This window comes from Myripristis murdjan, chromosome 21 (assembly GCF_902150065.1).
Source record: "Myripristis murdjan chromosome 21, fMyrMur1.1, whole genome shotgun sequence".
NCBI lineage: Eukaryota > Metazoa > Chordata > Actinopteri > Holocentriformes > Holocentridae > Myripristis > Myripristis murdjan.
The window spans coordinates 32,764,491-32,836,579 of NC_044000.1; the positions used below are offsets into that span (position 1 = coordinate 32,764,491).

At 44.5% G+C, this 72,089-nt stretch overlaps 2 protein-coding genes across 3 annotated transcripts in view; one reads left to right on the forward strand and one right to left on the reverse strand.

The window, feature by feature from the left end:
- Positions 1–7,193: 7,193 nt before the first annotated feature.
- On the reverse strand, positions 7,194–40,925 carry LOC115379487 (adrenodoxin-like). Its single transcript, XM_030080197.1, has 4 exons — positions 40,589–40,925; positions 33,557–33,681; positions 12,553–12,682; positions 7,194–7,448 (listed from the first exon to the last, which is right to left on the reverse strand). The coding sequence occupies exons 1-4, from the start codon at positions 40,741–40,743 to the stop codon at positions 7,328–7,330; spliced, it is 531 nt and encodes a 176-aa protein (XP_029936057.1). The 5' UTR covers positions 40,744–40,925; the 3' UTR covers positions 7,194–7,327.
- An 8,795-nt stretch (positions 40,926–49,720) lies between these two features.
- LOC115379486 (radixin) overlaps positions 49,721–72,089 on the forward strand; it is a 73,829-nt gene continuing 51,460 nt past the window's right edge. The window contains exons 1-2 of one of the 2 annotated variants that reach the window (XM_030080195.1): positions 49,721–50,002; positions 69,160–69,260. In XM_030080195.1, the coding sequence (XP_029936055.1) occupies positions 69,249–69,260 (12 nt within the window). In that variant the 5' untranslated portion in view covers positions 49,721–50,002; positions 69,160–69,248. Of the gene's footprint in view, positions 50,003–50,109; positions 50,219–69,159; positions 69,261–72,089 lie in introns of those variants that run through there. The other variant, XM_030080196.1, reaches the window with a different exon arrangement.

Genomic DNA, 72,089 nt, shown 5'->3' on the forward strand with positions numbered 1-72,089 from the left:
CACAACTCTGTTTAAGTAATGTAGAATAAAGAGGTCGTTCTTATGAAAGGAGGTGTACGAGCCGTGAGAGGAGCTGTGAGCTGGATCTGAAGACACCGAGCCTCACTGATCGAGCCCACCTACCCGCCCACGCAATTTCAAGGCTTCAAAAGCAACCCCCCCACCCCCCACCATGTCCCGCTCTGATGGCTGACACGTATGTGATTCATGTTTGGTGGCAGGTCAGCGTCCTTCATGTCGGGGGAATAAAGCGTTCCTGTCACCGCGTGGGTCGGCGGGGTTTCGCTTTTGATCCTGTTGCACCACCGACACTCCACAAAGCGCTGACCAGAGGACAGTTTAAAGCTGCTGTACATGCAGCGTTTTGACATCGATAAAGCATTTACCATGTGACTTTTAAGACCTCTGTTTTACTACAAAACACATCTCCAGAAGCCTGCTCCTCCTCAGGGAGGGGAAGGAGGAGCATGAAGCAACGAGGCTGATGGGATATGCAGTCTTAACGTGGAGAAATACGAGGACCAAGACTACCACTGTGGTGATATAAGGCACTGAAGTCTAGCAGAGACATTTCAGTGGCTGTTCTGCTCGTATTCAAAGTTCAGAGGTTGTCGCCACCAGTGTTGTAATCAACCCAGCTGGCATTCAACCGACGTTCAACATTGAAATATAATTTAAAACATGTCAGTTGTTGTTTCTACATTGAAACAATGTTGAAATAATATATAAAGCTAACAATTGCGGAAACGTTGACAACCTATCAATAAATCAACATTGAAATTTACACAAGATCTGTATGTTGATTAAACCTATTGTCCTCTTCCATGTTCTATCCTGAAATTATCATTGCCCAGCTGGCATTTTAACATTTATTCAACACTGAATCAACATCATAACTCATGGGTGAATCAGTGTTGAATTTGGTTTTGATTTTGCAAAGCGAATCAACGTTGATATTGTGATGTTGTTTCAATGTCTTACGTTTCAACATGAGTGAACTAATGTTGAAGGCACAACTGTGAATTAATATTGAATTAAGTGTTGATTTTGCAAAGCGAATCAACGTTGATATCGTGATGTTGTTGATATTGTGATGTTTCAATGTCTTAAGACATTGAAACTTGTGATGTTAATTCTTAATTCAATATTAACAAAAAAATTCCTTCATTAATTGTCAGTGAGGTAAACTGTTCAATTCTCCATGATATTGATTTGAGCTCATATTATCCAGCCCTAGTTGGGGGTTAGCAGACGTGGAGGGGAACTGAAAGAGTCGCCCAGTGGCAGGTTCATGTCCACGGTCCACATCAAGTGAGTCAAACTATCACTAGACCTCGAGTCCGAGTCGAGTCACAGCTCCTCGGTGTTCGAGTCGTGTTCGAGTCGAGTCACAGCTCCTCAGTGTTCGAGTCGTGTTCGAGTCGAGTCACAGGTCCTCGGTGTTCGAGTCGAGTCACAGCTCCTCGGTGTTCGAGTCGAGTCACAGCTCCTCGGTGTTCGAGTCGAGTCTCAGTCACCAGTGTTGAGTCCGAGTTGAGTTCCGGTTTTCCGCATTTGAATCCGAGTCGTTTATCAGCGCTCGAGTCTGAATCACAAGTCATGAAAAAAAAAACAAGTCCAAGTCTGACTCGAGTCTGAAACCTGGACTCAAGTACGACAAGTCCATTCACTGCTGTCTAAAAAAACGTAACCTGTGAGATTTTGACGGCACTCTAACAGCCCGATGCGTCACGGCCATTAAATCCTCATCATGACAGATCAAAGATCCACCTGACCTTCTGAAACCATCTGATCCAGATTTCAGACGCTGCTCTGTCAAGCCTGCTGATGCTGAAGACACCACTGTCTGGAGTTCAAATTAAAAAATTAAAACCTGCTCAAACTAATTTATTATACTGATACTCATTTGTTTACTGTCAGTATACCAATAGATCACTATTTATTAGCAAAATGATGCATTGATGTTTAAAATGCTTCATATGGCACCCTTAAGTGTTTGCATATACAGTATACAGAGTAGATCTGTGTGTGTATGTGTGTGTGTGTGTGCTGGTTTGTATACATGCCTGGGGCTGTATCTGAGTGCCTGTGTGTGTTGATATACGGTGTGTGTGTGTGTGTTTGAACGCTGCCATCGAGGTTAAAGCCGTATTTTATTCTCACACAGGTTGTCCAGGTGGGTTCCACTGACCTGAGTTCCTAACAGCTGATGTAACTGTATTTACGGTTTAGGATTACCCCACCCCACCCCACACGCACACACACACTCACACACACTCACACACACACACAAAACACAGGAGACTTAAACCCACAGAGACAGATGATGAACTCTCACCGCCCTGCTCAACCTGTGTGTAATTTACACCACAAAGACCATGAATCTCCCTTATTACCTCTTATTAGAGACTGAAGCCCTTGATCTGACACAAAGACACACACACACACACACATGCACACACACACACACACACGCGTTATGTAACAAGACACAATTAGACTAAATAAAGACCCACACGTCTTTACAAAGAACTGACCACCTATTGAAGTCAACAGATGAAGGCGAGAAAGTGTGTGTGTGTGTGTGTGTGTGTGTGTGTGTGACTATAAACAGGGTCTTTATTCTTGGAAAAAGGCAGAGAGGTTGTGTATGTGTGTGTGTGTGTGTGTGTGTATCTAAAGGAAATGGTTCAACAGCATTCCTCAGAGGGTTTTGGCAGGAATGTGAGGTATAGGTGTGTGTGTGTGTGTGTGTGTGTGTGTGTGTGTGTGTGTGTGTGTGTGTATATGCTCCCTCATTACCTGGTCATGGGTGTTCGTTATAATTACAACCTTTGACTCTCGGCTCGACTGGAGGTCGTCGGTTGCGTAAGTTTCCCTGTTTACAGCAGCGGCTGTAAAGGAGGATTCCGGCATTTTTCCACCTGGGAAAAGTCCATTTTTGAAAGTGGCCCTGTGTTCAGCCAGGAAACTGCGAAACAAGGGACGCTGCTTCACCTCAGGGAGCTCATGTTTTATGTGTTCCCTCCATGAAAATGCACAATAATGCATTCTGAAATTAGTACAAAAAAATTCACAACACATACTTCAAATTGAGGCTTTTCATGATTGGAAAGGAGCAGAGAGAAGAAGATAATTCTTATTTTTTGTCGGCCCCTCACTGAACACAAGGAATCTTGGATGGTCCCTCATCTCCAGTCACCCTTTGCTCATCATTTACCTACATCATCGACTGCACCCTTCATGACAACAACTTAAAGCAAAAATAACCCATTAAGTTACAAACTCAAAACAAATAAAGATAAACATCCAGTTAAATTTCAGATGCATATTTCTTAATTTGTCTCTCTTTATACATTTTTTTTTAAAACTGCACAATATCTGTACAACCCTTAAAGTCATTCTGATGAGACTTCCAAAGTTTTACACCGGCAACAGAAACACACATTTGTTTTAAAGCGGTCCGAGCAACTTGATTTTCGTCTTCTGAGGTAAACACAAAAGGTTTTTGCATGTTCTCTGGCAATACTCTGTTTTTGGCTTTAAACATAACTAATAATGTCTGCAGTTCTATTATCTTGTTAAGTTTCAATAACCCTGACATAGCAAATAATCTGTTGGTATGTTCTCTAAATTCAGCTCTGTGAATAGTTCTAACTGCTCTTTTCTGTACTAAAAATAATGGCATTATATATTATATTATATTATATTATATTATATTATATTACTTATATGATCTGCTCGTGAGCTTTCACTCCGTCTCCTTCCTTCTCACCTGGAGAATCCTCCATTAGAACAGCAGCCCACCAAGGTGAGACACACCTGGCTGTTAGAGGGGACGGGAGACGGCCTCTGATTGGTTCACTGCATGTTACGCCCAAAACACAGCCAGGATTAATGAAGAGACTCAGGACAAGCCTTTAGAGCCAGGAGCCTGGAGGAATGACCCTTTTCCCCTTGTTAATACAGCAGAAGTGGACTTGGACTGGCACTGCAGACCGGCTGCAGCGTCGGACAGGAGAGTTCGGGTCCATTTGCAGGACAACCAGCCACAACTTCACCGTGTCCCTGTGCATTACAAGTCAAGATTCAAGAGTCAAGATTTTTTATTTGTCACATGCATGAATGTACAAGTACAGCAGCAGTGAAATGTGATGGCAACAACTCCAGCACTGTGCAAGTAAAATAAGATAAAAATAAGTATGTATGTGCACTCCTATATACAATCCTATATACAGTATACAATTATGGACATTAAGTGTGCATTAAGTGGACATTAAATTAGTCTGTCTTTTTGTCTTTTGTCATTCAGAAATGCACAAATGTTTTTTTAGATAGCACTAAGCTACACTTTCTGTACCTAAAGCCTAACCCTGATGACGCTCGTCTGCTCTACCTCTGCTTCTAATTCTCCCATAATTGCAAGTGGTGGAATGTGCGTGACCTTTGACCTTTTGTACAGTTACCGGGGCTGAGAGAGACCTCGGTGTGATGGCAGCATGCAGGAACATTTGCTTTATGATGATGAGCACAGTAAAACTTTATGAAGAGGAGGAGAGGAATCTGCGCAAGCGTCTTCTCTCTGTGTGTGTGTTGCACCTGTCAATCAAACAATGGGGGCGGGGCTTTGTATTTTCTGTTGATGCAGTTTGAGTTGCTCATTTTCTTTGTCTGGTGGCCATCGCTGCTCAGACTAACTCCCCAGCTCTTCCTCTTCTGCTTATTTCAGACCAACCAGAAGACAAAGTGCATCCCTCCCTGCACCGAGGGTTTAGAGAGGAAAAAGGAAAAGCTTGAATCGTTGCTAGGTAACAGCAAAAAAAAAAAAAAAAAAAAAAAAAGCATTTAGTGTCATTTTTCAGATTCACTTCCTCCCCTCTCGACTTGACCTCCCACATCTAAAAATACCCCCCCCCCCCCCCTCTCTGAACTTTGCTTCATTCCTAACCTCTGTCCACCACTCGGAGGAGTTTCTCACACTTTGCATCAGCATCAGCAAAGTGACCTGTGACTTTTTTTTTTTTTTTTTAAATGGCCATCGTCGTTGGAATTTAACTCTAATTGAACACCAACACGCTCAGGGCCAACCACCAAACAGGCACTGGAGCCGCTCAGTTTCATGACCTGCAGTCGTGTTTGGGACAAAACAGCCTCTGTGTTATGTTGTGCAATCAGTGATGTAACCTGCTGCGTCGCTGCCAAATCAGTAAAACACTCTCATTACTTTCATCCCAAACGCTGTAAAATTTGAAGTGAAACTGACCATTTCCTCCATCTTACTGGCTTTGCTTTTAAGAGGTTTTGTTTCGATCTGTGCAACAAAAAAAGTCGCTTCAAATTATCTTCAAACGCCGTTCAAAACAGCGGTCTGAGGCCGGCCAGTCAGTTTTTTCTTATAAAAAAAAAAAGTTTCGTGTGCTCTGGCTGTCCGCAGAGCTGCGAGGCACGAATCGCTTTCCGTACAGTAACAAAACAAATCCCTCAGCATCCACTCCGCGGGCTCTTTTATGGCAAAATTATAGTCTTTTACAGGCTGTTTTTATGGCATTTGTTCTGTTCCCTCTCTGCGGGGGGAGAATCGGAGCCACTTCCTCTGCAGATTATAGTTTTGGTTGTGAATATTTCTTGAAAGCAGACCTGCTTTGGAGGCAGGAATAATCTCACTGGTTGAGTAAAACCCATAGAAATAGAATCTGTACGTTACGGGTGAGGGTTGGGTTCATGTATTTCCGGCTGCTTCCTGATGCCTGACGCCTTCAAGAAACAAACTGAAAACACCACGGCTCTTGTGTTTTTATCTAAATAAAACTACAGTTGGTTTGTAGGGGTGGGCATCGACGGGTAACTGGTGATTCGATACTAACACGACATTTTACCCACAAAGTGCCAAGGCAAAATAATTTTCCCATAAGCAGGAATCAGTCGTGTTGTCAGTGTTTTAATCTGCACACGTGAACATGACCCAGCAGCTCCAGTTCAAACAAAACAAGGAGCTCAAATGTGCGTCTGTGCAAATTCAGTTAAAAACTCAAAGAGCGATATTTGGCACGTGTGAATCAATGCGGCAAAAGAGGAAGTGTCGCGATATGTCGAGATTTTTCTATGTGTTGTCCCACTCCTCTTGGTCTGTGGGGCCAGGCTGTTTGAGGCTGCTTGAGCTTTTCAACACTTGGATGGACATGAAACCATCAAACTGTGCTCAAATAATCCAGAGATACAAGACTGTGTATGTAAACATGTTAGAGGATAAGTCAATTTGAATTTGTTTATCAAAGATCCTGCAAAACTATGACTTAAACTCTTTTTTTCCTCGACTTTTTTGCACTTCAAACCTTTCATCCAGGTTCTCCAGTGTGTCGGCGTCGTCCTGCTTCATCCTCAGGCAGCCTCTCACCGAGCGCGGCGCCCGAACAGCGGCTGCCAGGCCAGAGGAGAGCCAGCATTCCCTCTCATGCTTTTCCTCATATTTTTTTCCCAGCCAGGTGGAGATTCAAACCGGTGACTTTCCAGGTCACCAGCTTGTTGTTCTGACCTCCAGGCGGGGAAATTCCTCTCAGCCTCTGCAAAATAAACTCACAATAGTTGGATTTGGGCCGCTGGGTTTGCCTGGAAAGCATAAGCCAGTGCATCAGAGGCAGTTTTAATATTTGAAAACTGCTTCTCGACATATGTTTTGGCTCGTTCTGCGTCATATTTCTGGCCTCGTCAGCCCCTTTCTTCTCCTCTGTCCTACTTTCCACCCTCCTCCATCCTCCTGATGGATGGGGGTGTTGGCAGGTTTTCCTCTGAGCTGCCGACTGTCATCGCTCACGTCGCTCCTCGCTGAGTTATGTCTCCGTTTCTGTGATTGACTCCTCGTGTGTGTGTGTGTGTGTGTGTGTGTGTCTCCAGCATGCAGCAGGGTACTTCACGGAGATGGGAACATCCCACTCGTGTAGAAGTGCGGCTCCGTGCTCTGAGAGGACGAGAGCACCGAGTTCAACCTGGATTCTTTGAAGTGGAAAGATGAGAAATGACAAAATAAACGTGATAAAACAAAAACGTGCTGGGAATGGAAACACAGTTCGTCACTCTCTGAGGTGAAATCTGCAATAAATGGACTTTCATAAGTGAAGTGCAACAGGACAGCAAAAAAATACACTGACGAGGAAGGACTTATGAATTTATTTATACTCATTTCTATGATAATACAAGCGTAGCTCTGTCTTTACATCCTTATACGTGTGAATTCAACATTCTGCAAAGTGTTTTTTCTGTCTGTGTCTGAGAGCCGGAGGACGAGGCGGCAACAGAAGGAGAAAAGGTTGGAGACGGTAAAAGACGAATGTTATGCGGAGCTGGAGGAGCCGCTGCTGTCGGCCCGTCTCATGTCAAACAGGCCCGCAGGCACCCGCACCGTCGCCCCCTCCAGAGACCTGGACAGGCAGACCTGGCAACCCAGACGAGACCTGGACACAACACACAGGAAACACACATTTTACTCCGTTTACTCATTAGATAGAAACGTTTGTATCTCCAGCCAATACAGCTACTGGATTTTAATGTTACTGAATCTCCACTATAGTCAAAACTCTTTTCTCTAAAAAAAGAAGATTGAGATGCACTGTATTTTTTTTTTTTTTTTTTAAGAAAATTAGCATTATAATACAGCTGCAATAAATGTGAATTGAACCAAACATCATTCCCTGTGTTTTCCTTGTCAATGAAAGTGGGAAATGTTAAACTAGGCCTGTTGTCGGACATGAATTTGATATCAAATGTGATTAAAATGCAGCCCCACTGCCAGCTGTGGTTACCAGGCAACCAGCTGCTGACTAAACCTGCATCTTTAATGTTTTCAGATGTAATATTAGACTAAAAAAAAACAACCTGCATTTGGCAGACTGACAGGTGTTCATTTGAGAGCCAGCCTTGGGGAGAAAAAACAATACTTTCTAACTTTTTTTAAAAAACAAACACACAAACATAAAACACCCAGTAAAAAGGAAAGAAAGACAAAGATGCATGTGGGGGGACCAGGAAAAACCCAGTCGCCTCCACACTTTGAGCAAATAGTTTTGTGAATTCGCTGAAGTTTATTCATTTTAATGCTTTTGACTGGCTGCTGTATGATGAATGCTAGCAGACACTGTGGGGGCCAGACTTTCAGATAACAAAATTTTAATTTATTTAGACCTAGTTAGCCTCCTATTGTGGAATACTTTCACTTTCTTACAAAATGTATGTTATTTTTAAGTCTTCATTAGCGTGAACAAACTCCTGAGGCAGTCCACTGAGCAGTGACGCTTCAAATCTGCAAGTCCTGATTGGTGGGAAAACCGGCGTTGACGCTGTAAGTCTTGTGTCCTGATTGGGAGAAAAGCCTTTTCAAGTGTTTGTCAGGCATGAGAACGTCACTCCACAGTCAAACAGGAGCCACAGTCTATTAACAAAAGACAGGAATTTATGGTGTGGAAGAAAAAAACACCACTTATCCTAAATAATGGAACACATTTTTTTTTTTTTTTTTTCATATTTTCTGATTCGTTCTTCTGTCAAAGTTGTATTAAGTCTAAAGGGGGAAAAAAAATAAATAAAATTGCATTCAAAAGCCCGGGGGGTAGCAGTGACATGGTAATGCTGACTGGTGTACGTCTGCAGGAGATTAAATCCAATTTATTCTCCGCTCACACCAGATGGATCATCATAATTTCCACAGCAGCACAGCATCACGTATTCAAGTCAGTTTTAATTAAAGTCGATCTGATATTCTCATGTTATTGGTGTGAAGCCGGCTCGGTAACAAGCAGAGGGCCTCTCTCTTGTTAGACATGTTAGAGGTTTAAGTTGTGATGTTACTTATTAGATGTCTCCTGTACGGCTGTCTTGGTTAATTTGAGTGGATCGGTGGTTATGTAACCGAGCAGCCAGCGGAGGTTTGGGCGGTGAAACTTCCTCAGAGAGGGTCAGGTGACGCCCATATGAGCTCTTCTTATGCAACAGCTGTTATTCCAGATGTGGAGGTGATGCAGTGTGTGTGTGTGTGTGTGTGTGTGTGGCGCTGAGGAGGCTACATGTGGGAGAAATCAGCGAGCTGAGAGTCTTTAATTGGACTGGAGCTCAGTCGTGTCCGACATGACAGGTAATGACACGTTCTGACGGGAAATGTGAGAAATGTGGACCCGAGCCAGCCAGCCAGCAAAAACAGTGTGTGTGTGTGTGTGTGTGTGTGTGTGTGTGTGTGAGCGTCTGTGTGTTTGTGTCTATGCATAAAACATTCTTAATCACAGGCTGTTAAGCGTCTCTGGGACAACACCTGATGGGGATTAGTTTGTCACGGAAAAACAAGAGAAAACATCACAAACATGGATAATTCAGCCATACTGGTGTGTGAGTGTGTGTGTGTGTGTGTGTGTGTGTGTGTGTGTGTGTGTGTGTGTGTGTGTGTACACTGCACCCTTTAACAGGAAGGCGAACCTCTGGCCTGCCTGACCCATGACACGTTGCAGGCAGAAATTTTTGATTTTCAGTGCTTGTCATTCCTATAATTAACAGACTCTCCCCCTTTTTGTTGTTGTTGTTGTTGTTGTTGTTGTTGTTGTTGTTGTTGTTGTTGTTGTTGTTGCTGTTGTTGTTGCCAACTGGCCTTGCTGGTAGATCCACCGTTTTTGCCTCCAAGTCACGCCATGAAACCCTAAAACCCTAAAACCTTGTTTTATACGATCCTTTACCTTTTTTCCAGTTTTCCCAGCTGTGGCAGGAGGACATCATTACATCATGAGAGGCCTTTTTCAGTCCCACACGTTAACAAGCAAGTTAAGGAGACTCTACACATGCAAAAATAAAATAAATAAAATTAAATAAAATTAAATTAAATTAGGATATAAATAAAAAATAAAATTAAATAAAATAAAAGATAAAATAAAATAAAAATAAATAAATAATCAATATTCTTGTAAAAAAAAAAATACTGCAATTAAAAAACTAAAATTTGCTCAAAAAAATCAACAAAATTCACGTAATATTTTTATTCAGTCCATGTCAGACTGCAGTGGCTGTGTCTGGTTTGGTGTTATATTCTCTCTCATTGAGCTGCAGCTCGTCTGAACTGGACGGTGCAGACGTTGAGCTGCAGCTCCTCATCGGCTCCGTATCTCCTCTGAGGGATTTGATTAATGAGTGAGCGCTGATCCGATTTGTTTAATCACCATAAGAGGCATTAAGAGGCTTTGCCCCAATTACAGTCATATCTGACTAAATAAACAATCAGTGAGAACAGCAGCAGCGGGGGTGGGGGGGGGATCTGCCACAATGACCCACTTCCTGCATTTCTATTGGCTCACAGCCCGCTGGCTGTCAAGGGGGACGGAGTTCGCCAGATGTCAGTCACCTGCCTGCTCGTAGCCACGATTCTCAGCGTGCTTATCTGTGTTTGTGTGACACAGATAAGCAACAACACACACAACTCCACATCAACAAAACTGTTAAAAGTGACTGGTTTGCCTCATTTCAACCTGATAACACATTTAACAATATTGTTGGAAGCTGTCCAAATACTCCAGATATTGTCTTGATCAATGAATCCACCAAGTCTGTCTCAATTATAGAGATTGGTTGTTCCTTCGATATGTACATGGACACATGCTTCAGTTACAAATGGTCGAAATATCAAACACTTGCAAATGCCATCTCTGCATGTGGATATAATTGTAAAATCATAATTTTGATCTTTGGTAGCCTGGGGCACATGCGCGCGGGAACTACTTTTTGCCAGGGGGTGCTGCGTATGGGGTGGGTGGGTGGGGAGGGGGGTGCACCTGCGCGCGCACACACACACAGGCTCCCTTTCTGAAACGTTAACGTTAGCTCCAGCTGTAGTGTCCCCCGAAATATGGTCAAAAAGAGGCGCTTCGTAACACAGAGAAGGCGACTTTATGAAGGAGAAAGTGAACGTTATGTCAAAAAAACATACTCATACGTATCTTTGCGCATTTTTAAGTGGTTATACGGAAATGCGGGACCTTTTCTAGTGGGTATACGCCGTATACCTGTGTATCACGTAGACTACACCACTGATTTGGAGGCTAAACTTTCAGTGACAGACAGACAACCAGCTGTGCGAGCGCAGCGCAAACAAGTGAGAGAGAGTTGCAGCAGCATCCCGCTGTGCTGGCAGACTCGGCAGCAGGGACGGTTTCTGCTATGGGCAGTGCAACTGCCCAGGGCGCAGTCTACTTGGGGGCGCACGAGAAAAAAAAATCACTAGTTTTCTAGACTACCGTATTGACCCGCACATGCTGCGGCACCATCAGTCGGCATCAGGCGAGCCCGCCGCGGCATCATCCGGCAACCAGCGGTCTGCCGGATCTGACAGGTGAGCTGCCTCATGCTGGCCGGTGCCGCGGCCGGCTCGCCTGATACCGACTGATGGTGCCGCCTGATGTGTCTCGGTGTGATTGCCCCTCTGCACGCGTTTTACATGTTTTTCGTTTTCCTTGCATTAGGTGCAGTAGATTAATACACGTTTTACTTTCTCCCCCTGTCCACACCTTAAGTGACTGCCACAATCAAGTCATTTTCAAAAGAAAATGACTTTGAAATGTGGTAAAATTAATTTGACATTTATTCCACCCCTCCTCAGCAGGGGGTGCTGCAGCACCCTCAGCACCACCCTTCCCGCGCCCTTGCTGGGGCATGTCCACAAGATGTGTGTGTGCGAGGACTCCAACTTGCTGGACTGGCAAGAAAAGTTGCAAAACAGTTGGCTAAATACTGTGTCTGCCATCATTGGCAGTTATTATATATGGAAAAGACAGTAGCTGGGTTTCCATCCAAATATATCGAAATTTTTGAGCGAATTTTGTCAAAATGCGCAAAAGAAAATGCGAATTTATGCCCGATTCCATTAGTTTTGTTTTGCGATTATTGGGAGAAGAGTGCGCCGTGAGATGATGTCATCAGATAGTGTCTGTGTGTCACTGAACAACAACAAACACTCAGCTGACACTCAACAGCTGATCAGGGACAGATTCCTGCTGAACTTGTCGGCTCTTGGGAGAAGTCTGCTTACTATTTAGGCAGCACTAACTTCGTACCGAACCATCCTAAATAAGGAATAAGAGACTAATAATAATAATAATAATAATAATAACTAATAATAAGACTGTAGCGTAGAAGTGTGACGTGGTATCCGGTCCAGTCATCGTTTATTCGCAAAACCTGTTTCCACAGCAAAAAGTCGCATTTTCTTTTATCGTTACGCTGAGAAATCCACCCCCTCCAAGCGTAAAAACTTTTTTGCGAATTTTCGGCCGTTTTTCGAATTTCTGGCATTTCCATCCAAGTTTGTTTTCGCAATTTCTGAAAATGCGAATAAAAATAGGTGGATGGAAACCGAGCTACTGTCACCTTTATCCACAGCCTCCATGGTCTCAATCTGCCCTGTCTACAGCCTGTAGTTCACTCTGTGGTCAAGATCTTGTATTGTTGCATATCGACTCTTGCTACTATTGGGTTTTGATGATATATGTTTTTTCTGAAAATCCAATAAATGAATTCAAATGTGTGACTGACGTTTCAGTGAGGCCATAAGCCAGGTCCAGCATGTCCTGCTCCTCGTCGATGATGTGTCCCAGCTGGTCGTACACTTCCTGTTCCAGGATCAGGTGACAGGTGGAGCACGCCAGGGTCCCCTCGCACGCACCTGACACACACACACACACACACACACACACACACAGGTCAGAAGGTGTATATAATAGGTGTATATAATAGGTGCAAAAAGGTGAATTTATAGAGGAGCAGACATGATGTAAGATGCCATAAAATAATGCAACACGAAGCAGCGTAAGATAATGTGACATGACAATAATAAACTTTATTATTTATACAGAAGAAAGGAGCCACATTTCCATGAGCTCAGATGAAGGAAATGTGGAACCATTTAGGAACCAAAAGGTTGGTTCTCCTGTGGTTCTGAGCCTCAATGCGAGTGGAAATCTACTGAAGCTGACATCATTTTACAGCCATGGATTATAATTTCAGTTTATAATCCTGTCTGCATGAGAAACATTGACAGGAACAGTCCAGTTACTGATCAATATCTGGAATCAAATGGACTGATTGGTTTATAGCATTTAGGCTCATTGACCGCCATGTATTCTACTGTGTTTGGTAAGTGCTCAGTTCTGCCCCCAGTGGACAAAAGACTGTACTGCACTCTTCTTTTTATTCTGTCTCACAGCAGCCACTGACCCTGGTTCAGCTTCCTCTCTCTGTTGGTAACATACTGCAGTGTGATGTAGCGTATCTATATGATGTAATAATAATAAAGTAACATAACACCATATGACGTAATGTAACATAATATAACTTAACATAACATAACTTAATGCAACATGATGTAATACAACATACAGTAAACACAGCGGAACTTAACGCAATGTAATGTAATGTAACATGATGTAACATAACATAACAGAAACTAATAAAACTTATCTTGACATGTCATAATATAACGTCACATAACATAATACAACTTAACATGAGGTAATACATGACATAGCACAATGGTAACATAAAGTAACATAAAGTAACATGACGCGACATAACATGATGTAACGTAAAGTGACATAACGTAACGTAACCTGATGTAATGTAACGTAGCATGGCTCAGTTTAACTCAGCATAAAGTAGCGTACCACATCATAATGCAATATGAAGTAAGTAGCATTAAAATAACACGGCGCAGCCTGAAGTGACCTGTGACCAACAGAGTCCAAGAGAGAACTGGAGGAAAAAAAAGAGAAGAAAAACTGAATCAGTTTGTTTCCTGCCAAAAGCTTCACACCCTCCACAGCCATTCCTCTCCCAGTCGCACTTTTTCCACATTTCATGTCTTCTTCTCGCTTTACGTCATTTAAGATGAAGCCACACAGCCGCAGCCAGGAGGCTCCTCTCATCCAGCTGGAGCTCCTCGGCCTGGACTGATAAGAGTCGGCTGCTGGGGCTCCTGGAGGAGCTTCTGCTGCTGAACGGTGAGGAGGAGGAGGAGGAGGAGGAGGAGGAGGAGGAGGAAGAGGAGGAGGAGGAGGAGGAGGAGGAGGAGGGCAAAAACAGCCGACATCCTGATGCTGTCACGTCTGAATCCTCTCTGCCCGCTGTCTGATGATGAGGGTTCATCTGAAAGTCTCCAAAGTCTTACACCAGAGAACATTACAAAACATCAAGTGTAGACCGTTTCGAATAAATATTGATTTTTACCAACGATATTTATGACCAAGTTGTTTCGTTTATGACAAAATGTGTGTTTCAGATTGAACGCCAGCGGCTGCAAAACGTCACCTCCCAAAGAGGGGTCACAGAGGATATTTGTTTCGTTTCTTTGTTTACACGTATGAAAAATTTCAAACTGATGCAAAATGTAATTTGCGAGGGAATGTGAAGGAGAGTTACATAAAAACCCTCCAGGAAATAATAATTCATACTGTCATATACACAGTTTGTATGTATCGATCAATAAATGTAGACAAAATTTTTAAAAAATGGCGACATTAGTTTAGCACAGCACTGGATGACAGAGCATCCTATAAACACCCATCTATTACACAAACGTAATAAGTCATAGTCATAAGACACACACACACACACACACACACACACACCATTAAAGCCACCCTGAACAGGAATGATGGAATAATTTGGGTAAAAAGTTTGAAGTGATGAAATAGTTTGCACAGCTGTGAGGTGAGAAACTCCCCAGACAGATGCTGATAATATTTTTTTTTTTGTTGCATTTCTTGGCACAGAAACTTTGCAAGCCATCCTCTGCTGTCAGGATCCTGTGTGTGTGTGTGTGTGTGTGTGTGTGTGTGTGTGTGTGTGTGTGTGAGGGCCAGGCGGTGTGTCAGCTGGGGGTCAGCAGGTACAGCTGCTGGCCTGAAAGGGAGCCGAGCCGTGGACTCAGACTCCCTCTGTGACCCGGTTCTCCGCTCGGGACCTAAACAAAGGCCGTTTTATCGGTTTGGTGATATTTTTTGTTTCTTCAGACATTTCTGCTGGATGTCTGCTCCAGTTGGCTCACCTCCCTCCCCGGGCAAAATGTGACGTCATTATTTATATCAGTCGCATTGCAGGGAGAAAAAAAAAAAAAAAAAACAGAGCCGGGGGAACGGGAGGTGATATTCAGAGAAAAAACATTCAGATTAAAGTGATGACTTTAAGAGAAAAAACCTCAGATATTCTCTGAGATCGACTTTACAAGGTTGAGGTCATCAGCTGCAGCGTCGGCAGCGTAGAAACGATAAACTGACTGGATTTCTTGTGCTTTTAGTCTTGGACACTTCGACATGCTCTCTCTGGAGGAGCCAGGGAATCGAACCGAGAACCAAGCGACTGCTCTGCCTCCTGAGCCACGGCACCGGCACTTCTCATCAATAATGACGTAATGCCCCTTTAACTCGTGTGGCCTTAGGGACCTTATTGCCTGCATTCTTGTTGATGTTGTTTACTTACACCTACGACATGCAATGGATCAAAATTACATGACTCCCATATTTTGGCCCTGCATAATCCAGTCAGTCATCCAATCCAATCCAATCCACTTTATTTATATCGCACATTTCGAAAACATAAAAAGTTTATCAAAGTGCTGCACAGTAATTTAAAATAAAAGACACAGTGGTTAAGAAAATGAGGATTAAAATGAGGATACAGATAATAGAGGAAAAAGACAGGTTTAAAAAGAAGATAAGAGTCATACAACAGATAAAAAAAAATATATAAAATACAATAAAATGTGAATAAAAAAGACAGTTACTACACAAACACCGGACAAAGTTATCTGAGCCCCATGATGTCTCAGGACAGTGTTCTCTCAGCGTTAAAAGAAGACCAATATCCACACCTCTGATATATCAACAAAAAGTGGATTATGTCTAATACTGATGCCCCTGCTGGGCCTGCTGGTGGCGCTAGAGGGAACACATGGGGTCATCAGCATTACAAATATAGAGGGAAGGTGATGGGGTCGACAAAATGGACAGATTTCTTCTTCTAGCCAACATGACCATTGTCGACAAACATCATGAGGATCCAACAAATAGATGTGGAGATAAGCCCCGCCCCCCAGGACCTGCTGGTGCCAGGGGAAAGGTCATGGGGTCACTGAAATGTCAGGTTTAGTCCTGCAGGCCAGAGGTTCTCAAGAGAGGGTCCGTGTACCCCTAGGGGTACGGGAGATTTTTCTAAAATGTTAATTTAAAAAATGGCTCATGCATAATTCCTAAAATAATTAGTCTATGCTGTGATAAGTTCAATAAAGAAGGTAAATGTAGTTTTGTAAAAAGCACATTGTATATTTTCCTGCAGGTGTCAGATGTGTGTGTTTGTGGTTTAAATCTGACGTTTGTTCACTCTGAAGCCGAGACAAACATCAAGAGGAAAAAGAAGCAGAAGCAGAAACAAGAGAATCTCCTCGGTGTCAAATACTTCAAAGGTGGTGCATCATTTAAAGGTTTGTGAACCACAGCTCTACTGCCACAGCACACGTTAGCACCAAAATCCACGGCGATCCACCAAAACAGATTTTGAGAACCGACACAGTGACCTAATCTGATCACACATGTTCAATAATCCTCAGCTAGGTCAGTGTTAATGGACAAGCTGCTTCCAGAGATACTCACACACACACTCATAAGTAAAATTAAACATCAGCAACCCTCATAATCCTATGTTCACTCAATAAAAAAGGAAGAAATGACATCTGTAATGTCCATTTCCTCTGGCATACTGGCATAAATGTACAAAAATGCATAAATTGACAGGCCACGTTCAGTGACTAATACCTGAAATGATGTTTGAATGTTGTGTTTGGAGAAAAAAAAAATACATAAAGCAGCCTGGGGACGTAGAAACCCCCCCTCACGCTGCTGTCTGCAGTTTACCAAGACCGAAAAACATGACGCTGTTCGGCTTGAACCAAAAAAGAAAATCCGTCCTGGTCCCAGACGAAGCAGCAGCAGCCAGTCTGGCCTCAGCGGAAGGGAAAACCACCAGCCATGGAGGTAAGCAAACCACACACGCTGTATTTTTGGTGACATGTATTTTGTTGACCCCTCAGAAACAGCCGAGACAGTCCAAGGCCGGGATTTTTTTTTTTTTTTTTCTCTCTAAGCCGTGTCGTAAAAGCGGAGGAAACCGGATGCCGGGAGCGCATCAGGAGAGCGGCGTGGAAACCTGGGAGTCTCCCGTGCAAACTGGGAGGATTGGCAAGTATGTCAACAGCGAGCGGAGAGTCGGCGGCGTAGGGAGGCCGTCCAGAGACCGAGCGGCGAGGACCTGCCCCGACGCCGACCGCAAAACACTCCCACAGCTTCCTTCCTGCTTCTCAGAGACCGAGACTGTTTTCCTCTGAATGTGGAGAAGATAATCGAGACAGAAAGAGGCATTTACATTCCAAGCAAAAACTCTCTGCTGCTTCTAGGAAATGTGTTGTTCTGAAAACCGGCTCGGGTTCTTCTTTCAAACGAAGCTGCCAGCATTTGACATCTTGTGCCGATATTCAAGACAAAAAACACCAAAACACTCTTTCTGTGATTACAAATGACTTTCATGTCAAGCAGCATATCTGTCAACCCTCCTGTTTTCCTGTGAGTCTCCCTCTTTTTCTCCTCTCTCTCACCTTTGTCCCGATTTTGTCATTTCTCCCGTTAATCTCCCAGAGTGTTGTGTGTGAAATCTGTGTCGCCGAATGCAACTGAGAGACGGTCTAATCAACGTCCAACACGAGGCTTCGATTTTCTCACAAATTTTTCTCGCAATTTTCTACCTGGCGACGCACATCAGGCAATGTATGCATGAGAGAATCTTCTTTTTGCACAGCGTCATGTTGACAGGGGCAGTTTCTTTGAATCTTTTCTGCATAATGTGGATGGAAAAGCCTCTGAAGGAAGCCTTTAGACACTCAAACTCTCCGCTGAAGCACGGACTTGTGAAATACTTTGAAGTTTTGCAGCTTGTGTGAGATTTTCCCCACAGGTTTTGACAGACAGGACAAGGACGGATGAGGGGATCTGGATCCTTGGGGCTCTCGTTAATTCACCAGCTAAACTTCAGAGCCCAAACCAGAGAGAGCAGTGTGGCTTGAGGGTGATTCAAACAGAAATATGCATGCACTGTCTGGTCAGAAAGTTAAAATCTGAATATACTGTGAAGGCTTTTCTTAGTTTTTAAGAAAAGCTCGTGTCTCGTGTTGTGTTGTTTCCAGCTGCAGCCTAATTTCCCCTCCCAAAGGGACACTTAAGCATCTAAAAACTGAAAAACAGAAGAGCTCTCAGTGTCCGCCCTGCTGGCCTGGAGAGGTTGGTGACTCACTGTGTTATGTTATGACGTGACCACTAATGCATCTTGTCAGCGCTTAAAAATGTCCAGCTGCTGCTCTATTTGGCGTTAAACTCTTTGCTTTTAGCTTCTTCTTCTTCTTCTTCTGCTCCTTGACTCTCCTCCTCAGTTTGTTAATGTCAGCGGGGCCGGCGGGACACGTGGAGGTCAGGTTACACCGCCGTGCAGCCCGGGGCCAAGACGTGTCCTACATACAGACGCCACCTTCCATCGCCGGGTTCATCTGACCTGATCCAGTTTGTTCAGACGAGCTGCTGCGTTCAGGGACAGGTATCCTGATGCTGCGTTCAGGGACAGGTATCCTGATACTGCGTTCAGGTCAAAAACATTCATGCAAGCTTCCGGCTCTTACCTACAAAGTCTTGGAGGGGGGCTGCCTCCCCTTTTGAGCATCAAACACTTGATTTCCTGCATTTTGGTGAATTTTAGGCACCAATTTGTGCCTTTTCTGCAGAGATGGGATCAAGTCACCCATGTGCAAGTCTCAAGTAAGTCTCAAGTCTTAACCTTCAAGTCTCAAGTAAGTCCCAAGCAATTTTTTCTTGGGCAAGTCAAGTCAAGTCACAGGTTATATCAAGTCAAATCAAGTCAAGTCCTGTAATAGATCAAGTCAAGTCCAAGTCAAGTCACATTATTACAATCTTACCTGCAGAGTCCAGTCTTAATAAAGAGAAAATATAAGATATTAGTAACTGATTGACAGGGTTGTCATCCAATCATTACAACACCATTCCCAGCGTGCGCTCGTATACCGGGTAATATTACAGGCTAGAGATATTTATTTTCTATTTTATATTCAAACTGAAAATGAAATGAACAACAGTCAAGTCACTCAAGTCGAGTCAAGTCGAGAGTTTTAAACTTCCAAGTCCAGGTCGAGTCTCAAGTTTTTTATTTTTTGTCAAGTCAAGCCACAAGTCATTAAAACAGCGACTCGAGTCGACTCGAGTCCAAGTCGCAACGACTCGAGTCCCCATCTCTGCTTTTCTGTATCAAGTTATGATGTAAACGTCTTTAATTGTGTAAGTGAAACACAAAATTACGGCACCAGGTGACAGTTTAGATAAGATATAATGGACGATAATGACGTGAGGCTCTCAGGCTGTATATTCTGTATTGCTTTCAAATATTTATCCTCCTGTAAATAAGCTTTCCTCGTTTGATGTAAAAACTCCCCTCCCCAGCTTCACACACACTTTCTTGGGTTTTCCAAAACCATGCAGCAGGTGTGTGTGTGTGTGTGTGTGTGTGTGTGTGTGTGTGTGTGAGCCGCATGAGTTCGACCTCACATGGCTGATGTGCTGAATCGAGGTCAGGCCCGTGCACTTCAGCAGCTCGTTAGTTTAGTTTCCTGAGCCTGAAGCTTCACAGGAAATTCTTCTTCACAGCTTCGACGTGCAAAGAAAAAAAAAAATCATCTTGGAGTTGCAGTCCCACCCAAAAAACAGCCAAGGAGCCACCCACAGCGGCAGAAATGACGAGGACACAGTATCAGCGAGAGAACGATAAATATGCACACACACACACACACACACACACACACACACACACACTCGGCTCCCTCCGGCTGACAGGGAGCTGGGAGGTAAACATCCTAATCAGGAGACCAGAGGACTGGAGGAATGTAAATGTGAGCAGAGAGAAGGCGGACTGTCAGTTCACGTTTTGAGCTGGCGAGCCCGGAGGGACGCCTCGCAGTGCCGCCGCCGCCACCGCCGCTCAATCGCTCATATTGACTGGAAACCGTCAGCGATATCGGCCGGCGGGTCGCGCCTGAACGCGCTGGAATGCGACTCCCTCACGTTTCGTCCGGCTCACGTGCCACCGCCGTGAACCCTGGCTGCTTCCCCCTCCGCGGGGAACGTCGGCCATGTTGGAGCCGAGAGAGCCGCATGCTGGATGTATCAGCTCCAGTTGCTTGCAGCAGAAAACTGGACAGCTTCAGAGCGAGCTGAGAAATGAGAGAAGGCCCGGGGGTTAAATGACAAATTTCATCAAATAAGGCCGGGAAGATAAATAGTGAGAATAAACAGCGGCACCTGTTTCCCCTCTGCTGCCTCGCTCTGCCGTCTGGACCATGAGGAATGTTTCCGATGCAAACGGAGAGTCATTTTGAAATAAGCAAAAGCATGAACGAGAGAAAGAGGAGGAGGAGGAGGAGGAAGGGGTGACGAAACAGAAAGGGAATGAAAAGCCAAAAAAAAAAAAAAAAAAGACTTGGAAAAGCAGATGGAAAGGAGGACGGAGAGCGAGGGAGCAGTCAAGGTCAAAAAGCACCGCTTGGCTTTGGTGAAGCATCAAAGCAGCTCAGCAGGTCAGGGGTTAAAGGTCACGCTTTGACGGAGGAAGACGAAATTCTGCGTTCACTTGAAGCCTCGGTCCTGCAGCCGGTGTGGACATCGTCACAGCAGGAAGAGGAAGCTGGTTGTGACATGTCGCTCTCGGTTAATTTATGAAGCATGAACACACGAGCAGAGCCGCTGAAGTCAGACGGCGTGTCTCTCCCCCGGAGCGAGCTGGGCTTCTCCGTCAAGCCCCCAAAAAATGCAAAACACTCCTCCAGACCAAAAGATAAAGGCGTCCTGATGCAGCTGTGGGACCTCAGAGAGACGGCACGGGACGAGCCAACGGAAACAAATCAAACTCATCAAGTTATGAACGTGGAATGTAAATTCATATCCGATTAGCCCCTTGGCTCGAAACGTTTTAAACCAACTTCTGAATTCTGTTGTCTGTTCTTGAAACGCATGAACTCTTTATTAACTTTTTATTTTGAAGGCACTCTTTTCTTTCATGAGAATATGCTGAAATGTTCAGACCTCAGTCCTCTAACACTTTCCACAGACCGGAGCGTCTTCATGTCAGAGGCTGAAGTATGAACCTCAGGGGATTTTTTGTTTTGTTTTGTTTTGTTTTTCAAAATGGATGCAGATATCTTGTCCTGGAGAGGGCCTCCTCAGCTCGAAGCAGACAGACAGACAGACAGACAGACAGACAGAGGGGCAGACAGACAGACAGACAGAGGGACAGACAGACAGAGGGGTAAACGTTTAAAGGTCCTGGGTCCTCGGCCAGCTGATCTGATCTTATCTGATTTGATCTGATCTGATCTGATCTGATCTGATCTGATCTGATCTGATCTGATCTGGTCTGATCTGATCTGATCTGATCTGATCTGATCTGATCTGATCTGAGTTGATCTGATCTGAGTTGATCTGATCTGATTTGATCTGATCTGATCTGGTCTGATCTGATCTGATCTGAGTTGATCTGATCTGATCTGATCTGATCTGAGTTGATCTGATCTGATCTGATCTGATCTGATCTCTTCTGGTCTGATCTGATCTGGTCTGATCTGGTCTGATCTGATCTGATCTGATCTGAGTTGATCTGATCTGAGTTGATCTGATCTGATTTGATCTGATCTGATCTGGTCTGATCTGATCTGATCTGATCTGATCTGATCTGATCTGGTCTGATCTGATCTGATCTGAGTTGATCTGATCTGATCTGGTCTGATCTGATCTGATCTGATCTGATCTGATCTGATCTGATCTGATCTGGTCTGATCTGATCTGATCTGATCTGCAGACACACGGCCAGAGTTTCTCCCTCCAGCTGAGAAAATGTAGCTCTTGGCTTCAGGTGAGACTCCTCGGAGGTTTCCAGGCTGAGGGGCCCGACGTACGTAAAGCCAAGAGCAGATGATGTTTTATTTACCGTTGATTAGTCACATGCAAATGCTCCATCATGCACACACACACACACACACACACACACACACACACACACCATGTACAGATGCATGCGTACGCTCACACACACCACACACACACACACACACACACACACACACACACACCATGTACAGATGCATGCGTACGCTCACACACACCACACACACACACACACACACACACACACACACCATGTACAGATGCAGGCGTACGCTCACACACATGGCAGCGAGCCTGGAGATCCAGATTTGTCTACGTTGACACACAGGAGAAAAAAATGCAAACACATCACTGCTGAAGGGTTTGCAGGGTCTGTGCCGCCGCCAAGGCAAACAGGGACTGACGGATCAAAAACAAACGCTCCTGTCAAGAGGCCGGGCGGCCAAGCAACACGGCGGGGTCGCCGGCAGAGCAGGGGGGGGCGGGGTCACCGGCACAAGAGCCGGCCTCTTCTCAGGGCGATCTGCATCCCTGCTCACTTCATCGAAGCTCCGATTTCCCTCTGAAGGAACAGCAGCCACTAAAAACCAGGTCTCAGGTGTCCCTGCGCCGTAAACTGTGATTTGTGTGGGAAAATGGTGGAACAGGAGGAGGAATGCTGTGAACACGTGAGTCTCCTCTCCTGATCACAAGCAACTTAAAGTCCAAATCCACTCAAAAATGTTTTTTCTTCTATTTCTGTCCCCTAACATGTTGGACCTCGACTCTGCTGCCTTGGATCTGTGCAGAGTTTGTCACTAGAGGCGTTTTCACACTGCTCTAATGAAGGTGGAGGTGTGTGTGTGTGTGTGTGTGTGTGTGTGAGATTCAGACCGACCCAAGGCCAGCTGCATCACAAAGTTATTATTGTTTAAAAAAAAAAAAAAAAATTATAAAAACTAGGGAGTAAAAAAATGATTTTCGTAGCTGAAACAAGAATATGCACAGGCTTTTGATGGCTAGATTATGGAATATGGCACAATATGAAGGGCTGTCGGGGGGCGGGACTTCCTGGTTGTGTGTACAGAGCTCTGGTTACGAGCCGAGCGAGGGGGCGGGGCCTATTTTAATGTTCGATCTGCACATTTTTAGGTTTGCAGCTTTATTTAAGGCACAAAGGATTGTTTTTTGTTCATGGCAAAACCTGCTAAATCTGGAATACTGATGAACAGAGATTATTTTAGGGGCTTTTAAGGGGCTTCATGGCGGGGGGCTTTAACTCTCTATGGCTCCTGAAGAGAAAAGACAGTTTATAGCTCCAGTTTGTATCGTCCAATCAGCAGATTTCACCGTCTCACTTTATGGTTTCTATTCCCCCTCCCTGTTGCTGCTGTTTCCAAAATCCCAGAACACACCCTGGCATCACGGGATTATTTTTTTTTAAGCTGCAGCCACATCGAAAAGCACAGTCCTGATGTGGGCCGGTCACAATAATCTGGCAGATTAAAGCCGTCTGCACCTGGCCTTTGATCACATGTTTGTTTAAGGTGGCCCTGCAGCTGCCGAGGCCTCCAGCTCTGCTCCATCAGCTGACAACAGTCTTTCTCTGAAGCTCAAACTTTGGCAGCTCCAAGTGGAAATTTCTGAACGGCTGAAGGACTTCACTGCCTCGAAATCCTGCAGCATGACGTCAGGACACCACATTTCTTCTTAATGGCTGCTGCGACTGGAAGTGATGCCTCTGGGTTTCTCTGGAAGCAGCGCTCGCTCACTGATGTTGTTTAGGACGGTTTGTATTTCCTAAGTGTCAGCTGGTCACTTCCTGTGTCGGTTCCTGAGATGATTTCCCACCAGTGACTGGAATAACACCCGAGTTTAATCGGAACAAATATGACAAATCTGAGAGTCTCAGTTCAGGGGAACAGGACAATGTTGTCTGTCACATCTCCACTTTATGGTTGTATTTTTACATAGAAATGCAGCGGGTGTGGCGTACAGTGGAGCTTTAGTGATGCATGATACAGGCGTTTAGCTGTGTTTACTAAAAATGTCGCAGACGATTGGATAAGTCTGTTTCCACAGATATAATATGAGAAGATAAACAAAATCTAAAAATATAATGTGGATGTTCTGTTCTTCCTGTTTTCCAATTCAACACGCAGCAGCTTCTTACAGTCATCATCACCTGAACCACACCTGGAGCTCCCCTGAGGATGCTGCTGATTGGTCCGCCCATTTGATTGATGATTTCAAAAGTCACAAGAAACAAGAAAAAATTAAAGCTGTAAGCAGCGTTGGACGGGCCCTCGCACCCGTGTCCCGCGTCCCCCTCGTGCCCGTCGGGGACGGTCCATTCACGGTGCCATTCACTCAATCACACACACACACACACACACACACACACACACACACACACAAAGTTCTGGCCCTGTTGCTAGCGGCGCCCCTCCAGCAGGTGGCGCCCTTAGCATGTCCTAGTGTGTGCTTGACATGACCTGTCACTCCTTTTAAGAGGCATGTGCATTGGGGGATGTGCCAGCAGCTAGTGTGTGTCAGTAGAGAAGGCAGAGTGCAGAGCAGAGCAGACCAGAGTCCCACCTGTTAAACTAGTCTTCACCGTGGCCACACACCTTTTCCAGTCCGCACCATGATATATAGTTTTGTAGGAATTGTGGTCCTCTTTCCATCGGCATAGATTTGAAAGCTGTCAGACTTTTACTGTAGTCAGCAGGGGCCTAATTAGCCCCTAGCATTCTGCGTTATTCCCACCAGGGTCCATGGGGAAAAGTGGAGGCGCTGGTTGTGGACACTGACTTTGCGGCCTTCTGAAATCCAAACGGTTCAAAATTTTACTAATTCCTTCAGAACTTTTGTTAAGGACTATGTCCTCTGTTGTATATTTGCTGTTCAAGCCGATAAAATTAACGCCCTGTGAGTTTATAGATTTTCTGCAAAGTGAAAATTTGGGCGAAAACGTGACTTTCAAACGCAAATTGCGTTCTTCCTGTTGGTTTTAGGTGGGGGGCGCGAGCACGAAAAATGTGGGGCTTGATGAGATCTACGTTTCGGCGCTGGTTTGGTCTTTCTATGACATTCCTGTGGGCCGCAGGGGCTGCCTTTGCGTCCCTAGGTGGCGCTACCGAGCCCATTTTTGCATGTTTAGGGGGTCAAATTAAGCCTCAAAGAGACGTAATAATAAGGGAGAAAAAAAACGAAGCAGATACAATAGGGCCCTCTTCCAGAGAGGCAAGGGCCCTAAAAATGAACTAAGGAGATCAGCTGGCAGTGCAGCGTCAACAAGTCTAATGTGTCTCCCTGTTCCCTGCATGTTCCTCCTCCAGCAGCTGTGCAGGGTAAAACTGGACTTATCTCACCGTTTCCTCCCTGCAGCCCGACAAGCAGAAAATGGTGGCTTTTGGTGTTTAGGACCCAGAAAAACTGTTCTCATAGGGAATGACCTCCCTGCTCCCAGAAACACAGGTGAAACTCCAGCTGCCGAAACCAGGCTGAACACACCTGAGCCTGACCGGCTCTGGAGCTCAGCAGGTGACGCAGCGTCGCTCTCAGGCTGTGGCAAATGCAGAAGGACAACTTGTGCCGCGTCACCGGTCCAACAGTCCGTTATGAAGAAACCCAACAGTCCGAAAAATGTCCGATTGGACCAAAAGCCCATTAGTCTGGAAGCCGGTTGTCCCCAAAACGAAGGCCCATTGCTCTGAAAACACACTCTGGAGCTGCTGGAGCTCAGTGACTGTCGGTGTGACGTGGAGTTTTGCATCCACCCTTTAAGATTCAACATTCAAGATTCAAGATCACTTTTATTGTCATTCAGACACCATTTCAACCATTTTTTTTTTTTTTAATTTATTTAATCTTGTACTCTGTGGATACTGCTGAAAACTGTGAATTTCCTTCGGGATGAATAAAGTATCTATCTATCATGTAAGTGTCATGCCTCAGGGTCTGGTTTTGCATCATATACAAATGTTTTCCAAATCAGAATTTTAAAAAATGTGACTCTTTTAGGCATTTTTTTTTTTTTTTGCTATTCACACTGATACCCCCATCCACTCTCCATAATGGAAAGTCTAAAAGCATCAGGACCCTTTGTTTTTCACAATAAAAGCTCTAACCTGGTTCCATCTCACCACTTCACATTAGATCAACAGTCCATGTTTTACACTGACACCTTCTTTGGAAAGAAATTCACATCCTCGCTGATGTGTGTGTGTGTGTGTGTGTGTGTGTGTGTGTGTGTGTGTCCACTCTGTCCACATACTTCTCATCACTAAACGTACGGCTATGTAAACGAGCGGCGAGGGGAATCGGACCAGACTTTGTCAATCTCACCTTCCTTTACAAATATTTACGTCTCCATATCGTCCATTATCCGCGTGCAAACAAAAACAGCCTGTTTATGTGAGCGCTCACGTTTCTGACGGGATTTACTGGAAGGCTGAGATCATTTCCGAGGGACCCTGTCCATTTACCACAGGATGCTTTTTTTTTCTCTCTTACATCCACAGAGATGCTGCGTCCAACCCTCTCAGGATCAGATATTTACATGCATCTTATTCCAGTCTGACATTTGATGATCTGATTAAAACAAAGGGAGCAAAACAAGCTAAAAGCAGCGCTGAAAACACACGTGCACGCTCTCTTTCATACACACACACACACACACACACACACAAAGCAGCGCCAGCAGAGGTGAACGCTGTGAAGCCCACTCAGGCACCGCTGACATTTAAACACACTCACAGCCTTTTGTCCCGCCGTGCGTCTCTCGGCCCTCGGCCCACACACAATCACAAATCTGACATTTGAGGCAGGAAAACACATACAGGGGCGGCCACGAGGCACGCAGAGAGCGTCTACGCTTCACATCATCGGCTCCAGAAACACCTTTCATAGCAGCAACACATCTGAAAATCACCCTCAGAACCCTTTCCACAGGTTTATGGTCTGCCATCCACTCCTGGGTTATAGATTTTAATACAATCATGAAGTCACAATGAAATGAAAAATGACTTGTTGAATGTGTTACCTAATTGTCCATGCAGGAATATTCACCCATTTAGCAATAAATACTTAGGGATGTACTAAATTCAGATTATTTTTCCAGTGGTAATGTCAAGCTGAGCTAATGGGTGTAAACAAAAATTTCAAATGATAAAAGCATCATGTTTTTGAAAAAAATATCGAATAAAAATGTCCTAGTCTCCCTAACTGAGCATGGGTTTACACTTTTGAACGATGTCTGTCCTCGTTAAGCCCCGCCCCAACAACCTCACCTGACAGGAAGTGCCTCGTATCACAGAGCAGACTCTCAAAATGCTGTTTCACTGTGATTCTAAAATAAACACTGATCCCTCAGCCGCTTTAAACATTTTCCATTTTGTTGTCATGCTGGCGCAAACTAAAGACCGCATATCCCATAATCCCCTGAGTGCTGTAGCAGGCATGACGTTCTACCAGCAGAACCTGAGTCCTTCTGGTGGGTCTGAGGAACCCTCACAGCGCTCAGGACTGCAAACATTAAAACATTCTGCAAACCACGGAAACATTTAAAGGTGCACTGCGTAAAACTGAGGACCATGTACACTCAACCATCATGTTTTGTATTTCTACCATGTTTTCTGATAGCTGAGCCTCAAGGGTCCTCACTTGAGCGCAATTTGACGTAATGCACCTTTAATGAGTCCAGATTTATCTTCACATCACACAGGCGGCTGAAAATGACAACTGACAGCGTTCTCTGTTACGTTTCGTGGATTTCCTTCGTCTCTTCGTTCTGCCTTTTTTCTAACGTTTCAGTGTCGCCTGGTTCAGCTCAGACGTGAAAACCTCGCAGCGTAAAAACAAACAAACAAACAAACCCCGCTGATGCTTTGTGCCGGACTTATTTTTATTTTGTTTTTAATTTTTATTTTCTGCTCAGTTTATTTTCCAGAGTGGGCTGTTACAGTTGAGTTTTTCTTGTCTGAAAATGTTGAGTTGGAGTGTCTGTTTATTTGGGAGTTAGTTGTTTATATTCTAATCTGGTTTTATATCTATCTATCTATCTATCTATCTATAGATAGATACACTATATTACCAAAAGTATTCGCTCACCTGCCTTTACTCATACTATGAACTGAAGTGCCATCCCATTCCTAACCCATAGAGTTCAATATGATGTTGGTCCACCTTTTGCAGCTATTACAGATTCAACTCTTCTGGGAAGACTGTCCACAAGGTTGAGGAGAGTGTTTATAGGAATTTTTGACCATTCTTCCAAAAGCGCATTGGTGAGGTCACACACTGATGTTGGTCGAGAAGGCCTGGCTCTCAGTCTCCGCTCTAATTCATCCCAAAGGTGTTCTATCGGGTTCAGGTCAGGACTCTGTGCAGGCCAGTCAAGTTCATCCACACCAGACTCTGTCATCCATGTCTTTATGGACCTTGCTTTGTGCACTGGTGCACAGTCATGTTGGAAGAGGAAGGGGCCCGCTCCAAACTGTTCCCACAAGGTTGGGAGCATGGAATTGTCCAAAATGTTTTGGTATCCTGAAGCATTCAAAGTTCCTTTCACTGGAACTAAGGGGCCAAGCCCAGCTCCTGAAAAACAACCCCACACCATAATTCCTCCTCCACCAAATTTCACAGTCGGCACAATGCAGTCTGAAATGTACCGTTCTCCTGGCAACCTCCAAACCCAGACTCGTCCATCAGATTGCCAGATGGAAAAGCGTGATTCATCACTCCAGAGAACGCGTCTCCACTGCTCTAGAGGCCAGTGGCGGCGTGCTTTACACCATTGCATCCGACGCTTTGCATTGCACTAAGTGATGTGTGGCTTGGCTGCAGCTGCTCGGCCATGGAAACCCATTCCATGAAGCTCTCTGCGTACTGTACTTGGGCTAATCTGAAGGTCACATGAAGTTTGTAGCTCTGTAGCAATTGACTGTGCAGAAAGTCGGCGACCTCTTTGCACTATGCGCTTCAGCATCCGTTGACCCCTCTCCGTCACTTTACGTGGCCTACCACTTCGTGGCTGAGTTGCTGTTGTTCCCAAACGCTTCCATTTTGTTATAATAGAGCTGACAGTTGACTGTGGAATATTTAGGAGCGAGGAAATTTCACGACTGGATTTGTTGCACAGGTGGCATCCTATGACAGTTCCACGCTGGAATTCACTGAGCTCCTGAGAGCGGCCCATTCTTTCACAAATGTCTTGTTTCACAGTCTGCATGCCTGAGTGCTTGATTTTATACACCTGTGGCCAGGCCAAGTGATTAGGACACCTGATTCTGATCATTTGAATGGGTGAGCGAATACTTTTGGTAATATAGTGTAGATAGATATAGATATATATAGGTATAGATATATATATACACATATCTTGGTTATATAAGCACATAATGTTTTCAGGTAGCTTTCTTTTATTCTAAGGTCTAGTTTTTAAGTTTTACATTAACTAAAATGTTTTTCCACATGTAGTTTTAGTTTTTGGTTTTCAGTAAATGCAGCAGCTACTTCATGGATCCACATAAATCAGAAAATAAACTTGAGTACAGGACCTGGAAATACGGTGACCGTTTGGTCTCAGTCGGGCTAAAACTGCAAAACAGCTTCCTGGGATCATCTCGTGCTTCAGGGGGGAAAAAAATGAAAATAGCGATCCAATATGGCAAACGTGACACTTAAATTTTCCACAATCAGCAGCTGCCCAGCAAACTTCACATTTCACAGACGGCGAAGGGCAGGAAACGTTCAGCGTCAACACAAACAAACAGAAACACTTGAGACAACATGACTCTGTGGCGACTTTACAGCTCATATTAAAGCAGTCTGGACTGATATCACAGTTTTATCTTCATAAAGTGGATCTGATGGAGTTCAGCCAGTTTACACCGCAGGAGTGAAGTGCACTGCTTCATACTTCTATTTTTGTCTTTCTCTGCACATGCTCACACACACACACACACACGCACACACACACACAGGACAGGGGAGGTCAAGCAGTGCTGATATTAGCTTTAGAGGAAAACAAGGTGCTCTCTCCCTCTCTCTCTCTCTCTCTCTCTCTCTCTCTCTCTGCCTCTGAAGATTCACAGGACAGCAGATTTTATCTTTCCAATACCAAAATAGGTCAGAGCTGCAGGCCGCTGACAGAGAGCAGAGAGCGAGACACGACAAGCCGAGGTCCTCGCTCGGTAACATCCAGGCTGAGGAGAGCTGTTTACCGAACGCCGAGGCTCATATTAGCTGACACTCATCTGCACGTCTGAGCGTTTTCATGCAAGAAAAACAACAAGAGTTCCTCTAAAACAGCACTTAGACCATCAGGGGACATGAAAACTCCTCTGAAAGCAGCCTGATGAAGTTTTCTCAGTGTTAGCAGCTGTCTAAGCGGCTGCATGTTGGGGAAACTCCGGGTTTGGGTTGTTAGCAGCAGGTCCATCCCAGCCTCAGCAGCTCCTGCTCGCTCGCAGCATCTCTCAGCTGTCAGGCTGCTAATCCTCTCACGTTTATTTGTGGGTCCTCGACTGAAATAACAGCTCTCATGCAACGGTTAACAAATCTATGAAGGATTTTTGTTTTCTGTCTCGAAGGAATCTGGTTTCATCGGCTGGTCTGCTGCCATTTCTACGCTCACAGTAACAATCAGGCACGAAACACAAGTATATCGGTCTAATTAGCACAAACAGATATCATATATTTCAGTCAAAACTGCCTTTTCCACTGAAACATGTACAGTATTTAGTTTATACTGTTATTAAACTGTTGCTTTAGGCTCTGAAAATGAGTGGCAGTGAATAAAGACGGCTGGGACAGTCTGTCTACTCTTTAATCTTATAGTAAATAATGTCCTGTGTATATAAGAAACATATGCATTTACATTGGGACTACAAATGGCAGAATATGGTTCCTAACTGTGTGATGTGTATAAATGTGTTTGCATGTTTTTTGTATGTTCTTGTTGTACCTGTATATCACACAGGTGTTTGTCCTGGTGTCCTCAGGTAGCACACCTGAGTGGCAAAAACGTCAGTCAAGTATTTTGGTTTTCCACTCGGCACAAGCTTGGGCCAGTATCTGGTACCTGCTGTTATTACTGGTACTGAAGGCTTTGTCTCATGGCTGTTTGAGTGAACCAGTGAAAAACCCACGTGTGTGAGTTTTTGAAGCTAATGGCAACAACCTGCCTGCCTCTGATTTGCAAAGCACATGACAGCAATGCTATTTTTTAGCTTACAAGGTTTTCACTGTTTTATCCACAGTGCTGATTGGGCGGGAGGTACAGGTGACAAGCCCCACCGGTCGCTATTTACAGCCAGAAAATGACTGTGAAAGATTTGTGGACTTGTGTCGTAGTTGATAACGTACCCATGTAAAGACTATCTTATGCCCCTTTTCCACTAGTACCTACTCAGCTCGACTCAGCTCGACTCGGCTCGACTCTACTCGGTTTAAGAGCTTTTCCATTAGGTCGTAGTACCTGCTAGCAGGTCCCATTTAGCACCTACTCAGCCGGGGTTCCAAGCGAGCTGAGTCGAGCTGAGTCGAGCCAAGTAGATACTAATGGAAAAGGGCCATTAGTTACACTAATGCTGTTCATGTAAAGCAGCCATTTGTGAGCTGGTCTTGTTGACTTAAAGAAATAAAACAAAAGTTTGGGAGGAACAGCTGGTCGACATGTGAGTTCGTATCTGCGATGGAAAACAAAATCCAGAAAAGGAACCGGCGCCAAACGCAAGTCGAAACGAATCGAGCCGCCGCCGAACGTTGCCGTCTTTCTCATGAAACCGGCTGACGGTGTTTTGAGGAACGGAGACGCTGCCAGGAGACTGCAGGGGGCGCTGCTGATATTTAATATAAACCTCAATATCAGCCTGATAGATCACAAAGCGGTTTGTCAGTGTGACTGGATGATGAAGTCTCCTCCTCTTCCTCCTCTGGTTTCTGTTCTCCCTCTCTGCTTCTCGTCTCTTTGGATTTCCATGTAATCCTTATTTTACATCTCATCTGCACCTCCTCCTCCCCTCTCTCTCTCTCTCTCTCTCTCTCTCTCTCTCTCTCTCTCTCTCTCTCTCTCTCTCCGTCTGTCTTTGAAGTGGCGGCTCCTCCATATAAAGCCATGGGAGCCGGGCTGCAGGCGACACGTGCCACATGTCACCGAGGCCGATGCTGCGGCGGTTTAAAGGGCCATTCTGGGCAAAACTGGGAAAACGTCTCTGCAGCGCCTAATATGGACAAGCCATACCATAACCATCCTCTGCTGAGCTTGGGTATTGTTTAAAGGAGCATACCGCTGTTTTTCTTTTTTTTTTTTTTTTTTTTTTTAAAGGTTTAACCTATTTACATGTATGCTTTCACTGGATACCCACCGTTTCCAAAGCATGAATGTGTTCTGCCCTCAAGACGGCCATTTGTTTCTATTATTTTGGTACAGTGTGAAAATCACTGATGTGGCTTTAGTCAGAGCAGCAGTAAAAGCTTGAATCAAATAGGAAAAGAAAGGAAATTTAAAGTTTACAACATAGCAACAGGAACAACCGTCATGTAATCTGTTTTTACTGTCAGGTGTTTTGTTTTAGTATTATGTAGCATTCTACAAAATAATTTACTGTATATTTTATATTTGATATTGATGTGGTGGTAAATAAAAATATGGGTTAGGGTTATTTTGACAAAACATCACATCCAGTCAGTGATCATTATGAGGCAAACTGCAATATTTATGAACAAAAATCCAATATATTCTCTGAAATGAGTACAATAATGTCAAAAAAGATTTAAGCAAGTTGCATGACATCAACTCTATAAATAAAAAGCTGGTATTCTGAGTACTACTTTAATTTGCTAGTTCACCTTACAAGAGCTTCATCACTAAGCTAGCTGTGTCGCTAGTGAGGCGAAATGTCAGGATTCGATTTTCTGGAAAATAAAATGACATGAATGAATGGATGAAGTGTGGAACCCAGTGCATGACCTCAGAAAATGTCCAGAGAAACAGCTGACGGTGATAACTCTGATAGAAAAGTGACACAAAGTGAAGTTTTCATGCTTTGAAAACGCACATCACATCACTCCACTCTCCTAAAAACTGCACTCCATAAAACTAAAGTGCATTCTTAAGTTCATTTAGAGGCACTGTGCTGTGGATTATGTTGGTTTCTGATGAATCCTACTTCCTGGCTTTTATATATGTTTAGGTTTAGGTTTAAAAACCACTTGGTTAAGGACAGGAAGAGTTAGGCTTAGGCCTAAAAACAAACAAACAAAAAGACACAGTGTCTTTACACTAAAAGTCGATTGTTTGACCCATCCGCCACCTCACCTGCTTCCATGTGTGGGCTTGAGAACGAAGGGATTACAAACGTTCTTGCGATACTTTACAACCATCATAATCTGCAGCAAAATATGTTAGCTTGAAACGTAATTGAGAGTGCGGTTTGTTTACATGTGAATGTAATTTTTAGGAGAGAGGGCTGCCGCTCTCTTCAGCGGCTCAGACCTGAAAGGCGGCTTCTCACCGTAGCCAGGGATGTCCAGTTTCTGATCCACGACCACGTCCAGCAGACTGTCTCCTTCAGCTCCTGACGTCGTGATCTTCTGACCGTCCCGGTTGATGAAGTGGACCGTCACTCTGCCTTCAGGCCTGCAGGCAGAACAGCAGCAGACAGGGAACATGAGAACGTCACAAACAAAGTTAGAGCCTTATTAGCTGCATGAGAGCTGGCAGACACAGTGGACCGTCATCACTTCTGAGGGTTGTGGTGCTCAGAGTCCGCAGGGCTCCTAGAAAGGTTTCTAGGACGTTTAACAGTATAACTTTAACTTTAACCTAATTAACTTGATAAGATAAATTGGAGAATGCATAAGGACGACTGCTGCAATCACACCTTCTACTCCGGTAACTACTGTCCCCCCACAGTTCCACAATCATGTGGTAAATCCACAACAATTCTTGCTGCATGAGGGAACCAAAGAAAATTTGAGGTCAGTAAAAGTGTCATAGGACCTGCATGATGTAAACCGGGAAAAGAGAAAATAATAAATTACTGGTGCAAACCTAAAGCACCTCAGAGTACCAAACTGGTCAAATCTTCAATTTTCAAATTCAAGTCTTAGTTTGCCAGCGCAGTCAAGTCCAAGTAACCAGTGTGAGTTCAAGGAATCCATGTTAGACTACTTTCAGAGCAGGGTCCTACTAATTATTACCCCACAGCACCCCAAAATACCCCAAAGTGCTCAAAGAGTTACCCTAAAGTACTGCAAAATGCACTCAATTTGGATAAAGCACCTTTGGGTACTTTGTGGTACTTTTGCGATATTGGAGGTACATGTACATAGTAGTAGTAGTATTAGAGTAGTAGAGTTTTCCTTTAACCCTGTGTGTTAGTGCCATGCTTTACCTGGGGGGGTACACAGGGTGAAACATCAACACTTTTTGCTACCTAAAAATATGCAAGTTTTCCCATTTCTCAATCTGGAAACACATTTTTTCTTTCCTTAGCTGCACAGCCCACTGAGCAAAACAGGGAATTGAACCCCTAACCCCTGTTAGTACCCTGCCTTGCTCTAACCATTGAGCTACACAAGATCAAGCAACAAGAGGATCTAAAAATATCTCTGTTTTCCTCTTTAGCCATTTCTCTGATGAAGAATATTTCATACTACGTTTCCCCCTCCTCAAACACACTGAGCAACACAGGGAATTGAACCCTTCACCCTGGCTGTGTGTTTCCTCCCTGTCTGTGGTGTTGTTACCAGGGAAAAGGCCATTACATTTATCAGTCTAATCACATCTCCAGCTCAGCTTTCTCTGCTCCGAGGCATTCAAAATGGTTAGTTAACACAACAATAACAGCGGCAATCACAATAATCATAATTGCAATAATACGAAGCAGAATGAAAATGACTATAATGGTCGTAATTAGAGCCCGAATTTTATTTATCCAGCACTTTTCCAGCCAGCAGCGCATTATTGCATCTGAATAATATTTCAATTGGCATTCTCAAGCGCCGGTGGCTGGTTTTCCTGTTTCTACAGGAAACTCCACAGAGCAAAACACGACGTCAGCTCGGTGGGAAAGCCAGAGCGTGTGTGTGTGTGCGTGTGTGTGTGTGTGTTGACTATCTGAGTCTGTGTTGGTCTGGTTGCCGGAGCTCGACACCCAAACAAAGCTCACATAACTGACTTTTACAAGACGAGCTGTTTGTGTTTGATAGAGCAGAGCAGTGGGTTTCTGCTGCTGTCCCTGAGAAACCTGCTGCAGGGAAATTAAGAAAAACATTTATTTATGACTGATAACGAAGCATTTAGCGGATTTAATATTCTTTTGATAGACTCTTGGTCAATAAACATGACCATATAAACCTGCAACAAAACATGAAAACTGCCGTTACGAGGTTGTTAGACGACAGTGGCGGGGGCCGGTTTTACGAGAGGCTTTGTGTCTGGCGAACATAAAGCAGAGCAGCGCTGTGGTTTCACTCCCACTGAATGCATTTCAAGGGAATTTTCTCACACTCCACTCCCGTGACACACGTTTAAAGTAATAACCTGTTACATTTTTTTTTTTCAAACAAATACACGTCTGTTTGGCTCATCTCTATGGCAAAACCGATACAACACAGCAGCGATTCAGACGACGTGCACCTCATAAATCGTGTCCGTTGTCTGGTGTGAGCGCTCTGCACTGGGACTGATGGGCTTTCTGGTTTGTTTGGAGGAAAAGAAGGAGAAGAACAAGAACCAGGTTGAACTGGGTTATTTGATTAGGGATAATAATGGCCATTTTTCATGACATTGGCCATTTTTTTGGGGGGTTTTTGCCTCCAAGTGAGCTGAGCAGATACTAAAATGAACATGAGTGAAAATATCGATTAGTCAGAGAGGAACTGAACAGCAAAAATGCCCACTAGTCGCTGCTTACATTTGGGAAATATTCACAAAAGACTTGAAATGTGGTTGATGTTAAAAAAAAAAAAAATAGTAAAAAGTAAGAAAAATCTAGTCATGCCCACAAGCCAGCGACCGGGCTTCAGTGTGAGAAAGAACCGTCTGTGATGGAAAATCCAGAAAAGTAAATGGTACCTAAAGCGAACAGAGGCGAGGCGATCAGAGCCGATATTATGTGATGGAAAAACACTCGCTGTGCCGCTGGCCGGCCTGGAAGGGGCTTCCCTCTCTCTGTGGGCCCTCCTTCCCGAGGTTTCTTCCAGTTTTGCCTCCTCCTGTGTTTTCGGGGAGTTTTCCTCTTGTCCTTTATGAGGGTTCAAGTCAGGAGGTTTCATTTTGGTTTCTATAAACTGTGGCCTTGTAAAACCCTGTGAGTCTCTGTCACCGTGCTGACAGGCTCGAAATAAACTTGAACTAGTTGGCTTGAGCAGTGACAGAGGTGGAGCGGACAAAGAGGAGAGAAACTCAAAGTCCATCAGCAGGAAATCCGATTTGGACAAAAACACCCTGGGGATGCCAGCTGTATGTGACTGTGTGGTGTTTCTGGATGAGCAACTCAAACAGAGTCAGTTTGTGAAAGTAGCGATTATCTAACATGTCGTAATATTGAAAGTAATGTTTTCAGATTCAGTAAAAAAAATAAATAAATAAGAATCCAAGTCCTGGCCACACTGTTTGATTGACATGTAATTACAGACTTAAAAAAATAAATAACATTTGGCAGATTTCCATTTGAAAATGCTCATTTTTTATCCCATTGATTTTGATCTGAGCACAAATGACAGAGACTAAATCTTAAAAAAAAAAAAAAAAAAAATAGAAATTAGATTTTTCAAATTAGTGCTTTAAACATAAAAAAATCTAAACATTTGACCAATAAACCCAATAACCCAGATAAAGAAGTACTTGAAGATTTCCTATCCACAGTAAAGCTCTCCAATAACACTTCAGCACACTGAATTCTCTAAACTGTAGAGATACTGAATGATTTTGTTCATGTAATGATTTTTTATTTCCAAAAAACTGACACATTTTTAGATTAGAAACCCTCATTCAAGCACAGAAAAATGAACAAAGCATCAAGACAAAACAAATCAACATGGATTAATCTTCTGTCTGAGCACTAACACTGATCAGAGGCTTATAAAACAGCACCATAAATCAGTCACAGTGCCGTAACTTTCACCTGCTGCGTCCAATCAAACAAGACCAACGAACTGTGCACTTCAAACCTCGACCAATCAGCAGGCAGACGAAGACACGAGCACGCCTGGAGTTAAATATCTGCTCCTGCTGTTTGCTTAATGTTTCAAAAGCCAGAGGGAGAGCAGTGTGTGTGACATGAAGTGGTGTTCTGCTGCCCTCATGTGGCCGCAGGGGAGAATTATAACTACATTCTCAAACCCAGCGTTTCCCTCTGAAATGTGTTTTTGGGACTAGAAAGACCTCTGAGACAGCAGCTAAAGACCCCATCAAATCCAAACAGATGTTTCAGGGGTTTCATCACCATGTGTCTAAAAATTTATAGATGTTTTCATGGTAAATTTCCAGTTTGTAATTTCCTAGAAGATGGAAAAAAAAAAAAAATTGATGATGACTCTGCACTATATGTAATCTTGCATCCAATCAAATGCAGTCTATAATATTTATGTCTCTCCTTCTTGACTGTACATTCTGACATTTATCAATGAGAGGCTCCACATGTCTGGGCTTGGGTGGATCTGAATGAGTGATGCAATCTGGTAATTACAGGTAATCTTATCAATATCCAATGACTACGTAATGGATATGTTGCTGTAACCTCATCGAGTCGCTGTAGTTACACCGTCCACCTCACACACACTGACTCGGTAGATGTGCGTTTTGTAAAAAGTCCAACTCATTGCTGAATATGAACAAAATCATCAGCTATGTTCTGTTTTCTTCCCAATGAATATCAGGTAAGGTGATGTTGGACATGTGCCGAGGAAGAAGGGGCTGACGTTCACCCCACTTGGCCAAAAGGGGGCGTAGTGTTGGGCGTGGCACGTCACAAAAGCCTTATAACGTTATAACAGATTCACGTGTCATCACAACACTTTGAGTGGGTGTTTCGAGGCCACAGCATTCAGTCAAACCATTCAGTCAAAAGTGGGCGGGTCATAATCCCAAAAAATTACAGAGCTTCCCAACAGATTAGCATAGCAAAAAAAAAATTGGTTATGGTTTGTCTTCAGCTAAGAAACCATAAATTAACTTCTCACACCGGTTGAGACACGCCCAGTTCTTGACAGACCACTCCTACTCCTTCACAGGCCCCGCCTACTTCTTCACAGGCCACTCCCACTTTCATATTTAATGAGTATTTAAATGAATTTTTAAAGCTCTAACATCTTCTAATTCAACATAAAATTTATTTCACACAGAAAAATGTGAAGTTTATGACAAATTGAACTTTTTATGATGTATTTACAGTCTGCATCTGATTTCCATGCAGCCAAATGGCAACAACAAGCAACTTATAAACCTTCCAATGGTAGTGCAAATTAAAGGTGCACTACGCAGAATTACTGAAGGTCAATTTTAATGAGGTCTGTTTATAATAAACTGATACAAACATGGAATAAGCGTGTAGTTTACCAGTGAGTGAGGCAACTATCAGGACCATGTAGGCTTAACTTGCTTATTCCATGTTCAGTGTCACTTAAATTACATATTCATATAAACTGAACCCTGAGCAAAGTTGCACGGTGCACTATTTCTGACGCATTAAAGTAATCCATAAAACTACCATAATGTGTGCCGTAGAAAGTAAAAAGACCCAATTTAATTCTATTTATCATCATATAAAATATTAATTTATGACTTTAAGGTCAAAGTTAGGCTGAAACGGAGGATAAAGTGAGTCTAGGTGGCTCCGCCCTCCTTCACCTCCACCTTATATCACTCTTGGGGCAGTTTTCTGTTATCTGTCTGCTTTTTTCATCTCCATCATGATGCTGCCCGCTCTCCTGACCAGCTCTGTGTTGAGGGAAAAACAGACGCTTAATCCCAGTGGTACTGACTTAAATAGAGACTGAATAAAATCAAATGTTTTGTGTTTGCAGAGTGCAGGCAGGAGGAGAGCGAGCGCCGGCTCCCTGCTATCTCCTCCAAGAAGATAAGGACCAATAACCGGCACATGGGCAGATTAGCCTGGAACATGGAGCCGGTTTCAAGGTCCGTGGCCTTGATCTAATAAAATGGGACAGTCTAAAAAAAAAAAAATTTCATACACACACACACACACACACACACACACACACTCACACCTCTTCAGAGCTGTGTTTTGGCAACTCCAGATGTCACCGTGTCCTCCGTCGTCTTGGAAAGGCCACGGAGGCGTCACCTCGTTTAAGGCTGTAAATAATTCAAGTGACAGAAGCACAAAGGAGGGAGAGAGCTGTCGCCAGCAGCTTCTCACTGTTGGGCTTTTAATCTGACAGGACAGGCCTTTACTTAAAAAACACTGAGGGAGAGCCCAGTTAGTGTGTGTATGGGTGTGTGTGTGTGTGTGTGCGCGCGTTCAGTCACAAAGCAGCCCGTCACACAGTTTGAACTTGGGACAGATCCACTGAGGGAAGTAACTCAAACTGTCTAATCACTAATAGTTCAGTGAATCATTATGGTGCTTCATGGTCTATTTTAACTTCCTGTTATATCTTTATAAAATATCAAAAAACTTTTCTTTTGCTCTGAATTTGTATCACATCGTTCAGAGGAGTGAGTGTATCTTATTATCAGTGACATGAGACACACACTGTGCTGCTCCATTGACAATAAAAGAAGCAGATAATGTCCATAAATTTGCACCAGACTGCAGGTGTAACATTTCTGAAGAAGTGAAGTTTCTGTTTCTGTCTTTTTCCAGCCTGCCGTCTGCAAATCTGTGATGAAAATGCATGACTGTTGCTTCGTTGAATAAGTTTGGACAATCACCGTCCTTTGCATCCCTCGTCTTTGTGAATGTCTGCATGTCTCTGTGCAGAGGGATCACAGATTAGACCACACACTGTCAGAAACAGCCGTGCAGCAGGAGTCCAATCTACACTAATGTCCCCCCTGTAGGGCTGATTACTGGACCCTGAGGTGGTAATGTGAACCTTTTATCAGTGTCCAAAAGGTACAAATATGTTCCCAAAGCAGTAAAAGGTACATACATGCACAGTTTCCTCTAAATGTTAAGGTATAATCTCAGGAGACAGAATGAATGAATGGAGGAATGAATGAATGAATAAACAGTTTGAGATTTTATCATGTTGGCTACAGTTGGAGTAAGTTTTGTTGACATGTAGATATGAAACACAGGTAACACACTGATCCAGTCAGGCTTGTAGTTCTAATATAAGAACGAGGCTGCTCTCTATAAGCTACAAACCACAAGGGGACAAACAGGGTCCCGCTGCCGAGGGTACAAAGCTGCACCTGTGAGGCCCCAGAGACGAGCCACTGGACCCCTGGAGGTGCAATTATGCGCTCTACTTTCTGAGAGTGCGGGCTGTGCAACATATTTCACTTTTCCAGCTTTTCCCGCAGCTGCCCGGATCAGCTTTGTTGGTTTGTTGGTTTTACAGTTACATACCTCCGACACTGCGCCGAGCCGCTGAACAGGACTGCGTTTCCCACCGAGGTGTGCGGCGGTGTCGCTGCAGCGCCGGTCACCGCGGCCGTGCGTTTATTAGTCCTGCTCTGTAATAAGCGTGGATTAAACCTCAGTAGCCTCCTTGCTGCAGACATGCTGGACTCCCGGGGTCAGTTTCACCTCCAGTGGAAAGCGACAGCGCCGTGCGTAAAGCCTGGAGATCGGCGTCCCCCGTGCGTAATGACCGAGTGCACTCTGGTTCGGTCACCCCGCCTGGCATCACATCACCTCCCTCCGGATTGCTCAACAGCAGCAGGCTGCCAACCTCTCTGCACAAACAGGGAGGAGCCGCCGGGCAGGAGATCAAGCGCGTTTATGACCCAGTAACCGAGTCTCAAAGGTTTTATCAATGAAACGGACTGATCTCCGGCCAGAGGGGAGCTAACGGATCACATCAGCTGGTCGTTACTGCGGGGCAGAGGAACAGCTCTGTGTGGGGGTGTGTGTGTGTGTGTGTGTGTGGCCTGCGAAAACTTTTCAAAGTAATGTTACCTGTATGTCACCTACTTAAGTCCCATCTGTAGTCTTGTGGAGACTCTCCGGGCTCCGCAGCAGCATCCCATCAGAAACTGGCTGCTCGGTGAATGATCAGATCCACCAGCAGGTCATTCAACACAGAAGCATAACCTGCCTTTATTATGGACCTTATGCAACTTTTTTTTTTTTTTTTAATGAAAATAACCTCTTGAGCTCTTTGCATGAGGTTAGATCATGTATGTTTTTTGTGTCAAATAAAAATTAGTTAACTGACTTCTACTCATAAAACTATGATGGCGTCTTAGGGAAAGAAAAATTACAGAGCTTGGGAGAAGGGGTAATATTCCGAGAGAGAAAAAAATCAGAATTTCCGAGATTAAAGTCGTAAATTTGCATGAAAAAAACTCGGATGTCCTCTGAGATTAAAGCGGTAAATTCACAAGAAAAAAAAATGAGAAAAAATAAGAATGAGAAATAAATATCTGAGATTATAAAATGAGAGCGTGATTAATTGATACATTTCGAGATTATAAAATCACAAATTTGAAAGTTTTTTTTTTTTTTTTTTTCAAAATATTTCTCCTTCTCCTTCAGCTGTAATTTTTTTCTCCCCACAATGGCACTAATGCGCCGTCCTAGAAAACAAGTCAAATAAGTTACTTTAATTTGTAGAAAAGGTAGTTTTTTACACCAGCATTTCAATGAATACATGAATAAACTTTCGGCCAGTATTTCTTGAGCTTTCAGGTCTCTGGTGATAAAGTTTCCAGGCTACTTTCTGTCTCCCACGTCTTACCTCAGCAGCAGTGATTAAGCTCTCACAAGCTTTTCAAACGTGGTTTTCTAGGGAACGTCATGTGGTGCAATCATTCCACTGGAGAAGGTGCGTTATATTTCCTGTGCATGTGGGCTGACAGAGAGGAAACTATACAGCCACATGCAAGCATCAGCTTGTCAGGGAGAAGTCTAGTGAATGAAATTTGGAAAACTGTTTCTCTACTTGCTGGGAGCCTGAACATGAAGAGTGAAAAGTGATTTTGGATTAAGCCGAGTAGGCTTTCTATTCAGGCAGAGTTCTGGGAAAATGCAGGAAAACTGACCATCAGATGTATGTCAGTTTGACTGTAAACTTCACATGTCTGCTAATCTTTTCCCCAAAGCGAGCAGTTGTATTTCAGAGCTGCCACATCACTCCTCCTCCCTTTCCTCCAGCCGCTGGTTTCCATTCATTCCACGACGATATGAACATGAACTTTCAGAGCAACCTGATCTCACAGAAATCCGTGAAATGAGCACGACCTCTTAACAACGCATTGCGTGCTCCTGGCACATAACCTGTTATAATTATGTGTGGCCACCACAGAAACAGCGTCCACTGAAAGTCAATTAGGATCCGTGTCGTATGGCCACCACGCAAACGCTGTCCACTGAAAGTCAATTTCATGTGGGTGGTAGTTCATAGATCCCGGAAGTGCAAATTTAATCAAAATAAAATAATAAAATAAAAAATAAAAAATCGCCAGTTTTCTAGACTAGGCCTACCATATTGACCCGCATAAAAGACGACCCTGATTTTAAGATGACCCCTCTTTTTCAAGACCATTTTTTGGAAAATAGGCTACTTTTTATATGGACAAAATCTTGTTTGAATAAAAAAGCCACCGGCCTGCATCAGGCGGGTCGGCCGCGGCACCGGCTGGTACCGCGCCCACCCGGTCAGGTCTGCGGGATCTGACAGGTGAGCGGGCAGTGCCGCGGTCGGCCCGCCTGGTGCCATGGCCGGTACGAGTAGTAGGCTATCTAACATGGAAGGGCGCAAGCCAGTAATTTCGCCTAGGGCGGCACATAGGCAGAACCGCCACTGTATAGTTTATACTGTCATCATTTTCATATTTTTCTAGTCCACAAAAATCACATTTTAAGCCATTTTGAAATCAATGAACGAAATTTTATTTTAATCTGAAAAACACCGGCGTTACCAAGGCAACGCGCTTCATGCTACCTGGTGACTCCCGGCTTCTCGGCTTCAAAGACGTCACGCCGTGGGTGGTGGTTCATAGATCCCGGAAGTGCAAATTTAATCGGTATTCTGAAAAAAGGTCTGATTATTAGCCATAACGTTGTAACCACCCAAGGCAGACTTACCACGAGCTATGAGGATGTGTAACGATGGCATGTGTCCACAAGTCCCGTATAATATCAACTTTATTTTAAGAAAACACGTTTTATTTGCGATATCATATCACGGAGAAGCACTAGGCCTACATTACCCATAATCCTAGTGTTTATCAGCGACGTGTCTGAATTGACAGCTTTCATCAATAAAGTCAATAAAATCTAATAAAGTGCATGAAAGTTGATAATGTGCTGATATGTTACGCCATTGAACACAACCCTTTCAGTCAGCGAAACAGAGCGGGTCGACAAACCGTGGAAACACGTCAAAAATAGCACTAACGATTTATATAGTCTATAGATATATTTTTTTTTCATAACACATCTTCATTCGTGGTATAAACATAGGCTACATGCTAAGGTTATGCTTTTGCTGTTGAAAAACTACCGTATGTATGGTTTTTAAACCTAAATTCACAATGTTTATCCTAACCCGGAAGAGGGGTACCAGAACTACAATTCGTGCAGAGTTGCAACACACAGAGCTGTCCTGCGCCATAGCTTTTGTAGTTCTAACATGTTATGTCTATTATATGAAGTGGTGATCACTAATTTTGCAATCTTAATCAAAGTTTTTGGGTGTGGGAAGAACGCCTGAATGGTCAGATTTTAATTTTTTTTTCTTAAGATAGTGAAATCATGTTTTTTCCATGTTTTGACACTAGTCGGTGGCGCCATTGCTCATTTCACGGATTTCTGTGAGATCAGGTTGTTCAGAGCCTTCACACTTTCTTCACTCCAGTTTTCCATCAGCCCAATAAAGTCCTCCACATGAGTTTTCCTAAAAGCAGCAGCACTGTTGGCTTTTCAGGACTTTTTCACACTGAAACGCTCCCTCCTCCTCCTCCTCCTCCTCCTCCTCCGCCAGGGAAAATAGTCCCCGGGGAAACGTTTTGCTCTCCACACCCAATTATCAGCTGTGTGGTTTCTGAATGTTGAGGACTTTGGTAGCCGCAGAAGCAGAGCATTATAAGGCGACTGTTCACTAACCGATGGTTAATAATTTCACTAATGGGACATGACACATACACTGCAAAACATCTCCATCCTAACAAGCCATTCAGTCTCATCGTGAGTGTTAAAAACTTGAAAATGACACTTGATTCAATGTTGATTCTTGAAATTCTTGGCAAGTTTACCTTGGATAAAAAAAATGCAAAAATTGTTTAAAAAAAAAAAATGCCAATATTAAAAACAGAGTGCATTTTCTTCCATTTTCACCTGCTATAAGTAACCACACTTAGGTTATGCCTGCTGAAATGTTTTTTAGGAGGTCTGTGTATGTCTGAACTGAAGTTTAGCCCTCACCTGAACAGAGAAACTCTTACAAAGTGTTTTGGGACAGAGCAAATTAAACTGCAACTTTACTACCCAACCAGGCCTGGAAACTGACTGCTTCAGTGATGCACTTTAACTCTAAAGCGATGGCGTGTCCTCAGAGGCCCCGCCGAGCTGATCAGAGCCGAGCTGAACTCCACAACGCGTTACTACCTCTCTGTTTACACAGCAGCCAATAAACCAGCGGCGTGGCAGCGGGCCAGACAGCCGGCTTCAAGGCTCTCACAGCCGGGATGATTATTTAGACCACAGGATCAATTAGACGGCAGAGGGACAAGGAGTTTGATCTGAGAACAGCAGCTCGACTGGCAGCAGGATGAAACACGGCAGCAGCACCGAGGCTCAGGGATGTGGAGGCCGAGAGCAAATAATTCATCATTATCTCTGAAGCTGCAGAAGAAGAAAGAGCTCAAGCTACATTTCTCTCCAAAGGCAAAAGACAGGAAACAACAGTAATAAAGATTTTTTTCTCTCTCCCATGGGCAAACAATAACGTGCAAGAAGATCCTTGAAAATGCAGTGATTTTTTTTTTTTTATCTGAATATGATGTTGCTCTTTATCCTCAAAACAAAACACTGACTACAAACTGCCAGATCTCACTGTTTTAGCAAAATTCAAACTCTGTGCTTCCTTCATCTGTCCTCAGCATGGCCCAGATGAGATGTAACTTATTTTTTTTTTAGCAAAAAATCAAAGGCAGAATGAGGAGGAAAAGACAATGAATAGACTCATACATAAATAATCCCCTCTATCATGACTCGTGAGCCACTAGAAGTGTGTGTTGGTGTGTGTGTGTGTGTGTGTCTGCAGAGACCCTGCCCTCTGCCAATCACAGTGCAGCGCCAGATCGATAGTATCACATCCCAATAGGAGGCTACAAATATCATGGATGCAGAAAAAAGGAAATCTAATGAGGAGAAACACCAAGCAGACAAGCAGCTCGTTCCTCAACAAGAGTGAATCTGGTGCTGATGAGCACTGAGGGAGAGGAGGAGGATGAAGAGCGACGCCCTGCTGGCCTGTTCTGGATGGCAACAAAATGCTTTACATTTCATTTCCATTGCCATCTTAGGAAAGGATAACCTGCTGCCTTAGCTTAGCCAGGGAGGAGAGGCCAACTTAACCGCAACAACAAATCCTGCTCACTCTGCCTTTAACTCACCAACCGTTAAACTGAGAACAAGTTAAAAGGGCGAATTTTTACTTTTCTAATATCAGACTTTTAACACCAGCAGCTTTACTTCTGCTTAGGGAAAATTGCAGCCAATGCATCTACTTGAGCAGCGCATTCATTTCTCTGCTTGTAAAGTGTCCAGACTCCCTCAGTTTTCTGGAGATGTTTCTGAGTCCAGCAGCTCTAAGTGACTCTTTAAACCTTAAAAATGTGTTTCGTCCAGAGAATATCATGTGCTGTGATTTTGCCTGTTTCCTTTTGGATGAAGTGAACGTCAGGAGGAGTTAACCAAAAACCCCTGATGGCTTTTATGAACTCACTTCTGATTGCGGAAAAAAAGGCACTTCATGTTGCTGCAGAGGAGAGCTGCTGCTGCTGCTGCTGCTGCTGCTGCTGCATTGCACCTGCATGTCGACGCCACCAAACTGCTGCCATGTACACAAACGGCCACAAGGTGTCGCTGCTGCACAAGCCAGGCGTTCCCCCTGTGGGACTGTCAGCTCTGATGAAATAATAATTGATTTAAACAGTTCTGTGCTCACATGTAAAAGCACTTTGAGGCGTTTTTGTTTTTTGAGGCTTTTTATTGAGGCGTCGCTTCACATTTTGCTGCAGATCCGCTCACCTGCCGCGACAGGTGAGCGGATCTGACGAGGTGAGTCACATCATGCAGGCGTGGGATTCCTCTAGTTCAGTTTCACTTTTCTGCATCACTTCTTCAAACTGCTGACGACAGAGAAAAAAAAACACAAGACTGAGTGTGTGCGTGCACGAGAGAGAGGAGGCTGATTCTGACAGAGTGTACGTGTGTGTGTGTGTGTGTGTGTATATGGGTGGATGAGTCTGTCTCAAACCATTACATTCAGTGTGTTCAGTCATATCCTGAGAGAGGTAGACTGACTGAACAGCTGGAGGTTGAAATAACAGCCAAATAAATGAGCTGGAAACATTTATTTGAAATTTTTATTGAATTTTTTTCATCATATCCTTTTATTGTACCATGAACCCAATATTGTTTATTGAATTGTATTGGGATAAGAAGAGCATATTGCCCAATACCTAGGAAGACTGAAGGAGAGAACAAAAGAAAGAAAGTCAGAAATACTTTATTGATTCCCAGGAGGAAACTGGGTCAAACAAGAGAAGAAAGAAAAGAAAAGACAAAAAGACTGAAAGAAAGTCCACAGGAAAGTTTCAGGATTAGAGTTTTGGTTTGAACACGAAGGTCAAAACAAGTCAACAGTTTATTGTCTAACCTCATTTTTGTCCTTGGCCGTGTCCTCGCTGTCAGAATGTGTCGCGTGTTTCAGAATAAGAGCAGGAATGACAGAGATGGGGGGACGACATTTCCCAGAGGACGGCGGGATGGACAGAGAAGGAAAGAAAGAAAGCGACAGACAGATGGGACACAGTCTGAGGTGGAACATGACTTTTCATCGGGGTGCACAAAGCATTCTTTTATTTGTCAATTTGTAAAATAAATCTAATCAACAGTGAACAAGAAACAACAGAGTTTTGTTCACTAACAGACAGGAGAGGAGAGCTGGCTGTGTTACATGTAACTGTAATTAGTTACTCACAAAAATGTAATTAAACTACAGTTACCAATCAAAATGTTCTTGATTAGAAAGGGGTTTACAGCAGAATATCTTCTCTTTGTGAGTCCAACACCAACACCAAGAGCAGGAGCGTCTCCACGTCTCCAGACAGGCTCTGTTCATTCTGAGCGCTGTCTCTGATTGGTTCTCTCGTTTGAATTTGCTCCGCCTCTCGTCTGCCAAACAGATCTTAAATCAAGTTCCACTGAAGAACTTTTACATAAAGTTTGACAGGAAGAGCTGCTTTAAACTTTTCAGCTTTAATGTCCAGTTTAAAACATTTGTTAGAAAAGTCACCAAATGTAGTAAGTTATATTACTATGATGAACAAATTAAAATTTGCTTATTACATGTTTAACGGTGTAACTAGTAATCTGTGACCTGTTACATTTGAAAAGTAACCCTCCCAACACAGCTGTTTGGCGAGGGGCCTCTGGAGGTGTGCGGTCTCCTCGTCCTGGTGTGTTTCTCTCGTCATGACTCTGTTTTCAGGTCGAGGCAGGCTGCATGCCAGTGACTCACGGCTCAGAGATGAGACATGCCTCCTCCTCATAACCACACCGGCGCTTTCACAACACCGCAGCTCGCTTCCTACAGCCTTAATTCACCGGCCACGATGAATGGACGACCTTTTCCAGAGTAAGGGAGCGGGCGATACGGCTGTGAGAGTGAATGGAAAGCTGGGGGGGAGATGACTGTGAATAATATGAAAAGAAATGAAAGAGACGGTCGCGGTGCTGCCTCAGCTCTGACGTCACATGATGCTCCCCGGGTGCCTCTCCATCAGGAGTTGTACTTCTTCAAGACTTAACCTGCACGGATGTTGGGACTTGGCGTATTTATTCCAAATATAGTCTGATTATTTGCCCCACCCGGACACGGAAGGGTGTTAGGTGGAGCAGGCTGTGGCAGGCAAATTTCCTCATGATACACTTCATCAAGTCGTACATGAAAATGAAAATGAAAAATTAGTTATGCTCTGTTGAATTTGCTGTAACTTCTGTAGTATATTGTTACTGTTAGGTGAAAACCCTGTATCACCAATCTTGGTATTTTTGTCATGTTTTTGTTTAAATTGCATCATTATATGTTGCTTTATAAAGTTTCAAGGATTTATCAAACCTCTTGGACAAAACCCCATATCAAAGTGCCAAAAATGTGTTTTCATCAGTCTAGAATGAGGCCTTCTCTCAGGTCCTGAGCAGCTGACATTTTGGAGATTAACTGTTTTCACAGATGGTGACGATGAAAACACTTTACAGACCAAACTATGGGTTAATCCTGACTCCCTGAGGTCAAAGTGAGCCACTAAGCACTTTATTAAGGTTCTTTGCTGGTGTGAAAATCCATAAAGAGTTCAAACTCTGATTCTACAAAACTGAAAACAAAAGAAACTTTCTCAAAACGACGATACAGCAAATGCTTATGTTTTGTTTGCTGAGACAAACTGGAAAAACAGGGATAAATTTGGCCAGGTTTGTGTGTTTCCTGTGGAGACTAAATTCAGATTGTTTTTTTTTTCCTCCAATAAAATACAGGTTGAAAGTTAGCTATATTATTGACAGCACATTAGCACCCAAAAGCCAATAATAAATCGGTACATGAATATTTGGAGTCATGTTTGACTTATGAATGTGTTTATCAGTGTGTTTGTCATATGATGTTGATGTTGGGACAAAAAGATTGAAGGGGGCTCAGATTTACTTTCTGTGCCCCGGCCCCCATATTTCCTAGCTACACCCCTGATTTTTTCCACCTTACAGCCACACTGTATATCCAAACTTTATTTTATGTCTGTATCATTTAAGGCACAAAGTCTCTTATAGTCACTTTTGCTAACACTCAGCTCTGTTAGGGGCCTACAAATAGATGTTCACAAAGTGTCACTTCCCCATTCTTTTCATTGCCACAAACCCTAATCCCCTAAAACGTCAGTCTAAACCTCCTGATGGAGTTTCTAGGACTAACCCAAACCATAAAATTAACACTAACGTGGCTCTGAGCAGCTAAAGAAGCTCCAATTCATCACTTGAAACTCAGCCGACTTTTTAGAGACACGTTATTATCACCTCAACTATCCAAAATAAACCTTAATGGAGGGTTTGTGGCTCCAGTGTTTAGGTGGCTCCGGGCATGAAAAAGTTTGGGACCCCCCTCCCCTCTCCTCTGTGCTCACAGACCGCAGTAGGCTGGGTTACTCTGCAGGGTTTCAGTCACAGGGGCGGGTTGGGGGTGGAGGAGGAGGGGAGGGGAGGGGAGGGGGGGGCTTTCTGGAGGGGAGGGGAGGAGAGGGGGGTGAATCTGCAGGACTCGGCTCACCACGCCTCACACACACACGGTAAGTTCGTCGTCAGCCATATTGACTGTGTGTACCTCTTCTCCGGGTCGTTGGAGCCTGGCTGGCGGAGGAGTCTGGACCGCTGCCCGCATCTGTGAGTCTGCTCTCCGCGCACCGAGCCGCGGACAGGACCGGCAGGGAGACGAGCCCCGCTCTGTTTTCCGCTCCACGCTGTGGATTTATAAAGTCCCGCTGCCGACCGGGGAGAGGAGGGGACAGGCTGTCGCATCCTCAACGCCAGGCAGGCGTTAAGGTGAGTTTTTATCGTCTTCCTTTAAGCCGTTCAGATGAAGAGGGATTTTCTTGTCGTTACGCAGGCCCGTTAGCACAACTTATTCTCACAGCGCAGCCGGTTGACGGGCACGCCGCACACCGGGCAGCCCCGCGTCGCCAACTCCAAATTTTAACTCTGGATATTTTCTAACGAGGGCTGAGCGGCTCCTCGGCGCGTTTCGGGACCGGAGGACGGGTGAGTTTCCCGGTGTCACTTTGCGCTGCAGGAATGAGTGTCAGTTCAGATATTATGCAACAGGACGGGGCTTGGATTCATAGCAGAGATATTTTAGAAGCATGTCCTCGTGCAGAATGAGCACACGGCGCTTTAGAGGCGTTAAAGCAGCCGCGTGCTCTCAGATTCAAACAGTTTTTATTGACAGGACACCGATCAACCGTGCGGTGTCACCCCGAGCGGCCGGTGCTGCAGCCCGGTGTGAGGTGATGTTCGGCCGGTGTGTTTTCACAGCCAGGCTCTCGCTGACACACACACACACACACACACACACACACACACACACACACACACACACACACACACACACACACACACACACACAAACGGAAACAATGTTTGTCGCGCGGTTTGCAACTTTGTCGCGCGGCGCTGCTGACGACGCGCCTTTACCGCAACAATGTAGCAACCGCCGGTAATTAATCTCCCATCAGGACCTTCTCGTTACAGTGTAGCCGCTTTTAGCTTCGCCGCGCGCCGCCATTAACTTCACATGCGCGCGCGCGCTCCTCGCGGCCGGGCTGCTCTGAAAACGCTGCCAAGTGTCCGGTTCAAATTCCGTTATTCTGTGCCGTTGCCTGCACGGCTGTGATGCAAGATAGCGGCGAATTAAAAAAAAAAAAAAAAAAGAAGAAGGTAAATAATGACCTTTAGTCGGCTTTTTCCCCCAAAGCAAACAACCACCAGTGTAAATAAAAGCTGTTTATTTATTATTATTTTTTTTAGATAATCATCATTTCTGTGTTCTCTTTCAAAGCAAACTGTCTTCATTTGAATGACTGCAGTTTGGCGTCGCCGTGCAGCCTGCCGTGTGTGTGTGTGTGAGCAGTATAGAAGCTGATACGGTGTGTAAACTTGTTTAAAGTGAGTTTCGCTGGGTTTAAAACCGTCAGTCTTCTGTACTTAAACAGCGGCACCGCTGCGCGCTCACAGAGGGACGCTCGTGGTTCCATCTGGCACAAACAGACGCTACCGTGACGTCAGGGTCATTATGACTACTGATTGGCCTCATTACACGATGTTCGGCGTTTTTATTGGCCGGTGTCCCAGTCGCTCAGATCCTCCTGTTGCTCCTGGCCCCGCCCCCCCCCCGCGGGACCAAGTTACAGCTCCTCTGAGAAACTGGACTCTGCAGCGTGACATGAGATACGGCTGACGGCAGGTTTTGGATTTCCCTCTGCAGGCCTGTTTTATGTAACCTGTTGAATAATGTCATGGCTAAAAGTCTTAGCCACCATGTTGTTCTGAGTGAGCTGGGAAGGCCTGCTAGTCAAACATGGAAGCTGCTGTGTCTTTTTGTGCAAATTGTAATGAAGGTGAAAAGTCAGTTGGAGAGTCGTTTAAGAGTCAGTTTCCAAAGTCATTTATTTCCATTTTGGGTGAATGAAAAATAATGTCATTACTTTAATCCTCTTATTACCTGTTAAACTGAGAAAATCCGCTGTGTGAAAGTTTGCCAGCCGAAGACTTAACTGACTTACCATTCCTGCAAGGGCAGCCTTTGTTTTGAATTTGTCCCCTGCATAATTAGGTAGACGAACATCTCATTGAGGGATTACACTGTAAATTCAGCGGGATGATTGCGAGTTCTAGTAATAGGGTGGCTGGGCTGTCTGGAGAACGGGACAAGACCAAAGGCTCCAGTGAAGCTATGTGGCCTGTCAGAGTCGCAGGGACCCAGAAACATTTGTGTGGGAGGAGACGGGGCGGCGTGACGCTCCCACAGTGAACTTTTTGTCGTTTGTCTTCTCCGGTTTGCAGACCGCCGCCTGTCAGCAAATTTGGTTACATCAGAGTGGCATCAAATTCCTGCGAAATGAGTCATTCATTCCCAGTGAAAACAAACAGTCCCTCTGTCTGCTGTTTACAGTCGCAGCGGCGTTTTACCACCGCAGCAAAACGGTGTCCCGTGACGGTTTTGAATATTTTGCTGGAATACAATAGAGTTTAAGTGCATGCTTGTGAGCTGTGGACAGAATCACATATCACAGTATTTCTCGACCAAATACCTTGACATCGATATTGTGACGGCATTGTAAGGATGGTTACCGTAAAACTTTACACATGGTATTTTTGATAAATAAGCATCTGTGATTCCTAGATAATAACTAAAAGGGTGAAGGCAAATAATAGAACAGCTACAAAAAGTTTGGTAAGTTCAGAAAATGACATCACCTTCCTGTAACGCAGCCTTTATTTACATGATAATATCCAAAATCCCAGATGATATCTAATCTCATATCACAATATTGACATAATATTGATATATTTCCCAACCCTAACTGTGTCTGCCCTGCTAGCACTACACTGTGCTTATGTGGAGGACAAAACTGTGTGTATCCGCTTCACAGGCCGTTTTGCCAATAATTAATATTACATAGGCTATAAAGCTCACACACACACACACACACACACACCATCACCTGATTCTCAAAATGTTGTGAGTGGTGTCAGTGAAACCCTGAGCTGAAGCCGTGAGCGGAGCAGCGTCAACCTGAAGGCAGGAAATCAAAAACCTTATCTGCTGCAGAAAATGTTGTTTTTTTTTTTAAAGTTGTAACAGAAGGACACATTTACAGAGAAAACAAAGCGACACGTTGGAGTGTGAGCAGGCCGGCTCGCTGGACGAGGTGAATCCTTCACACACCATCTGAAGTCGGTGTGAGATCTCATGGAGCTGCCTGTGCTTGGTGGCCTTGTGGGGAAGCAGCTCTGTGGGCTGTTGTGGTTCTCTGGCTTCATGTCCGGCTCCTCAGACTCAGCTGCTCAGCTTTCAGAGCGCCGTAATAAAAAATCTGCATCTTTCTGTCTAGCAGAGTCTTTGTAAATCCTCCAGTTCCCTCAGCCTGGGTTTTTTGTTTTTTTTTTAAACTGCTGTTTTTGGTTTTCCTCTCTGATCTCAACACGTCCACCCTGGAGTTCAGCAGAAATACATGAGCGCTACAAAACTGCGGCGAGTACACTCATGTGTGTGTGTGTGTGTGTGTGTGTGTGTGTGTGACTGTGTTTCTATTTTGGGCATGTTCACATGTGTTGTAAGTTCAGTGCCGGCTGAGCGTTTTCATCCCTCGGCCACAGTCGCTGCTGTACCCCGTCTCTCTCCGTCTTCCTCCGTCTTCCTTTCTTTTTGTCTTTCTCTCTCCGTCCCGTCGTCCTCTGGGAATCGCCGTCCCTCCATCTCTGTTATTCGCACTCTTATTGTGAAACACGCGACGGGGCCGTTCGGCGTTGTGACAGCGAGGACGCGGCCGAGGACAGAAAGCAGAGAGACGTGTTGGACTGTCAGCCTTCACACGTCAAACAGGCTCTGCTGCTGTGAGCTGCATCAAAAAATATTATATCTCATTAATGTGGCTGTTGATTTGCTGTGAACCATAACTCCAGAAATAAACATCCAGCAGTTTGTTCCTGCAGTGACTCCGGCGGGTTTGGATCGGCTTTTCCAACTTTTTTAAAAATTAATTTGCTTGTTTTTAAAATTTTTTAAAATATTTTTGTTGATTATTTTTTATCGGTTGGCTGTTTGTTCTTCAGGTTGTCTCTCGTTCTTGACATTTGTCTCTGAACAGACGACATTGAGAATTCATGACCAACCATCGTACTGTGTTTTTGGGTGTCTTGTTGCCATGGCGATGTTCACCTCTGCGCCAAAAAAAACACAAACATCCGCTCAGGGTCGGCCGTTTCGTCGGACGCCGCCGTGTTTGCAGGGGATGTAAACAAACATCAGCCTCTTGTTACCGTGGCGATGGCAGAGGCTGTAGTGTGAGTGCTCGTGAAGGTGTGAGTGCAGGAGGAGATGCCGCGCGGCGTGTCGCGTTTGTGCTCCAACATTTCTTCTTCTCCTCCTCCTCCTCCTCCTCTTCCTCCTGCGTTGTCTTCTTTCTTCTTCTTCTTCCTCATGCATATTTTATGCCGTCTGGAGGAGGATCTGAAATTGGATTTTCACGTGCAGAACACATTTATTCAAAGTGTCACATGAGTTTAATCTCCTCACAGAATGGAGTCTCAGCATCTGACTGAGGCGTGTGGGGGTGACAGCCATGTTGTTTTTTGGGGGTCGGAGGTCAGAGGTCACAGCCCGCACCGACCACGTGTGGCTCGTCGACCCCCACCCCCACACACCCACACACACACCCACACACACACACACACACACCCAGCATGACTGGGAACCAAAGGGCTCTTCTACTGTACAAGTGAAGCCTTGTTGTCAAGACGTTGGTACAATATGCCGCTGTTGTCACAGCTGCTGGAAGTGTGTGTGTGTGTGTGTGTGTGTGTGTGTGTGTGTGTGTGTGTGTGTGTGTGTCTGGCACTCGGAGCACAGCAGGGGACGTCGTAGCCGTCAGCTCAGACAAACACAACAACAAACAGATAAAACATTCCTGCTTTGCAAACAGTCAAAGCCCATTTCAACTGGAGGAAAGAGACACTGATTTTCTCTTTTGCAGATTCTCTCGTCTTTTCTGTCTTTGTGAAGACATTTGGACCCTGTAGGCTTGAAGACACACACACACACACACACACACACACACACACACACACACACACACACACACACACACACACACACACACACACACACACACACACACATGGAGCCAAGCTTCAACCCTTAAACCAAACCGTGTGAAGCAGCCGCTCAGCTCTCGCTCCCTCAGTGAAAGTTAAATTCAGTTTATTTATTTAGTCGGGAAAATGCTGCAACACAGATGAAGAGCACAGCCGAGGACTCAGATCACATGAGAAGAAACAAATGACGAATGTGTGCAGGCGAGATTAAAAAACGACAAGAGGTTTCAATAACAACTTCACCACAAAAGAAAGAAGGCAGAAGAAATAAAAACCAAAACGACAAGCAGAGATCAGACTGGACGAGACGTGATGGGAAACAGCTGAGCGGGAAGCAGAGACACACGGGGGGCTGCAGGATCCAGAGGGAGCCTGCTGTTTACAGTCCCAGTAAAACAGTTGTTTGTGTGTGTGTGTGTGTGTGTGTGTGTGTGTGTGTGTGTGTGTGTGTTTTAGGAGGTGAAAGAACAAGAGAGAGAGAGATTAAAGGGTGTAATGTGCACAGAGCACAGCTTCTTTCTGCATGAATGGTGACCTGGAAGCTGCATCCGCCTGGGAGCGACCCTCAGGTTTCACTGAGCGAAGGGGGCCACACGCACACACACACACACACACACACACACACACACACACAGCTTTATGAGGCACTGGGCTGCCAAACAGTGTGGAGCTGTGTCCTACTGGAAAGTACCGGATACTATTAACCACTGCACACCCTGTAGGTCACCCCGAGGTGTGTGTGTGTGTGTGTGTGTGTGTGTGTGTGTGTGTGTAAGTAGGTCAGAGTTCATGTGTTTCCATAGATCCAGGAGCATGTAAATCTGTTTATTTCCCAGCCAATCTGTAATTTCATCTGTTACGTCACCGAACTTTTCCTGTTTTTCTCTACATGGAATCACACAAGATGGCTGAGGGTGAGCGTCAGGAGTCAGCAGCTCCTGGTTGTAATCAGGTTCGAATTAAACCCACGATTTATGAAACAACCAAAGGCGAGATAATTGTTGAGGATGAATTTCTTAACTTTCTTGCTGTTAAAATCAAAACTATGAGCCAAGACGAACTAGTCCTTTTGGCCTCAAACAACTTTGACTCGGAGTGGATTGAGGCATCCAAAAAGGTGCTGTTTGAGCTCTGCCCTGACACTAAACAAAGGTGCATTGCTCACAAAGGCAGCATGAAAGACGCTAATAATGTGAAAAGTTGCCTCAAAATATTGAACGAATGTGGGGAAAAGATCCCGCGATTCGTCTCCCATTACCTGGATGAGCTTCCACCTGTATCATTCAACAACCTGGACGTCTCCAACCTGCTCTCCAAGATGGAGCGTCTTCACAGTGAAGTCCGTGCGTTACGGCGCGCAGTGAAGCTCCAGGCTGATGTTGAGGAGGATCTGCGGGTGGTTGCTTCCACCATGGATTGCAGAGTTGCTGCCCTGGAGCGTATATTGGAGCCGGGCCAAGGCGGTGGGAATGGCCTTGAGCTACCTTGTGACGCTGGCAGCGCGGACAGCTCCGGCGAAAATGCGCGGCATGCATCTGCGGACAAAGACGAGAGGGCTGCTTCTGCGGGCGTCCCTGCTTCTTCTGCCGCAGCGGATTCTAATATCTTCCCGGTGCCCGCTGGCCATACGGAGATCAACCCGAGCGGTGAAGCTGGGCCTAGTGAAGCGGCCCTGCGCACAATGAGACCGCGTGAAGGGTCTGCAGTGGCGGTGGAAAACTCGCCGACATGGAGCCAGGTTGCCCAGCGGGGCAGGCATCGACACCTGAGGAGCCTCCAAGAGGGTCAGCCCGGCCTATCCAAGCGGTGTCACGGCCAACCTAGAAGGATCACGCACAAGCCTATTGTTGGCACGGGAGCGCAAGGAAATATAAAGGTAGTGCGCACGAAGTTGGTGAGTGTATTTGCTACCAAATTCGCACCAGACCTTGATGCAGTGACACTGTCTAACTATTTTAGAGATAAACTTGGCCGTGATGTGACTTGTGAAAGAATTGTTACTGCGCGCAACAGATTTAGCTCATTTAAAGTGAGCGCTGAATGCAACGAAGTTGCGGAGATGTACAATCCTGATATATGGCCGGAGGGCTCTGTAGTGAGGCGATATTATGAGCCACGTAAGGCGACTGTTACAGGGACCAGCACTGGGGACATGATGCCGACTAGGGTAGCAGCCGTTCGGGCTGTTCAAACTTAATATGCGAGTGGCCTCTTACAACTGCCGAGGCTTGCGCCTTGGCAACAGCGAGGGAGATAAGGCCCGGCGTCTAGTCGTTGACAACCTGCTGCAAAAATGTGACATTTTATGTCTACAAGAGACGTTTTTACCTAAACAGGAGTTGGGAAAATTGAACTCTTTTCATGACAATTTCCATGGGGCTGGGGAGTCCACGACTGACTTAACTATGGGAATAGTGAGAGGAAGGATAGCAGGGGGCGTGGCTATCCTCTGGCGTAAAAAGCTGAATTCATTCATAAATGTTATCAGGACAGAAGTAGACTGGTGCATTGCTGTGCAGGTTGATATTAACAACAAAGTTTTTATTATTTTGAATGTGTACATGCCATATGAATGCCAGCAAAATGAGAATGACTATTTGGATAAATTAGCTTTTATAAACTCTTTTGTTATTGATAAGCACTCTACATGTGTTTATGTGGTTGGAGATATGAATGCTGACCTTAGAGATAGGTATGCTAGGTTTTCTAAACATATGCTACAGTTTTGTGATGATAACAATCTTATACTATCCAGTCAATTGCTTTTACCTTCTGAAAGTTACTCCTATATAAGTGAGGCCTGGCATTCTACATCGTGGCTAGATCACTGCATTAGCACTGCTGATGCTCATGCCACCCTGCAATCGATGGAGATAATGTATGATATGTCATTGTCTGATCATATACCTTTCATTATGACTCTTGATGTGGATAGTCTCCCTGAGATGGCTCATGAGGGCTCTGGCGCCTATAAGGCTAAACTGGAGTGGCATAACCTCAGAAATGAGGACATTCTTACATATTATGGGAGAACTGATGCATTCTTGGCTGATGTACGCTTACCCAGATGTGCTATCATGTGTTCAGATGTAAATTGTAATGAAATCTCTCACCGTGAAGACCTGTGTGCTATGTATGATTGTATTGTGGCAGCTGTATTGGAGGCTAGTAGACCATACTACACATACTCACATAGGGCAAGCAAGATTAAACCAGGCTGGAATAAGTATGTTGCTGCACATCATGCAGAGGCTAAGGAGGCTTATATGGATTGGGTTCTGGCAGGTCGGCCTATGCAAGGGCCTGTCTTGGATCATAAAAAATTAACCAATGCTAAGTATAAATATGCTGTCCGTTATATATGTAGAAACGAGCAGGTTATCAGAGCTGACTCTATGGCAGAAAAACTCTTCAGTAATAATGTCCAAGGTTTCTGGAAAGAGGTGAAATCTCTTAATAGGTGCACTGGATTACTGCCTTGCACTTTAGAGGGTGTTTCTGGAGCTGATAATATAGCCAACCTGTGGAAGCAACATTATATTGAGTTATTTAATTGCGTTAAAAGTGATCCCTACATAGTTGGTACTATTGACAACAGTGATGCAGTTGGGATTACAACTAATGAGGTCTACCAGGCAATAATACAACTCGCCAATGACAAAGCATGTGGCTCAGACCAAATCACTGCAGAACACCTAAAGTTTGCTAGCCCAAGGGTTGCTTCACTCCTGGCCATTTGTTTCACTGGTCTCATGACCCATGGGGTACTTCCAGATTCTATGCTGTCTGTCACTCTTGTCCCTGTCATTAAGGATAAAGCAGGCAAGATTGGGAGCATGGACAACTATAGGCCTATTGCACTAGCTAGTGTGGTCTCCAAGATTCTGGAAAAGATCCTATTGGACCGTTTATGTGAATTTGTATCCACCACACACAACCAATTTGGTTTTAAGTCTAAGCATGGTACGGACTTATGTATATATGCTCTAAAAGAGGCTGTTGATCTCTACAGAAGACAAAATTCCTCAGTATTAATCAGCTTTATAGATGCCTCGAAGGCTTTTGATAGAGTCAATCATAAAAAGCTGTTTCTTAAACTGAGTCAAAGGGGTGTGCCTAATAGCATCATAAGAATACTGGCGTACTGGTATGCTAACCAGAGCATGCAGGTTAGATGGGGTAACAGTGTCTCTGCCTGCTTTGGCGTTGGTAATGGTGTCCGCCAGGGGGGGTTGCTTTCACCAGCCCTTTTTAACATCTACATGGATGATCTTTCTCACCAACTAGGCACCTGTAGAACTGGCTGTGTAATTGGAAACACTCTTTTAAACCATCTAATGTATGCTGATGATTTGGCAATTTTTTCCCCCAGCAGTGCTGGGTTGCAACAGCTACTCAATGTATGTTCTGAGTATGGGATTAACCATGATATTTTATATAATGCTAGGAAGAGTATGGTTATGTTATGCAGAACTAAAGAGGACAGAGACCTTACATTCCCAGATTTTTATTTAGCAGGACAAATGCTGAGTGTCTGTACTAAAACAAAGTACCTTGGCCATTTCATCACAGACCAAATGAATGATGATGATGATATTAATAGACAGTGCCGAGTCTTATATGCTCAGGCAAACATGCTGGGAAGGAAATTTCACATGTGTTCAGACCAGGTGAAAATTTGTCTTTTTAGAGCATATTGTACCCCGCTTTATGCTGCCCCATTATGGTGTAAATTTAAGAAGTCGAGTATTCATAAGCTTCAGGTTGCTTATAACGATTGTATGAGAATACTTTTGAAACAGCCGAGATGGTGTAGTGCAAGTGAGCTGTTCTGTATGGTTAGAGTCAGCTCATTTCAGGCTTTGCTTAGACATCTGATGTACAAGTTTATCTGCAGACTGAATGATTCTCAGAATGCCATCATTGCTCAGCTGGTTAGCCCTCGTGTCTGTGAGGTGAGATACCGGTCACCTCTGTGGAAACATTGGTACGATTGTCTCGTTTAGCACAGTTTTTCTTGTTGAATATATATGTATATTTTATTCTTATGTGTATGATGGAGTGACTTGTTGTTTTTGTGTAATGAGTGTTGTATGTCTTTTTATGGATTTTTGAGTCCGGCAATAAACGATGATGATGATGATGATGATGACTTTCACCTGCTGAGCAGAGGAGCAGGTCCATGCTATCACTGCCGGTGGCCGTTCGACCTTAAGAACCAAAACAGAGAGAGAGAGAGAGAGAGAGAGAGGGAGAGAGAGAGAGAGAGAGAGAGAGAGAGATTTGGCTCAGCTGTGTATTGATTCGCAGCTCCTGCCTGAGGTGATGCAGCACTTCAGACTGAATTTTAAAATCGCTAAACAAGTGGGGAGAGAGAGAGAGAGAGAGAGAGAGAGAGAGAGAGGCGTGAAGCGGGAAAGACGCTCTCAGTCCAGCATAAATCCACCTCACCGTGAGGATTATAAAATTAGCAGTCGGGATTAATTCAGCCCTATATACAGAGGTTTTTTCTCTGTGACCTTAATCGATAGTCATCGTCTGCAAACGTCCCGCAGAGTGATTTTCTGTGTGTGTGTGTGTGTGTGTGTGTGTGTGTGTGTGTGTGTGTGTGTGTGTGTGTGTGTGAGCCGCTCAGCTGGCTTCACCTATCTCCTTCGTGCAGGTATATGGGTCAAGGCCAGCTTTGAATTCTTATGCTGCTCTCTCCTCACTCACTCTCTCTCTCACTCTCTCCGCACCTCCCTCGCCCATTAAATCACTATTCAGCTCCTCTCTCTCTCTCTCTGGTGATAAAGTGAAGTGCAGAGAGAGAGAGAGAGGGAGCTGGAGGAGCGTCCTGCAGGGAGAGCCAGCTGGTGAGAGATGCAGCACACAGGAGCTGCTCTGCATGTTGATGTACGCTCGGTAACGCAGAGTGAAATCCAACAGGACGCGGTGGGAAAAGGGACAGTGCACACTAAACAACGAGCCGTCACATCAGCTGCACTTTATTCTGCTGTAGTATTCACAAACATTTATTGTTATTATTATTATAACCATGACCTCTAAAGCATTTGGCCCATGCTTATTTCAAATAACCATAAGACTAAATATAAAACCTAACTTTAAAATTTCACCTTTTCTCTGCACTGTTAAATGAACACAGAGTTTCACTTTTTCATGCATTTTACCTCAAAATGTGCAAGTTTACTGAGTCATATCATGAGACGAGTGCAGTGTCCCTTTATGTTTACATGTTACACTGCAAAAACTCAAAATCTTACCAAGATTATTTGTCTTATTTCAAGTCAAAAATGTCTTATTACCAGTCGAAATATCTCATTACACTTAAAATAAGACATGATCAACTTGTTTTTAGACAACTGTCTCTTGTTTCAAGTGAAAATTTGCTTGTTTCATTGGCAAAATTTGGTTCTTGTTTGTAGCAAATTTTCACTTAATTCAAGTGAATTTTCACTTTTTCCAACTGGCAAATTTTGCCAATGAAGCAAGCAAATTTTCACTTGGGGAAGGGAAAATTGTCTAAAAACAAGTTCCTTCTGAGGTGATCATGTCTTATTTTAAGTGTAATGAGATATTTTGACTAGGAATAAGACAAATAATCTTGGTAAGATTTTGCGTTCTTGCAGTGTCCCCAAAACACACACACACACACTGACTGAGCTGACGTGCACTGTAATCGGGTTAGTCTCCACGTGTGGGAGGTTATCTGACTGCTCAGATGCCACGGAAACAAGAAAGATGGCTTCCATAATGAGGTTGGTCAGAGATGAAGAGGAAGCCGGTTAGCACAGGTGGATTTCTGATGGAGAAACCCCATCACTGTTGCCACGGAAACCCTCGCTCGTGTTTCTGAATGACTTTTTGCGTGCAAGTGTGTGCAGGAGAAGAGGGCAGATAAGGAAAGTGACAGGATGAACACAGTAAACACACACACACACACACACACACACACACACACATGCAACACTCAGAGGAAGAGCCTTGTGTTCTTCATGCTTGTTGAAGAAAGTTGATGGACAGACTCACACTGCTGAAACCAACAAATACTAGGTGTGCATTAAAGCTATTGATGTAAACCACTCACCACACACACACACACACACACACACACACACACCTCTGACTCCTGTGGTGTTGCTCGGTGCTGCCTTTATCCTTCAGGCTGCAGCCAAACTGCTGCAGGGAGGCTGAACTCTGCAGCTCGCTGACGGTTTTGTTGAGATGAACGTCTGTTCTGCTTCTTTTTACGGCCAAATCCTGTCGGAGAACAGAGATTCAACTTATATCATCATGTTCATAAATCCTTTCCACTGTCTGCTCCCAGCAGTCTGGTGTCTCTGGTGATGTTTGGATAAACAGAACTGGGGGATAGTCACGCTGTAACCCACGGTTTGGTTTGTATCACAGTGTTTGGGCCACGATTTCAAACAAATATTCTTTCAAAGGCCAAAGTCCCCGTAGACCACTTAAAACAAACAGAAAAACACTCTCATTATATTCAGCTCAGTGTGTGTGTGTGTGTGTATGGCTCTCAGACAGTGGATGTGGGTGTAAAACAGCACTTTGTAGGCTGTATTGTGGATTGAATGGTTTGTTTTTTTCCAGTTTGGTGTTGCACCCCTAATAGTTTGAGAAACTCAGACAGCATCAGCAGAAAGGGACGCCCACCTGGTTTGATTGACAGGTGTTTGAGCAGTGCAGGAAACCACAGCGGTGAGCCAATAGCAGCACAGACGCCTCAAACAATGAAAAAAAATACACAAACAAGAAACGAGGAGCCGGAGGATGACCACTTCAAAGTCGATGACAGTGATTTTGTTTCACCGTGTGGTCCGTGTGGGAGCTTGAAGAGCTTTAACTTGAACATTCGGAGCACGAGGACACTTTTTCAAACAGGATTTCAACAGTTTCTAGTGCAAATAGTGAGGAAATGGAAGTTAAATGACCAGCTGAGCGTCTGTGTGCCCTGAATCTGTGAGCCTGGTCTGACTTTGATAAGCCCCCCCCACCCCACCCCTCCTCACATGTTCTGAGGCTTCGGTCTGAAGGGAACTCCCGCCTCCCCAGGTGCCTTCCTACCAGCAGGGCTGATGGGAGATGGGCCTGAACTGCCTGCAGTGATCGGGCACATCAAAGTGAATTCACTATAACACACGAGTCCAGAGAGAGAGAGGGAGAGGGAGAGAGAGAGAGAGAGAGAGAGAGAGAGAGAGAGAGAGAGAGACGAACAGCCACTTTGTTCACATTGTATTGGTTATTCTCTGTGATGTGATTATAGAAATAGGACACAGTTTGGTTCATAAGCCAGAATGTGAATATATTATAAGGACAATGATGTGGAGAAGGAAATAAAGAGAATATTTAGTCGTCTTTAACCTTTGTTATCTGACGTGTCCCACTTTACGTTGCACCGCACGCCGGTTTGGTCCTTTGTCCCGAGTCTCGCCTTGAATTGATGACCTGCATTAGAGCCGCGGTGCAGGCTGCACACAGGGCCATGGGCTGGTTGTCAGTCAAACTCTGCACACACACGAGGTCAAGTCCACTCTAATCCGCACCATTTGAAACACATAGTTACAAAGTGCTTTCCTTATGCGGAACATAAAAACAAATACATAAAAAAAAAAACATGCATGACAGAAAAGGAGCACAGATGGAGAAGACGTGCAGATCCTCCGTCTGTCCAAAGATCCTCAACAGAGATCTGCAGAGGACTGAGTCTTAAGCAGCTGCTTAAAACAGGCCGGAGATCCAGCAAATTGAATTGGTTGGGGAAGATTATTCCAGATTATTCCAGAGAGTTAGGGCTAAAACTGCATAGGTCACCTTTTGTTTTGCATCCGGAGCGGGGGGGGGGATAAAAGGCTGAAAAGTGGAATGAGGAAAAAGGAGGTTGGAGATGTAGATTGGAGGTTGGAGATTAGTTTTTTCTGAATGCTGTGATTGTGAAATGTGTGTTGTTGTCCAGCAGTGAAAATGCAGTTTGCAATGGGTTTCATGAAGTAAAATGTTTGGTTGTCCTGTGATCCTGGCAGTCAACATGGCCGCCTCAGATTTCCTGTGCACTGCTGTGTGGATTGCCAAGTGGGCCTCAGTGCTGAAGCTGGCAATGCGGCATTCGCTGCTAAAAACAAAAGACACCAGACAGGAAAGAACCTGAAGTTAAAATCAAGAACTAGATTTGTGGATCAGGCTGCTGGAGGGCGAACGTCTCAGAGAGTCTCCTTTGTGAGTCAAACGGCTTCCGGCTCATCATTTAGCAAAAGGCCTGGTCTGTAAAGCGAGGGTAGAGATGGGGGGTGCAGAATATAAATAGAATATAAATATTTCATATTCAATTGGATGGGCAGCACAGATTTTAGGTTAAGCTCTCGGTGTCGGTAACATAAAAATGTCCCGCATTTGTTTTTGCTGTTTGTCTCACATTTGGACAGTTTACATCAGGTCACCTCAACTCAAGTTCAAGGTTATTATTCAAGCTTATTTATTGAAAGTGAGCTTCATTTTTTGTTTTACTGGCCATTATATGAAGAATGAAGACATCAGTTATTTTGTAAAATGTCGTCTGTTTGTTTTAACTTTTTTTGGTTAAATGGTTAAATGATTATGACAGACTTGACTTGTGTTTTAGTTAAGGTATTTTCTTTTTGGCAGATTTTGTGTGTAAGGCTTGGGAAAAAAGACAGAATGCTCTATATGTTTGAAGTGGAGCTCTTGCCTTTATTTCTTGCTTTTATTTTTATACTGTATATTTATGCAGTGATGCAGTGATTTATGTTGTGTCCTGTAAGTCCATGTGGGCTGGGCACCGTCTGGTGCGTGACACAGAAATAAAGAATCTATCTATCTATTATTCAAGCTTATGTAGAGGCCAGAATCATCCCTGTTTTCAGTCTTTAACGGCTTTTCATGACCGCAAGTTTACAACAAACTAAACACCCTGACCCTGAAAAACTCCCTCTAAAACCCAAAGATAAAAGGGGACAGGAAAGAAATCTTCCTGACCAGTCAGGTGTGCAAATGACTCTTTTGACAGAAATAAATAAAGAGAAATAAATAAAGTCACATTGTGTCAATAGGAGAAGCGAGCCAGCCTATCAGAGCAGGGAAGAAGCGTCTAGCAAAGAGGAGACGCACCACCGTGCCGAGTGTTGGCTCAAAATGAAACTGCTTGGTCATTTGTTTTTGTGTCGTGCGTGCTGCACGAGGCGGTGGGAACAGTGTTGTGAAACTGCAGCGGGTACTCACCACAGCGTGAGTTGTGAAAGGCAGAAATCTCGGCAGCTGGCTGAGTAACGGCTGACTCACTGCTATTGATCAACCAGGAAACCCGGCAGATGCACTGCGGTCCAGTTTAGCTCAACTTATTGCACATAAAATCATAACACAGCAGATGCACATGTAAATATGCACAAGGGTTATGTGAAGTAAACAGAAAAATACCCCAGAGGCTTGTCAAGCTTTCTTAGTTATTATATACAACATAAAATGCATAAAACAGATGAACAAAATTGGAAAAAAAGGGAAAGGAAAATGTATTATGGTTGTTTTGTGCTGTGGGGCATGAAAAATCGTACTCATGGTGACTTTAAATAAGTCAGATAAGGCAGATTGGAGTGAAAATGGGATGCTCTGACCTGACCTGACCTGACCTGGTCTGATCTGGTCTGGTCTGGTCTGGTTTGGTTTGGTTTGGTGTGAATCTCAGCCTGACACCAGAGAAAAGGCCTATTTCTGGCCTCACACATTTCAAGGCTCTGGCACCTGAGGGACACCTTCCTACCAGCTGCTCTCTGCCTCGCTCTCCATTTCACATTTCAGTCCCGTCACCGACCCCGAGCCGTGTGCCGTGACGGCGTCGCTATAAAAAGCCGCGGGTCCTGCATCAGCATCGTTCCAGGCGGCCGGGCGATGATGTTCCCGTCACCTCACAAAGATCCTCTCACACGTGGATGTTGTGAAGTTCATTTTGCCGTTTCAGGTGGCCGTGTCTGCTGCTCAGACATGCCCTCCTGTCACTCTGCCACAGAGCCCACAGCCACACTGGCAGCACAGAGACATTCCTTCCCCGTCATTCATTTCCCAGAAATGTCTGCGTGTGTTGCCAGACGATCATCCACCCACACGATGACGAGCTCCTTATTCCCACACCTGCCCAGTTCACCTGAACTAATGATTATTTACATTGTCGATAAATCTATCGCTTATTGTTTCAATTAATACACTAATCACTTGGTCTCTGTAATTAAAGACACATGCTCATCACAAGTCAGCAGTGAAGATTTTTCCTTAGTCTCCTTTTACAACGATGTGACGTAGAGAAAAGCAAACTGTTAAATGATGAATCAATTGGCAAAATAATATCAGTTTTCTGTCACTCAACTTTATCAATTAATCGCTTATTAACTAACTGGTTATGAAGCAGTCTCAGTGTAACACTGATGCCTCTTTATGGCCCATGTAAGCAAACACAGCGCTCATGGGAAATGCAGCCTTCATTCTCAGAAACACTTCCGCTTTTGTCCACAGGGGCCGCCAAAATCAACACGACAATTGCTTGTTGTTGCTTTGATCTGTTCAGCATAAAGTCCAGGTCAGCAGTGTACAGGATTTTGTTTTTTCCACGCTACATGTGTTTTTTACCGAATCAGAGCGTCGGTGTGTTTACGAGGCGGGGCCGACGTGAACGTGGTCCTGATGTTGCGTGTGCTGTGTGCCGGTAATGTTAACACGTGGAAAAGAGCTCTGTCACTGTGATTTGCTGGCATTTGAACCCTGGCTGCTGGTCACACGTGAGCCAGAAGGTTCACCGGACAGACGAGGGAAGTGAAAGAAAGGGAAAAGGAAAAAGAAAGACGTGGAACTGATTTTTTTTTCCTTTTTTCCTCTGTTTCTTTACTGTCTTGACTTCCCTTTTTCATTCCTCACTCACCCGGTTCTCTCTGTGATCGCCTGCTCTCTGTCCCTGTGTGTCTGTGTTTCTCTGACGTCAGTGGAAATACATTTCTCCCACTGTAATTTCGTCTGGACTCAGAAGAATTTCATGCCGCGGCCAAAGCAGCGGGGCACAATGGCAGCTGTTGACACGAGCCGGAGTTTTTTTTTTTTTTTTTTGTGTGTGTGTGTCGGCCGTCCGGTCTCCGTCATACAGCTCATCTGGTGGGGAGGAGGATGAGATTCAGATTCCAGGGAAATGCAGCACTGACGCTGAACATGAGCATCTTTAACTCTTTAACTTTGAAGGATTTTAATCGCCAAGAATCCATGTGACATCTTTGCTCGGCTGCTCGCTGCTGTTTTGACTCATCACTTCCTGCGTGATGAGAAGATTTCATTCCCACCTACAAACCCCAAAATCATCATTTCACTTTGAGTGAACCTGCAGACGCTCTTCTCGTGAAAATCTTGGCCTGCAGCTTTGACAAAAAAAAAAAAAAGGCAAAACTTTGGCTCACATTGTTCACCAAGTGTTTTTTTTTTTTTTGCTCTGCGGGGTCGTGCATAAAGGCCACCAAATGTGAAATCCACTCGTTTCTCCTCATTTCGTTTCCCATAATGCTCCTCACTGAGACAAATTGCCCGATTCTTCACAGCGGGAGGGGAAACTGTCGAGGCTTCATTAGGAGTCATGAGCGGTGCTGCTTTGAGGCGAAGCTGCGCGGCCGACATCAAACACAAAACCCAGCAACAGAAAACACACACACACACACACACACACACACACACACACACACACACACACACACACACACACACAGAGTGTTTTTCAGTACAGGAACTGGGGCGGTTCAACATGTCTGAATCAGTGTCGGGTCTCTGTGGTTATGTAAGCCGACGCACAGCTCGACTAAAGTGCTTTGCAGAGACACGGGTCATGACGCCGCTCAACAGGAAGAGAGGAAAAGTGACCCAGTAAAGGTGCATTCCGCTTATTAAGCAGCTGCTCTGATGCACACGGGACAACATCCATCGTTCGTTTCTGTGTCGTTTCCACTGGCACTGCACATCACACACCTCCCTCCTGTAAGTTTCAGTCATTTCTTTTTAAGGCGTGCACAATTAAAAAAAAAAAAAAAAAAAAAAATGAAGTCCGTTCAGCTCATATGCTCCATCTTTTATCATTGCAGTTACTTTGTGGGGCGTTTACACTCTGCCTTAAGAAAAATAGCTTAAAGACTCCGTGAAACTGACTCTTACTTGGTTGATTTGATGCGTTTCCTTTTATTTTGAAGGGATGAGGTGGATCAGAGACGATGTTTAACGATTTAAGGTTTTATTGGTTTGAAATTTTAATTTACACCCACTGGAGCAGGATGACGTCTGTGTAACAGGGAGTTGAGGTCATGTGAGGTCATTTCATGGAGACTTAAAATCACGGCTCGTTCCTTTAATACTCCTGACTGAACACCATTATAATATAATATTATTTAATATATGTTGCTTAAAATGTTGCTTGTCCGTCGCATTCAAGTGTTACTGCGCCAAATCCTGAATTTCAAAATAAAACCGGCGCTCTCATCAGGGTTATAATTAGAATGTGTGTGTGTGCATGGGTGTTTGTCCTAACGCCTAATTAGACTTGTCGCGTTGCGTGAGCCTCTGTGCTCACCGCCTGGAGAAGGACCCGTGTTTCAGTTTGTGAAGTGAAATCATTCCCAGTCGATGTCATTTGGGGCAGAAAAGGGAAATTATGTTGTTTGAAATTTGATCAGGAGTTTTGGATCTTAAAAAACGTCCGGATCGGGATCCGATACTGATCTTTGAGTGTGTTAGACATTTAGCATGGCTGGGAATTGAACCCTTAACCCTGTGTGTTTCTCAGCTGTTGAACCGAGCACAAGACCAAACATCAGTCGGTGCATCGGTGGGAAAAACAAACAAAACAGAAGGATGGACTTTGTTTGGGGCAGAGAAAGCAGAGTTGAGTTCAGGGACAGCAGCGGTGGATCGCTCGTCCTGGCGGGGGGAAATTTCAGAGGCTTTTCCTCCTCCAGGCCTTAATCGTCCTTTTGAAAAACTTCCAGAGGGAAACAGAGCAGAGAGACGCTCAAAATAGCTGCAGCTCTGCCTCCATGTCACTTCTTTCCTCCCTCTGTCTCTGTGCGTCTGTCTCCTGTCTGTTTTTCTTTGTCTTCACGTCTCTCTCCGCCTTTCCCTTTTTTCTTTTTCCTTCCCACTTTGTGTTCAGATGCTAAAAAAGGAGGGAGAGACACACACACAAAATCCAGCCCGAGGAGTGTTCTGTGTCTCAGTTATGTGGGGTTTCTTTGTTGTTGTTGTTTGTTGACATGAGTGCGTTTGTTTTTGCTCTCGCTGTGTCCCAGGCGCTGGAGCCCCGGAGGGAGGCGGCGAGACGGAGGACGACTTCTTTTTCTTTTCTCGGCAGAAAGGGACGGGCGGAGAGAGGAGAAGGATGCCCAAACCGGTGAGTGCCTGCCTCCCGCGATGCCTTTCAGAGATGCCGGAATGTCAGAAATTACAGCGTCCGCCCTGGAAAACGCAGTGCGGTCAGATTTCACATCATAAACTTTAATCTGAGGTTTGATGTCACATCAGCAGGAACACACTGCAAACACCACAGAGCGTGAATTGTAGAATGTTAAATTTGATTTATGGTATCGTCTTCTATGCAGATGCTTGTGGTGCATGAATCTACATATTGAATATAAACATAAATCTGAAACGTTAAGTTGCACCTTGAGCTGTCATAACATCAGCTGTTTCAATGGGAAGATGTTTTGACAGATGTTTGGAAGACACACCAGAATCATGGGTGTGGATTCCTGGAATTCAGCAAAGTTGGATTTATAACTGATGAGCAGTTTGGAATTTATGATATGATGATGATTATGATTCAACTATAAAATATTTGTGGTTAAGTAGCTAAAAAAACAAAAGCTTTAACCAGAGGAAGTTAAAAACATGCAGATAAAGTGCAGAGCGTGTGGAGCTGCTGACAGCGACTGCTGCTCACCTCACCTCTCAGCTGCTAAACACAGCCTGCAAGCACCAGCCTGCAAGCACCAGCCTGTAAGCACCAGCCTGTAAGCACCAGCCTGTAAGCACCAGCCTGTAAGCACAGCCTGTAAGCACAGCCGTATTTGGACCAGACACTTTGTGGCCTGATTTTCTTTTTATTAAAACAGATTTTCAAAGTGTCTGATGTCTGTTGTGTTAAATGAGAAAGTTCTGAGCAGCCAGAGCACAGAAAGCTTCAGTCACGGCGTCTCGACAGCTTCAGGCTGTTTTAAAAGGATTACTCACAACAGTTTGGCAAAAAAACTGTTTTCCCAACTTCCCCAGACTGAGACCAGATGTTGGACACCATGTCCACCTCTGTACAGCTGCTGGTTCAGTTCCTATGGGTAGCATTTCCTGTTAGCTTAGCATAAAGACCTGAAGTCTATGGAAGTCGTTAGCCTGGCTCTGTCAAAGTGAGAAAACCCCTTCCAGCAGCTGTGTCCGGTCTGAGCCAGGCGTCTCAGTGCCGTCGGCGTCCCGATGCTCCAGCAGCTCAGGTCCAGTGAGCGCCGAGCTCAGCCTGAGCGGTGGCGCCTGCTGTGGCGTCCGCACTCCAAGACCAGAGAGAGGCTGATCAGCGAGGCCGAGCCAAAATCCAGGACGGCTTTCAGGAGCCGAGAAGACTAGGGCTTCTCCCGATTAATCCAACTATTTTTATGATTAGCCAATTAGTCAAACAATTAATTTTTCAAGTAATCTAGCAGGGGGCGTTTTTTGTTATGTGTGACGTATTAACGTGCATCATTAAGTTTGGTTTCTCAAAGCAGCGGGGCGTGGTCAAAGTGACCTGGTGTTGCTTTAACTCCTTCATGCTGCCGTGTTGCTGTAAATTCACGTTAGAGGGTAATTAGATAGTAGGATTGTCCAGCTGTTTGCTTGGTGTCGTCCTCCAGCAGCACCGGGACGTCCCGCTCCAGCTGCTCGCTCATCGCCGTGGTGCTGCTGAGGGACGCCGTCTCCGCTTTGCAAAGGCTGCAGACGACCGAGTCATCTGGCCTCTCTTTAAAAGATCTGCACACTCTGGACGTCTCTGACCGTCTCTCTGGCTGCTAGGTGCCTCTGCTGCCCTCTGCTCCGTCTGAAAGGCTCCGACCTGCAGCCTCTGCCATGTTTCCCCACTTCTGTTCATGAATGTCAGCGTCTGCTGTTCGCTGTTTGTGTAAATTGCGTAATCGACGTAATCGACAACAACTTGACGGTGTGTTGTACGTGTCGACGTGTTTACGTCACCCACGTAATCGATTAAGTTGATTAATTGGGACAGCCCTAGATAAGTCGCAGGTAAAGAAACAGAAATGAGGAGTTTGATGCAGGAGACGCAGCCGTCGCTCTGGACTCATCCAGATGTCACTTTGGTTCGGCTTCCATGCTGAATGAGGAGAACACACACACCGAAATCATCTACATCCCTACATGCTAACACATTAATATACACTGCTTTCATGATTTATGGGCTCACGAGCTTCTTACGAGGAAGTCGCACCTGCAGCTGTTCTCTTCAGTGTGGAGAAAAGGACGTAGTGTAATATCTACAAAATGTGTAAACTTTCACGTTCCTGCTTATCTTTTCCCAAAGCGAGCTGTAGATTTTAGAGCCGCCGTTTTTCCTCCCTATTCTCCGGCCGTTGGTTTCCATTCAGTCCTTCAGACTCTCTTCACCAGAATGAAGTCCTCCATGTTAGCAGCACTGTTGTGTTTCGGTGACTTTTTTGAAATTGGGCGGAGTGAAAAATGTGCTTTTTCCACCGCCTGGGAAAATAATAAAGTAATAGGAAATCACGATACTTGGGTGCCAATGTGATATGTGCTGCGATCCTTAAGTGTTGCGATTCAATATTATGATTTATTGTGATTTTTTTTTTTTTTTTAATTCGCCTCTAGTTTGTGTCTGTAAAGTTTGATGAGGCTGTGATTCTCCCAGAGGTCACTAGAGGTCATTTTATACAGTCAAGTTTGAAAAAAAAAAAATGGCTAAAATTGCTGAAAATGACCGTTCTACTTTTTCATTGCCAACATTTTTCCAAACTTTGAAGTGATATTTATCTGCCTTGCTGAAAACCTAGCATGACATGTTTGCTATCACTGGATTCCTTATGTTGGCTAGTTTCACCCATACTACACACACACACACACACACACACACACAAAAGCACAACAGATTGTGCAGTCAGTGGCTGTGGGTGTGTCTTAAACACAAAGAGGCCTTTCTCTCGTCTATTTTTGGACTGAAGGA

Bases quoted from the DNA above. Each gene is read 5' to 3' on its own strand.
- LOC115379487 (XM_030080197.1), bottom strand. From the start codon at position 40,743: ATGTCTGCAGCAAGGAGGCTACTGAGGTTTAATCCACGCTTATTACAG. The intron at 33,682-40,588 runs GTATGTAACTGT...TTCTGCCTGCAG, and splicing joins GGCTCGGCGCAGTGTCGGAG to GCCTGAAGGCAGAGTGACGG. The intron at 12,683-33,556 runs GTGAGAAGCCGC...TGTGTGTGTCAG, and splicing joins ACTGGACATCCCTGGCTACG to GTGCGTGCGAGGGGACCCTG.